Source organism: Malus domestica, chromosome 04 (genome assembly GCF_042453785.1).
Source record: "Malus domestica chromosome 04, GDT2T_hap1".
NCBI classification, from domain to species: Eukaryota; Viridiplantae; Streptophyta; class Magnoliopsida; order Rosales; family Rosaceae; genus Malus; species Malus domestica.
This window is the reverse complement of record NC_091664.1, coordinates 25,751,041-25,812,028: the sequence shown is the minus strand read 5'-3', so window position 1 is coordinate 25,812,028 and position 60,988 is coordinate 25,751,041. Positions and strand designations below refer to the sequence as shown.

Here is a 60,988-nt window from a genome sequence, read left to right as displayed (position 1 = left end):
TTTTTTAATCGTGGCTGATGTTAACCTTGGGTCACATGGCTTAGGAGATAGGCTAGTCGATTTTAGCCTAGGTGAGCAACTAGGCTCCCCAGAGCCTAGTGGATTGGAGGGGTGAAGAAGTTTTGAGGGGAGGGAGGGATTTAATCGCCTATTCCCTAGAAGATTTGAGAGGGGTGGAAGTGCTCTAAAGCAAGGTGTGCTCCATTGCTACCTTGAAATGAGAGGTGCCTGCGCGCTTGTTCTTATTATGCTCCATTTATAGGAAGGGAAGAAAGTTAAAGTTTATGTTTCACTATAAAAATAATTCGTAATATAGGGAGTAGTCTATAACCTTAAGTCCTTGCAAAGTTTCTTCTTCACCGATGCGAGATTCTTTTACCTTCACATCTTCACACGCCCCCTCATGTGTGACAAGTTTTCAAGTCAGACACATAAACAACACAAATTGGGTGACATAGAGCACATGTGGCTATTAGTCTTCACACGTGAGCAAACATAGATGTAATACCATGAAGAAAGTTGAGGTTCCACCATATAACAAACTGACTAGCCCAACCTCTTATAAGTCTTTGCAAAGTTTCTTCATTCACCAATGTGAGACTCTTACCTTCACATTCTCATAGAGAATTGCTAGCTGCTAATTTTACCGAACAACAAAATATTGGGAGCTATAAGAAAAAAAATGATCATTTTTTTTCTTTTACAAGCAATACTATATTACAAATTTAAGATACCTTACAACAAGAAAATACACACCCAACAAAACTGCCACAAACTAGGTATAGAACTTATCACAAACAGATATTCTTCTCGCATACAAGTAAATCAAGTTTGAGATTTTTCAACCAAATGAAGATAGATACCATTGAATCAATTACTAGTTGGTGAAAAAAAAAAACAAATGATAATTAGCTACCAAGTTGAGGCCAAAAGTGGAGAGATTGGCTAGCTTTCGGCTGTAAAGTTCCATTAATAATGGAGAAAGACATAATTAAGAACCATAGAGGTGTACTAGATAGAACAAAATTAAATAGAACGTAGGCATGATTAAACTCAAAACTATGTGCAATTTACAAAACAAAAGGTTGGTATAGGTTAAAATCGTACTTAAGAAAGGCATGCGTGCTATATGAGAATCACAGCATCACGTTCCCAATCAGTTGGGACCAGCAGCAAAGGGAGACCCCTTCAGTTGTACGAAGATGCTAAGCAGGACCAACCAAAGCTTCAGCATATGGACCGACAGTTTACCAGATAATTAACCAACTTGTGATGTATCTAGCTTCATAATTAAGTATATTTGTGCATGTAATAACCTTTTGGATACCTAAATAAGTTGATTAAGATCTATGCTTTTGGTGGTTTTATTTAAATTCTTTCCTTTTCTTTTTCTTTTTTCTCTTTCTTTTTTGTGTGTGTTTTGGATTCCTGCATATGTATGAGCGTGTGCTAAATAATTATTTTTGATAATCATGATAAAAGAAGTTGCCTGAGCCAATAATTTAGGAAAACCATGGAATAGTTATATATTATCATTGTACTTAAAAAGGCAGAGAACACGTTGGAAGAGAGTAATCTGTGTAATAATGCATAGCACTATTTGGTCCAGCCATTGGTTGGTTGCACTGGTCTTACGAGAGGGTGGAGGAAAATGTAAATTAACTTTTTTCATTAATTTATATTATCTCATATATAGATTAGGTAAATTGATAAAGGTCATGCCAAGTTCAATGTGAATCTCATCATTATAATTTACATTTCAAATGGCTTGTCTTCATCCTGCCGATTAAAGAAGTATGCATTTGAAAACTATACGAGTTTATGACCTAATTCTTACGGTGGAAAACTATGTGAGTTTAGGGTTTCGGATGGTACGAAAACCGCTTTGAATGAAAACCTAACCATCTTAACCCACTTACCCACCGTTTTGTCACTTTTGTGTTAGTTTAACGGTGTATCATGCACTTATATGTTTGTATCAATGGTATATCTTTCTATGCGTTAGATATATGCATATGCATGTAAGAAATCATTTAACAAGTTCTAGATCTTACCAAATGAGACTTTACCCCCCGTTTTCCACTTTTGTATTAGTTTTATGGTGTATCATGCACTTATATGTTTGTTTCTCTTTCATCAACAATATATCTTTCTGTGCGCATAATATGCATATGCATGTAAGAGATCAATTTAACAAGTTCAAGATCTTACAAAATGAGAATTAAATTTCAAAAATAATTTACATCCACAATTATCATCGACTAAGCATTAGTAAATGTAATAATGTGTTGTTAAATAATTTACATCCACAAATGCTCTAATTTCTTTACTCAGCTGGTTCCTTATATTAAGAATCAACGTTCAAGAATGAAGAAAGTTGAGATTCCATTACAAAAACAATTGGTAATATGTGGATTAGCCCAACTTTCTTATAGACTCATACAAAGTTTCTTTTTATATCAATATGAAATTCATTCTCAACACAAGAATCCTTGGAGACAAGAAGAAGTTGAAGTCACTTAACTGAGAAAGTGAATTTCTATTGTTCGTCGTTGTACCATGAATCTCAGTAGTGGGGACCAACCAAACCTCCAATGACATAGCCACACAAACAGATTTTTTATGTCTTCCATTTTCTACTCATTGCTTTGTTCCCCCTGAGGTCTAGTCACTGCGGGTCCACCCAATGGATCTATAATGAACTCAAGGAGACGAACTTAAACAAATCAAAAGGAAAGCTTTCATGGAGTTAAAGAATCCATTAAGGCTTCTTTATCTCCAGAGATAGAGAGTTAATTAAGATCATCCAGTACTTTTGTTTAATCTGAGACAACTCCAAGTGCTGCCTTGTAGTCACACGGCAACATCTGTCCATGTCAAAATATCGGGCACGAAAGAAAGATATGCAGTAGCTATCGATATACACTCTGTATATATATCCTTCGATGTTTTTCTCTGTTTTTTTTTCACGATACATGCATGCTTTCTTTGCTTGTCTCTCAGAGAAATTAAGAGGAGACAGAAAGGGACAAAATTGGCCTCACACTAATGTGCTAGTTCTTTTGCGCACCAAATAATTATAAACTTTGGTCGATCTTATTGGTGGATATAAGTTGAACAACTATATATAATTAGCACTAATATACCCATTACCTATTTAATCATATACTTGCCGACGGCAAATTATATGCTAACAATTAGCTTTTTGTTTAGTTAATATTCTTTTACAAATGTGATTGTATAAATCAAGGAGTAAGATTCTAATAGGATTTGGGATATCTAATTCTTTACGATTTGTATCACTTGTGCAACAAGTAAAGCTTACCAAATTAAGGCATAGGACTATGAGGGGAGTGTGCAATTCAACACATTATCAGCACGAATTATCTCTCTAGAGAGAAGATCAAGTCAAACAGTGTCTTAATTTGCGATCATAATCCAAGTAGCATCTAAAACTTTATCTTTGTCAAAGTTCTATAAACCTTTATGCATGTTAACCATCCCATGAAACATGAACCATATTTCAATTTCGAAGTATATATCTTGCAATGTTTGCAATAGATTATTCTGATTTGAACTTGGATTATTTAATTACATACGTGCGTGGAAAGAAAAAAAAAGAATAATTAAAACCATAATTGCACCGTGTACGCTGAGCCGACGAGTCTAGAACCCAGACCCAAAAACGAAGACGTTTTGGTCGTCTCCTTCCCCAAGTCGAGGTTGTGCGTCTCCTTGGCTTCCCCAAATGCCACTGATGGCAATTCGTCGTTATGGTTGGCCTACAACCAATCTTCGGCGGCTAATTTGTTTTTTTTCTACCATGGTTACATGTATTTTATATAATTACCATTTGATGGTAGTTATAATTCATGTGAATATCTGTATTTAATACAATCATCATCTGACAATTGAGATGGTGATTGATTGTATAAAATATATGTAAGTATTATAGCTAAATTCTGAATTTAATTGATTGTTTTTGCCAAGAAATTAGCTTGATTAACTTTGATTGATTATGATCAAGTTAATTAAATTAATTTTAAACAGATGCTGCAAACCCTCTATTATATGGAGGTCGAAAAATCATTGAAATTGGAATTGTCTACACATTATCAATAAATCATTATCGTATCGACTTGAAAAATTCCAGAAATATCTACACATACGATAAATATATTTGCTGCATTAAGAAATTATCATTTTTTTTCCTTCTTGATGCAACTTAGGACTGTTTGATAAAATTGATTTTAAATTCAAACTAAATTATGAAAACTTACGAAAGTAGCTTTAAGATTTTAACTTTCAATTGTTTTAGACAATTGTTATTGGTACTCTAAAATTTTCATTTTGCACTCAAAACTTTCCATATTTAGAAAGAAAACTACACTTATGAAATATGCAAGATGAGATTTTTGAAGTGCAAAAAACGGTTCATTTGTTTAAATGAAAACTAAAACTTGAACTGCTTATCAAACCCATATTTAAAAACTGGTCTTTCTTTATATATTGGAAAACAGCTATATTTTTTTTATTTTGGTTTCTGTGGTGATACCACACTTTTACTGTGGCCCTCGTGATGAAAAAATTATTAATTAAACCCTTGTGGTGAGTTCCGTTAGCTATTGAAGCCAAAACTTAAACTTCCGTTAGTTTTCCTTAAATAGAGGCATGAATATATTTTTCGGTCGCAAGACAAGAAGCAAACCTATACCAGGGAACTTATCTCACCCAGGAAAAAAAAACAAGTAACACGAAAAAGTCATAAACATCGACCAAAAGCAATGGATGTGTTTGTTTCCACAGAATCCACCGCCAGCTGATGGAGAAGAGAAGAAAAAGGTCCTCCATATTTCAGCAGGATCCATCACCAAATCAACGACAAATGCCTTGGGTTTCTAAATTTGTTTGATTAGAAGACTTTAACCTCTACACATGAGACTCACATGTGCTTATTTAATGGAAACTAACATAATTTTAGGTTTGGACACCAATTGACAACGGACCTCATCATGATGGTTGAGTTAACAACATTTTCATCGCGAGGGTCACATTAAAAGAATGGTATCACCATGGGGACCGTACAAAAATTTAGCCTTAAAAAAATAGTTCTTTTTTTTCATGGAAGGGAAGGAAGAGAACCGGACAGTCGGACTACTATCCCACGGGGGCTTACGAACCAGTCTTCATTGTGTGGAAAATTAAGGGCCAACTAAAACTACTATAATCTGTGTTTGATCGGAATTACTTAATCTCCACATCATGATTAAATAATCGCTCACGATCGCATGTACTCCAGCCGCCTTTTGATCAGATTAATGATTGTATCAGGAAATCCATATCCCAGTAGGAGTAGTAGTTCTCCAGCACGTACAAATACTATATAACTCTCACTCTCTCAGACTATTTCTTTCCAACAACAACAATCATGTCTTCACTAATGTTCCACCCTGTTAAGAAAATCGCCACTCTCTTCCGAAAGTTGTTAGGTTTAAGGATGCTGTTCGAGAACAAATCACACGAACGATTTGTTCCCGTTCATGATCCAAATATCGAGACAGTAATTGTATATGTGGGCGAAGAGAAGACAAGATATGAAGTTCCGGAGAAGTATTTCTCGAATCCAATATTCGAAGCGTTCATCGTCAAATTATTACGGGAATCGGGGCAGGAATTCGATTGCGAAGATGAAGAACCTCTCATGCTTCCATGCTGTTCTACCGACATGTTTGATCGGTTATTGAAGCACGCCAAGGAATATTTTCTGTATACACATTTGTATGAAGTGTTCGTGACAAACCCTTACCACCCTGTCAACTTCGTTCACCAACCCACGATAAATAATCCTTCACGTATGTAACCGAGATTCTCGCAGGTGTAAAATTAGGCCAGTTGACGAGAATTTGAGTCTGAATTCCTGCCCGATAAATTAGAGTAGTTTAGAATATTGCGTTGGAAAAAATATAAATCCAAGATTTTCTTTATCTAGTGAGGCTAATTTATTATGTACGGCATTGCTGCTTCAATATGCAAGTTGATTTGTTAGATTAAAAACAAATTATAAATATTCTAGAGGTACATCTGTGAGAGTTTACAAAGAAACGTTTATGACCTACATATCAATCTGATTAGTTAAATCTCGGACCAGGCTCATTCAGCTTTCTTCTTCTAGAGAGATTGGAGATCGAGAGTGAATTCAGATAACAACATACGCGTTCACTGCATTGTAATTTGTACCTACCCCAACCAATTTCACTCTCTTTCGGACTGAGTTGCACATGCAGACAATATATCGACGCTTTCAATGGTGTTCTATCATTCAACCTTTGCCACACCTCCAGCAGGCATGTTGCTTTCTGCGACTCTCTCCCTCACAAACCTGGATAGAATAACAAAATTCCACATTACCAGACAAATAGGTAGAGCAAAGCATGAATACCCGCGCAACAGTGATCGAAACTTAGCTTGTTCATAAAGTCTAGTTTCTAGGCAACAAAGTAGCCCAATGTTTCTGAATATTACCTTGCTAACTTGTCCCGTGATGATTGCAAAATGTATATCGACAGAATAAAAGAAAGCATGAGACCTGTTGAATGCATGAAAACATTTAGTAGCTATAGTGTCAGAAAAGCTCTACATTGAGGTGGTCTCGCATTTAATTTATGCATGGATCGTATTGGATTTGGATATCGTAAAGCATCAAAGAAATGCATGTTCTATAAACAGTTGGATAGAAGATAGGCTTGCAGGTAGGAATAGGATAATGAATACACAATGAGCATAATGAAGCACTGATTTTTTACCCGATCCAAACAGTACATAAAATCCAGATGTCACGTCTATCTCTGATTGCTCCTCCCTGTAACAACAAGATTATGTCACATCTCACAAAGTGAAAATTCCAAAACCCCAAGATTTACACAAATCCATAGCTAAAAGATAAGTGAAGGTGAAACTGACCATGTATATCTGACCAACACATGCTTTGGCCAGTGCTGAGCATCCCAAAATTGTTTACGAACATCCGGATGGATTTCTACATCTGCTCAGGACAGAACAATCCACAACGGTTATAAGAACTCCTTGAACAATAGCAAAATAAACTCGAACTATAGGTGCCTTTTTTTGTGTCCGAAAATGATATTAAGACTCAAAACTATATCAATGACAATCAGAGAAGTCCTATTCCCTGCTTTCATTTAGACTGACCTAAATGGTGAAGAAACTAAACTAACCAAAAACATGATAAACGCATAAAGTGCCTATGTTACAAGACAATCCCTTCCAAAGAGCCAGCTAGGTTCACTATGATAAAGAAAATTATTGAACTAGATTACGGAATGAGCAAAATGGCAATACGTACAGTGGTGAGGCATATCCACAACTTTAGCAGTGACACCATGCAAATCACTTCCTGAATACCTCTGTATTGCATATAATTTGACCACAATAACAGATTAGTTCAATAGAAAATACAGAAAATAACTTCTATCCTTTCCATATAACTAGTTTTTCTAACAGATATAACGTTACAGAATCAAGTGTTTGCATCTAAAAGAAGCTATCCCAGTAAGCCACTATTTTCCAATTTCTCAAAAGATGTGGCATCGTACATATGTTGAAACGCTCATAAATCATGACTTACCAAATGGACATCAATCATTGGGACCTCGGAACTTTTACGATTTATCACAAAAAGCCAAGGTACTAAAAACTTTTCTCTCCCAACTTGAAATGATCTGCACAAAAAGCTCTCTGTAAATATGAATTTGACCAGAAATGTTCATAACAATACTAATTCACTGCTAAACGTGAATTGGGTGTCAAAAGGAAATTCGACGAACAACTGTTAATTTATTAGTAACATTATAATCCGAGGTTTTGCACATTCAATTGCAAAGTACAAACAAAGTAAATTCAGCTACCAAACTCCAAACTTGAAATTCTCAAATTACAAAACAATATCTCGATTGCGAAACATTTCGCCCTTGCTTATACAGATAGTTTAGCTGATTCCCATTGTTTACAATCTAAAACTGATAATACACAGCAAAGAAACAAAATTTGAATCAAAAGACGAAACTTTAAAGCCTTAATTATACTCACATTTTATAAGCATCAGCTCCTGTATAGCCCATCGGCTTCACTAGAGGAACTAACACCTACATATTTATACACCACAAAAATTTACTAACCATGTAAAATCACCAAAAAATAAACCCTATATTTACCTCACGATTCACGGCAAAAATTGGGCAGTGTCGACCGATCATATCGTGCCATTCGGTTTTCATCTGAAACCGCGAAATTGCACAAAACCCATTAAAAATTTAACAGAACCCATTAAATTTGAACAAAACCCATTAAAATTGAGCCGAAATTGAATAAATATTCTAGAGAGAGAGAGTACGGACAGAGTGATAAAGGCCCATCTTGCTCATGGGCACGATGTCGCCTGGCTTGTAAGCGGCAGATATGCAGGGCAGCATGGAGAAAGAAATCAACAGAGGGAGCAGCAGGAGTGAAAATCTCGACCCCCTTCCACTTCCCGCCATCTTGTAATTTCTATCGCTCTGAAACTTTGACTCGATCTTATGAAGTTGGAGACTGGAGGTTGCAGGTGATGCAGTCGCCGGGCAGAAATGTGAAGGAATTATTATTTCGGGTTTGGAGTTTGGAGAATTTGGGTCAGGCCCAAAACATATAGGAAAGTTACATATGGGCCTAGGGTTTGGAGTTTGAATAAAATTGCTCTGGATACCCACACAGTTTTATTTATTTATTGGTGTAAATATACCAAACTAACATTTTTTTGAGTTAAAAAAATAACATTCAACGGAATTTGTCCTAGTACTTTATTTATTTACAAATAATATATTTTTTGTGAATTTTTTTTGTTTGAGACGAAATTGGACTCAAGACATCGAGGAGAAGAGTAAATATTCTTAACCAATTAAACGATCACGATTTTACTCATTGTAATTGAATTGTAATGACTGATGAGCATTAAACTACAATCTTGAAAGTAACAAATATTGCTTGACTTCTTTAATGTAAGAATTCATTCTTTTTAGCAAACAAATCTCAGTTTAACACGTACGAATAAAGTTTTCTTTTTCTCATGTTTATATGCTACTTCTAATATGCATTGTAGATAAATAGTTCGTTTGGAAATACTTTTAAAATGATTGAAAGTGTTTTTGAAACCAATCATTCGTAAAAAGGCAAGTGAATCTTGAAAAAACACTTGAAGTTCTTCTTGCAAGAAGCAATTAACTGGTGCTTCTTGTAGAAAACATTTGAAGTGTTTTTCATATTAAAAAACAATTTCACCAAAAACGCCTTCAGTCATTTTAAAAGCATTTTTAAACGAATACAAAGAGCCAAAAAATTAACAGTCTCCACTTGATATTTTCCCATCTTAGTTGGTTAACACGTGGATTTTAGTTAATTTTGGACCTAATGTCCCTTTTTGGTTTAATTTTGGACCAAATGTCTTAAAGATTACTAAATGGTCCACGTGGACTTCTTGGTTGGTTGGGGCACTCTAGGAGTCTAGACTCTAGTTGATTCTCTACGTTGCTTCTCCTTGGACCACTCATTCCCCTGGAACTTATACGAATCAATCACCATTTCTAACAAATTAATAGCATTTCGAATAATATTATATAATAATGTAAGAATACTAGGTGACATATATTGTTTCATCCACCTAGTAGAGACAAATAAAGAAAGAAAATTTGGTTTAGAGTATATGTAAGTGGTACATTATCTTAATAGTTAGCGTCTTTCTTTTTTTTTTTCAACTTATTGTGTCTCAGGTTTAAAATCTTCTCATTTAGTGCAGATTGTTGTATTGACATGATTGTTAATGTCTTCCGTTTTAACCCATTGCATTTCAGATTCTAGCCATCATACTTTCTTCATTATAAATTAGTATAAAATATCGCTTATAATCAAATTGAATATGGTACATCAAGTGAAGTGGAGGAGAAACTTTAGCAAGAAAAGAAAGGACAAAGGGAAGGCAAAAGTCGTGGCAAGGATTGAGCCATTTTATTACCTCCGTCCTAATACGTTAAAATTGTAATAAGATTATGTTCAAACCCCAAATCTTATGCAATGAGTCACAAGGACTTCTTTTTTAGTATTTGTTCAGCCGCACAAAATAGCATCTTGTAAAGTTGCAAACAAAATCATATCTAAATTATTGGAAAGAGTTAAAACTAAAATAGTTTTGAATATCGTATTGTCAAAATAACAAAATGGAAAGAAAATAATGTTGCTGCAACTTGGACTATGTCAATCTACACTCACCCGAACTCGAATAACCAGATTATTTTTTCTGGTTAGGTTGGGTTGAGCCCTTGCTTGCGCAAATCAAACCTGATTTATAGCTCAAATGCTTTAAAATTGTAATATCGAGTCGTATAAAAGTAATTTATAATTAAGTCAATCTCACAACTTTGTACAATCCGACCGAGTTGCACCCAAACTCTTTCAAACTTGGAGGGTAAAACGTCGACGTTTGCCGGCTGAAAAGGTAAATTAGCAAAAGAAAAAACACTTTCCATAAGAAGGAAGTGTGAACGGAAGAAAGAAGAGGGAGATCGGCAAACGACAAAGATTACAGATTCGTTTTGATTTTTTATAGTTTTCTCTGAAAAAAACAAAAACTAAAAACCGACCGAAAATTGAAAAATAAATAAATACAAATAAAAACCTCAAAAAAAAAAAAAAAAAAAAAAAAACAGAAAATCGACAAACTCACTCGTACATATTAATCCTCCATCAGAGAAATTTAAAAATTTTAAAAATAAAAATTATTAACCACTTCGTCTTCCCCCAACCGCAAATTGCAAGTCGTTTCGTTCTAACCACACCGTCGTTTTGCACAACCGCGCGTAGCAATCTGGACAATCTGATCGCCCAACATCGAACCTTCGATTTTTTCAATTCTCCGACACCGCAGTTGGTGTCGTCGTTATGGTTGTACGGTCAACCGGCGTGAGGATTTCCGGTTCGGTTTTCCTGTAATTTTTCTGTAAATTTTGTTATTTCATGGGCGATCTTCGGGATTGGTCGCCTGAACCGAACGGCGCCGTGTTGGAGGAGACGGAGAGGGCTTCTTCGTCCTCGTCGTTGTCGTCATCACCTTCGTCCCAATCTTCATCGAATCAACAGGCCGCGGCGGCTGCGGCGGCGGCCATTAGCGCCGAGTACTGGCTGCGGGCGGAGGAGGCGACGCAGCGCGTCATAGCGCAGGTTCAGACCACTGACGTGTCCGAGAGGAGGAGGAAGGCGGTCATTGATTACGTTCAGAGGCTCATCAAAAGTTCTCTTGGTTGCGAGGTCAGTATTTTTATACGTACCAAATACGTACGTATTCCGTAAGTACAAACGAATGTGAATGAAAGAAGTTGATTTTAGTGCCGTACGATGTATTGGGGCTGCAAAGGATTTTTGTTTTTTTTGTTTTTGTTTTGTTTAAGAATCACAGGTTAATGTTGGACAGAAGATTAATGCACTTTTAGTTTAATCTGTATGGTAATAATTAAAGCCCTGAAATTTGATTGTATTGTTCGAAAGGTCGAAAATGTCTTGCTTTAGCTGCACAAGACTTGGACCTTGAGTTTAGTTTATAACTAATATAGTTCATTGGTTCAATGGTTTAACATCGTTTGTATGATTAGCTCGAAACTTTACTTAAATCCGCAATTATATCTACAATTTTTGTGAATAGCTAATGTAATGCGGTTTAGCTTTGAAGATTTTTACTTTGAGTGAGTTGGGTGTTTGCATATTCAGTTTCTCAATATATTATTTGATTTTTCTCTAACTCGGGAATGGTCTTTTCGATCACAAACTTATGATGTCATGACCCTATTTGATATTTTAGGGGGGAAGTGGAGGGGGTGTAACCATGCGGCGTATTGATTTTACTTAAATTGTTGCAGGTTTTCCCATTTGGGTCTGTACCTCTAAAGACCTATTTGCCTGATGGAGATATTGATTTGACTGCTTTTGGTGGTATGAATGTTGAGGAGGCGCTGGCCAATGACGTCTGCGCTGTCCTTGAAAGGGAAGATAAAAATATGGCTGCTGAGTTTATGGTTAAAGATGTGCAGTTGATTCGGGCAGAGGTTTTAGCTTTTACCCCTTAACTTTATTAGAATGATGATAGGTAGAAGTTACAGCTTAGCGTTGACGCTGCCATGTTTGTCTAGTAAAGTTTTTGGGTTGAGTTTATGTTGTGTAACTTGCTTTTCCTTTAAATTAAATTACTACGTACGTCTATGTCATTAGTAATTATTTTGATTCTAGTTAACTCAACTTTTGATTTTCCTTTGTAAAGAGTATTTGGTTTTGTTCTGGCAGGTCAAACTTGTAAAGTGCCTTGTGCAAAATATTGTGGTCGATATTTCCTTCAATCAGTTAGGAGGGCTATGCACACTATGCTTTCTTGAGCAGGTAGTCATTCATACAGAGCTGAACTGAAAATGAAGTTCGATTTCTTACATATGAATTGAATAACCTTGAACGGTATTCAATTGGTACTCTGTTGAGTGGTGACTCCACCCTCTTCTATCGTTTTCAAGTCATAGTTTTACTTTTGATCTTATGGTATGCCTTTGGTGACCTGAGTGGTTTGTGATTTTTTGGAATTTATGTCCCTTGTTATTTAGCTTCCCTAATCATATCCATGATGCTTCTTATTGCATAGGTTGATCGCCTCATTGGCAAAGACCATCTTTTTAAACGCAGTATTATACTAATTAAGGCCTGGTGCTATTATGAGAGCCGGATTCTTGGTGCCCATCATGGTTTGATTTCGACATATGCTTTGGAGACTTTGGTTCTGTATATCTTCCACCTCTTCCATTCATCTTTGAATGGTCCTCTAGCGGTGAGTGCTCTAACGCTTTAGCACTAGTATCCTCCATATCTATGACATAAATTTAACTCTCTGTTTAATGTTCTATAGGTCCTATATAAATTCTTGGACTACTTTAGTAAATTTGATTGGGATAGCTATTGTATCAGCTTGAGTGGTCCTGTTCGTATATCTTCTCTTCCAGAACTCTTGGGTGAGCAACATTTTTTTGTCTTGGCGCCATGCTGTATGGGTAAATGTATTTAAGTGAGATTCTTTGCTGTCAATTTTGCAGCTGAGACGCCAGAAAATGGTGGCGGTGATCTATTACTGAGTAATGATTTTCTCAAGGGATGTGTGGAAAGGTTCTCAGTTCCTTCAAGAGGATATGAGACAAACCATAGAACATTTCAACCAAAGCATCTTAACATAGTTGATCCGCTTAAAGACAATAACAACCTTGGCCGAAGTGTGAGTAAAGGTGAATTAATTTCCCTATAGTCCTCCCGTTTTGTTTTTCTGTATTTTCTGGAGGAATTTTTGTATGGATTAGTTGATGTAACCTGCAATCCTAAATACAGGGAACTTTTACCGAATAAGAAGTGCTTTCACATATGGTGCTCGTAAACTAGGGCGCTTTCTTTCTCAGCCAGAAGTAAACGTAGATGATGAGATCCGAAAGTTTTTCGCTAACACATTGGACAGACATGGAGGCGGACAAAGGCCTGATGTCCAAGATCCTGTCCCATGGTCCATAAATGATGGGTATGGTAGTGTGCCATTATTGGTAGGTACAGAGTCACAAGAAGATCAGACAATTCATGATTCGGAATCTGCCTATTCTATTGGCGTGATTGGGGAATGTGGGTTAAATCATGATTCATGGAATGGTAAAGTTGCAAGTGGTCATATACCTGGTCAAGGTGTGACTAGACCACATGAAAATGATATGAAACCTGATCAAGATGTTAATGGAGCACATGAAAGCATGAAGGTTGCATCCCCAACAATGTTATTGGACGAGGACAGTTCCCCAAATGGAATTGCTGTTTCCGAAAACCGTCTTATAGGGGATGCAAAAGACCTTGCTACCTCCAGATTTCAAGGTCTTATAATTTCAAATGATGCTCAAAGTCCTTTGCCGTCCAGTTGTGAAGTGAGTATATCTCTTTTAGGTAAAGTAGAGCATGCACCTCATCTCTGTTCCTCTCACTCGTCAACTGAAAATGGAGACATTAGCACTGGAAACCAAGATCAGCTATTGCCAGAAAGCTTTGGTTCAGCTGATACTTTGGTCAGTAACCAGGATGAGAATCAGTTGGGTGGTAATCAGGAAGTTCCATCTCCTGTTGGATCTAAGCGCCATCCGTCACGGTTGAGCGCTGTTGTGTGTTCCTCTGAAGACTTCTATCCTAGTTATTATCCAATGTCAAGTGGCACTACTGGAAGTCCCAAACCTTCTAACTATGTAACAGATCTGAGTGGGGATTACGAGAGTCATTTACGTAGTCTGAACTATGGGCGTTGGTGTTATGATTGTGAGCTAAATGTGGCGATTCCTCCCATGGCGCCACCTCTGGTGCACCCACAGTTTCAAGGCAAGAAGCCATGGGATGTAACTCGAGAGTCAGTGCAGCACAGGCAGAATGCATTTTCCCAGATGAGTGTCAATGGTGTTGTCCCTAGACCACCATTCTATCCGATGAACCCACCAATGTTGCCTAACGGCACAGGCTTTGGCAGGGAGGAGATGCCAAAGCCACGAGGAACCGGAACTTACTTTCCCAATACGGTACTACTCATTCTAAGCTTCTGAAATTTCTTGTTTTTGAAGTCATAATTTTTTAAGGGCCAGATTTTTGTCAATCTGGTGGCCGTTTGCAGTTTCTCTTTTCGGCTAAATGTTTCAGTCGCTGGACCTTTTTAGCTGAAGTGCTTTTATGCATAAAATTTTGCAGAACCATTTCAGAGATAGGCCTGTGACGCCAAGGGGAAGAAATCAAGCACCGCCAAAGTCTCCTCGTAACAATGGCCATGCCATGATACCACCTCTAGAGAATTATACGTCTGACAGAAGCAGTCGTGATATGTCACAACTACAAATGTCTCTTCATAAAGGTGGGGGGAAATCTGGGTCCGCAGATAGCTCCACTGGTTCCCCTAGAAGGAAAGTACACCCTAATGTGAATGGTTCAATGCATTCCTCTGAGAAAGTTATAGAATTTGGGGCATTGGGGCATGCCCCACAAGAGGGACATGCAAATGGCAAACATACAAATGCTGGCTCATCGTTCGTTCAAAACTCGGGTAGTGGCCAGTCATCACCAAAGATGCAGTTGACAAAAGATGAGTTGGTTACGGATCCTAACAGGTATTATAATTCCATTGTCGTTGCTAAGAATTCTTAGCCACCGATAGGGAACACAGATAGGACTCCGTTTAACCTTTTGTTCTTGGACTTGTAGGATTGCTCCACAATCATACCGTTTGAAAGATGAAGAAGATTTCCCACCTTTATCGACCTGACAGCAGCGTGAGAATTATCTATAAGGTCAGAAGAATGAAAGAGTGTTTACAGTAATTGCTAACATACCGGATTGAGCCTGTTCTCTGCCGCAGTTATTTTTTGGAAGCGTTACATATGGAGTTAGATATTCTGCTTGTTGGAAGCCATTTGTACATTTCAAGTTATAAGTTTTACACCCTTTAAAAATCCCGATAGCTGTGCTCTGCACCGAGTGAGTAGTTCGTGTATAGGTTGGTTGGTTAATCGTTTTTCCCCAGGTTTTGTTCTCGCCATTGCCCCTGCGGGTAAATGTACTAACGCTGTTCAAAATATTGTTGCTGATGTTTGATGTAACTTGTATTCAGAATCGCTTTAATTACACAGATGCGGATTAACTTTTTTTTTTGTCTACTCAGTGGTGCAAAAGGGCAGTTTGCTCTACACATTTGCCTTTTGGACGGCTAATTATTTGCCCTTTTAATCTGCTTTAGGGACCTACCCTATCCCTATCACCATATTTTTGGCTTCCACTTGGTCGACTTTGGGGTATCGAGATATCTTGTTCCCCTAGCAATGGCATGGTAGAGCCAATTTGGTGTGGTGAGATTTGGCCTTTGAAAAAGAAAGGTAAGATTTGGCCTTTGGAAAAAGAGAAAAAATCAAACGAAAAAGATTTGGTTTACAAACTTGCACATCATCTTTTGGAGAATATCTACACAGAGCCGGCTATAAACTTATAATTAAAAAAAGACGGGAATATTAAATAGACAGCGGTCCGTAGATAAATCAGGTTATAGTCCACTATTATATAGAATTATGGGCATTCACATGCAAGTGGCTAAGAGTATTATCCCTAAATTTGAAATCATATGATCCCTAAATTTGAAATCATATGTTAATTTTTGTCCTTTCGTATCGCGTATAAACCAATATTTAGTGTCATTGGCGGCACTAATTACGTAGATGATGATCATAATGTGTTTAAGTAATATATTATCTGTCTGTTAGATACTTATCATGTGGTGAATCAGTTTCACGAGAAAATATCTGAGGAGAGCATTCACATAAAATCATGATTAATTTTTGACGAATTTGGATTTGAGGCTAGTATTGTAGCCTTCCAGCTATTAATGCTGATTGTGCGGGGGCAATGCAAATGGTTCATATTTATCGAACTAAAATGTTTGGGTGATGCAGAAACAGGAAACATTCAACAATCAACAGTGTGCAAGCGCCGGAAATTTCTTAATTTCTCTTAGTTTTCATTCATTTCTTGTTTAATGTAATGTTTTATCCTCTCTTTTTCCTGAGACCTCTTCTTTGCCTGGGATATTTTTTATTTTATTTGAAATCAAGCGATATTCTTAGTTTAAACTACTCTAAAGGGAGGGAAAAGAGCGAGAATCCATGACGCACTAGTCTGATGAAGAAAACCATAACCACCACGTGCTTGCCTAGACTTATTCAGGTTTAAAGAGAAAATTTCAAATTTTTTTGTTAGAAAAGGTTTTGTTTTTTAATTATAGGAGCAATCGACCACATGCCCTAAATTTTAATTTTAATTTTAAATAATTTTAACTTAGAATTTCTACTATACTTTTTATTTTAAGATAAATTATACAAAATTACCTCAATTATATAAATCAAACTATAATCTTATACTTCATATTTTAAATATTGCAATAAAACATAATGACGTGGTAAGAGCAGGCCCACTCTTTTGAAATAAAATTAATTAGTTTTGGGTAAATTATTAATTTTTTATTTAAAAATTAAAATTAATAATAAAAAAAATTGTTTCTTCCTTTCTCCCCAGAAACTGCTCCCGTCTCCCCTCAATCCCTCTTCCGTCCCTCCTTCCTCATCCTCGGATCCTCCTTAAACACAGTCACCATCCTCCAAACTCTCTCCACTGTCGAACCCACTCCCAATACAAGCAAACACTTGTTAATCCAATAATAAACAATATAAACCAGTTAACACTGTCAGCAATTATGTTACTGTTTTCTTTTGGAGTTAATTTGGACTCCTTCAACTTCCGTCAGCTCCGTCAAATGGGGACCCATACGAAAGGGGTATGCTATTCACACATCCCATTTTACTTCTCACACACTTCTTGATGATTTCTGTCCGTTGATCTTCTTCAATTCATCCGATCCGACGATTGAAAATTAAAAATGTGTGTGAGAAGTAAAATAGGATGTGTGGATATCACACCCCAATACAAAAAACAAAGAACAAAGAAAAAAAAAGAGTAAATTGTAGCAATGGTCATTCAACTATAATCAAATTGGAGTAATTATTCCTCAACTAAAAATTCATTACTATTGGTCCCTCAATTCATCAAAATGTGTAGCTATGGTCATGTTCATCAACTTCGTTAGAATTTTGTCAAAATAAGTTATATTGGAAAAACCATTGCTACAATTGGGGTCAAAACGTGTAACTAACTATGATCTTTTTTGTCAACTTCGTCAAAATTTTGTCAAAATGAGTTATGTTGGAAGGATCATTGCTACAATTGGATTAAAGTTGAGGGACCATTGCTTTAATTGTATTAAAGTTGAGGGATTATTTCTCCAGTTGTATTAAAGTTGAGGGACCAATGGTAATGAATTTTTAGTTGATGGACCATATCTGCACGTTTTGATGAGTTGAGGGGCCAATGGTAATGAATTTTTAGTTGAAGGACCATTGCTCCAATTGAGTAAAAGTTAAAAAACCATTACTACAATTTACTAAAAAAAAAAAAACCCCAAAAAATGTCCTTCCTATTTTCTTTTATAACATGAACCCACCCCAACGTTTTTCCACCACAATCTTCTTTTTTTCTATCCATATTATTGTTGTTTGCAAAATTTGCAAGGTTCCCATATCTTTCCAAACTCAAGAGTCTCTCAAACAAATCAAATATCAATTTTTGTTTCCACAGTTCTGATTGATATTAGGGTTTTTTCTACATCCACAAATGGAACCATCAAAGCACAGCCACCGATTTTTCAAGTTCAGGATTAATTTTCCAGTTCCATGCTAAAGTCCTACATATGATCATTTGATACTCTAAATTTTTAGAAATTATTGGGAAAATAGTCCTCCTCCACAAGCTAGGTTCAATTAATTTCCAGTCCCATTAGTTGACAAATATTATTCTCTCTTCCCCACCACACCCTACAGGCTACAGCTCAACAGTTTGCTCCAGTTAGTCTGTCTTTTCTGAAAAAAAAAAAAAAAATCTTTGATTAGAATCGGATATAACTCTCTACTCTTCCTCTATATTTAAATTCCTTGGCACACCTCCATCTTCTACACAAATGGTTACTAAAAACTACGAACGTCCGCTTGGTGTTGTGGAAATGGCTTGGATCATGCTCAGCGTTGATTACTCGAGGCTTTTCTGGTTGCTGTTTAGAGTCTTCTCCTATGAAAATCATGAGGGAAAGCCTCGGATTTCGTAGCACGTAGGGAAAAGTCTTCCACAAGCCTTATAGTTAGTTAGAGTTGAATTATAAGTTTATAATTACTAGGTATATACGTTGCGCTCGTAGTATATAATAAAGTGAAAAGCTGCTGGGACTTGTATGTGGTCGGAGAGTTTCTGAGGTTTGCTTGATTAGTTCTTAACCATGAACAAGAACAACAGCCGGATCGGAAGAAGGTCTGCCATGGGAGGCAGGCCACAGTCACCTGCATACGTTGAAACAGATCCATCAAGTCGATATGGACGAGTAAGTTCCTTTTACTATTTTTTTTTATTTACTACTTTTTATATATGTTCTTTAATTAACGAGTTGCTTGGGAAATATAATGTCTAGTTGTATGGAGTTTTTCTTCAAAACTCTTCTGGAAATTTATAAAGGAAATAAGGTTTACATGTAGCTGCATGCAAGAAAATTACCTTGTTTTTAAATTCGATACCATATGATGATAAATTTTTTAAAAACTAGGCATAAAACTTTTCTCAAATCTTTAATAAAAAATAACGTTTTTCTAAGGAGACACTAAACAGAGCACTAACCTGTTTTATTGCCAATTTAGTGAAAAAGTTTTATTTTTAATTGAAGATTTGTAAAATATGTAAATTGTGAACAAACTGACCTGTCAGCTTGGTTCAAAATTTAAATTTTTAGGAGTGCTTATAAAATGGCTGAAAGCACTTTTGGTGTGAATGTTTTCGGGACTAATCCTTAGTAAAATTACAATTGAATCTTAAAAAGGCACTTGAAGTGCTTCATACAATAAGCACTTGAAGTGCTTACTCCAGGTGCTTTTGGATCGCAAAAATAATTTTCCCAAAAACGTTTCAATCATTTTAAAAGCACTCCAAACGAGTCCATGTTAATATTAATATTAATATTAACATAAGTTCATATTTTCATTTACCAATAACTTACAAGAACCAGAATATAATTTATAAACCAAATGGATGGTTAAATAAGTCAGTTCCCTATGTTTGCTGGGTCAACTGTCATGTTAATTTGTACATGATATTAATTTAAATTGATTTAAAATTGAAAATGTGTCATCCGATCAGTTTTATTAAATTAGCCCAATTGGATGATGCAACCTGATGGACTTTTATATTCGACCCTAAATTTGTCCTGCATGCCTATTTGATGATGCAATATATTGGAGCCGATCAAGCTACCGAGCTCCCAAACTTTTTCTTCTGAAACAGTCTTCCATCATGTATACAAAGCTTAATGGTAATAATTTGTCTTGACCAAGAAAAATAACATAATTTGTAAAACATGCTTCCAATGAATACTTGGAAATGGAATATTAATTTTGATGATAATATTGGTCAGATCATTAGCGCTAATTAAGAGGGCCCTTGTGTTCTTAATTAATTTTTCTTTCCAAGCAGTTCAGGGAAATGCTTGGCAAAGGAGCCATGAAGACAGTTTACAAGGCATTTGATGAGGTCCTCGGAATGGAGGTGGCGTGGAATCAAGTCAAGCTTAATGATGTCTTCAGTTCGCCGGACGAACTTCAGCGCCTATACTCCGAGGTCCACCTCCTCAAGAACCTGAAGCATGACTCCATCATCCAATACTACAAGTCGTGGATCGATGTTAATCATCGAACCTTCAACTTCATCACCGAAATGTTCACCTCCGGCACTCTCAGAGAGTAATTAATTAACCCCACAACTTATAATTAATTTGCACACAACCTGACTTAAATATGTTAAGGTAGTAGTTGATCATGAAGTATGGCAACTCCAACTTCTAAGTTTTAAGTTCTCAGCGCACACACGAAAAGTAAGGGTAGCAATTCACACTCCGGTATTAATTTAAACAGGTACAGACATAGGTACCAGCGAGTGAATATTGGTGCAGTGAAAAATTGGTCCCGGCAGATCTTACGTGGTCTGGCTTATTTGCACAGACTTGATCCACCTGTGATTCACAGAGACCTCAAGTGTGACAACATCTTTGTTAATGGCCATCTAGGGCAAGTCAAGATTGGTGATTTGGGCTTGGCTGCTATTCTTCGTGGTACACAACACGCCCACAGTGTCATAGGTAATGATATCAAACTAGATCTCTCAGATTATCTTCCTAATTTTTTTTCAATTTTAATTTGCTTCTATTTCATTAGGTACACCAGAGTTTATGGCGCCTGAATTGTATGATGAGGAATACAATGAGCTAGTAGACATATATGCCTTTGGCATGTGTGTGCTGGAAATGCTTACTTCAGAATATCCCTATAGCGAGTGCTCAAATCCTGCCCAAATTTACAAGAAAGTTACTTCAGTAAGTTTTGTCTTCACTTGATTAGCAATGTGAATGGGTGATGTTACGTTACACTATATTATGTGACTTTTGCTTGCAGGGGAAGCTACCAAACGCATTCTACAAGATTGAAGATTTGGAGGCTCAACGATTTGTAGGGAAGTGTCTGGAGAATGTTTCAAGGAGGTTACCAGCGCACGAGCTATTGCTAGACCCTTTTCTAGCCTCTGATGATGTAGAGCTAGCGTCCCCTCCAAGAATCTCAATTCCCAAGTTAATTTGTAATAATGATCCAGTGGCGGAGGCGGGGGATGAGGAGGATGAGCTACATTTTTCCGCTGAGGTTGATTTGGAAAGAAGCACAAACATGATCATCACTGGAAAAATGAATCCAGAGGATGATACTATTTCTCTCACAGTTCGGATTTCTGATCTGGACGGTAAATCCTCAACCTAATATACACGTTGCACTATATAAACTGGTCAAGCAGATTGAAACAGACCCTTAAGTTTAAGAGTATGTAACCTTCTGTGTTGGTGATGTTTCCTTGGCAGGGAAAAATGCTAGGAACATATACTTTCCCTTTGACATCATGAATGACACTGCAATTGATGTAGCAACGGAGATGGTGAAAGAATTAGAAATCAGTGACTGGGAACCACCAGAGATCGCAGGGATGATAGAAAAGGAGATATTTTCTTTGATTCCGGGTTGCAAGAAATGGGGCTCACCCAAAGATTATCATCCTCATCAGCACAGCTTTAACTATGAAGAAGAGGATGACGATGATGTTGGTTTCAACCATCATCCTTTCTACTCATTCTCTTCGTGCTCTTCATCCCAAAATTCTCTTCATTCTTTCAGATCTCACTGCAAGAATCATAATTTGCTTCACGGTACATATATAAAAATTAAAAAATATTTACTTCAATAAGTCTTGCTTGTCTAATATTTTTCAAATGTATTTGATCTATTTTTTTTAATGTAGGTGATTTGTTTATGAATGATGATGTAAGTTCTCAGAGTTCATTCGACTCCTGCAACTACTCCAACATAAATTACTACTCAGGCAATGAAGATGATCTCCATGACGTGAGCTTCGGAAAAGCTACTCATAAATCTACTCGGTTTTGTCCTTCAGAAAGCAGGGGTGCAAATTCTTACAAACAATGCAATTCACAACTAGATAATCAGAGACCTCACAAATTGAATCACCATCAGGAAAGGAAATTACCCAAGATTCAATCACTCATCGACGTGCGCAGTCAATTGTTGCACCGGTCACTGGAGGAGGAGGTAAACAAGAGGCGGTTGTTTAAGACTGTTGGGACAATTGAGAACGTTGGGTTTCAAACACCAGGAAGCTAGCAGTTATAGTTTCCTTGGGAGGCCAGTAACAAGTTTCCTTACACTTGCAATGTACTAGTGTGTAAATAAAGTAATGGTTGTTAAAACATTCGAGCCTTAAGAAAAATTGTATGGTTCATGGTAATAACCAGTGTAGGTTATGATTTTTTTGAACCTGCAACATAATTCTGCAGAGTGAACTTCTCTTTTATGAAAAATTTGTAATTTGTCAATCAATTTACTAAACTATAAAAAGATTATAAAATGAAAAAGAAGATAATCATGAATAGTCAACTAGATAAAGAAGGGTATTGTATGCTGCGTATTGGCACTTCAAATTTAATTGTGCACTTCTTATATAAGTTTTTTTTTTCTTTTCTATATATATGTATTTTGAAGTGAACAAGTTCTTAGACAATCTCTAACCCTTGGGCTAAAACCTAAAATTTTTAGCCCAGAAAATTTAGGTTTTAGCCCAGAAACAGCTTCAACCCTTCTGGCCAAAAATTTTAGCCCCAGATTATAAAGAATGAACTTAGGCTAATTTTTTTCTTAAATTAACTTAAAAAAAATTATGTAGACTATCGTAAATTAATTTTATGAACATTTTAATTTAAAAATATTTAAATTTCAATAAATATTGAAAAATCACTAAATCAATACATGAAACTTATGAAACACTATGGAAGAATATGAAAATCATGATAAAGATGTATAAACACAAAATACATATGAAGCACATACAAAACACATGTGAAGGACATACAAAACACACGATAGAGATGAAGCACACACACAACACATGTGAAACACATGACACTCATGAAACCAATACTAAATACATACAAAACACATCAAACGCATGAAACTGAAACCTACACACATGAAACTGAAACCTTCAATCATCCTCTATGTAAACACAGGTTGAATATCAAACCATCACATAACATATTCACCAATCTTTCAACTTTCAAAATGTGTTTGTCTCCAAAAAATCCTCAATATCTTATCAATGGGTGATAGAAGAATGAGTAGCTTGGCAATGCAAATGGCACAATACCAAGCAAGCCTTGACAATACGGATGCAGAAATGATCAACATAGAAGCCGAATTTGCAAACTTGCTTATGCAAAATGAGCACCATGCCGAATTTAGCTATCGTGGTTTTGTCACAGGGGCGTTCATTTGTGCAACGTGATAGAGAAAAGTGTCATGATCGAATGATGAAAGATTATTTCATCGAGCGTTCGAGGTATCCTACTCATGATTTTCGGAGGCAGTTTCGGATGAGGAGAAAACTTTTTAAAGCATCTTGAACGCAGTTGTCAATCATGACCACTACTTTACAAAGAAGATAGATGTCGTAGGCCGACAAAGTCTATCACCTCATAAGAAGCTCACATCTACAATCCGGATGCTAGCTAGTGGGTGCTCTGCAGACTCAACTGATGAGTATTGCCGACTTGCGGAGACTACTGCTATTGAGAACTTAAAGCACTTCTGTAAGGCAATTAAAGCCATATATGGAGCCATATACCTCCGCAAGCCAAATCGTGAAGATTTGAATAAGCTTCTACGCAAGGCAGACAAAAGAGCCTTCCCTAACATGATAAGAAGTCTCGATTGTATGCATTGGGAATGGAAGAATTGTCCTAATGCTTGGGCTAGCCAATTCAAGGGCCGTCATAACAAGCCAACTATCGCGCTTGAGGCTGTGGCGTCACATGGATTTGACACACATTCTTCGGCGTTCCTGGATCAAATAATGATATCAACGTTCTTTGATCTTCTCCTCTGTTCGATGATGTTGTCAATGGATGGGCACCATAATGGAGGTACAAGGTAAATGATAATATGTATGAGCTAGGTTACTACCTAACTAATGATATTTATCCTAGTTGGTCTACCTTTATCAAAAGTTATTCTCATCTCGATAGTGCAAAGAAGAAATTATTTTCGCAGAGGCAAGAGTCTTACAGGAAGGATGTGGAGAGAGCGTTTAGGATCCTACAAGCTCGATAAGCCATTGTTACAGACTTTAAGTTGTGTAATGGGGAGATTACTTACACAGAACGAGTTCATAATGTTTAATTCAATAAAAGAATGTCATGTAAATAGAGAGTTATACAATAACATTATATTATCGAAACATAACTTTTACAACAATAATAAATCTATTTCACATAAGTCGTCACAAAATTTGAGCCAATAACATCTCCAACGCCACTATGGCCCGTAAGTTCCATGACACCAAACTAACGAGAGAGGATCCTTGCCGGATCCTTTTTGTGAGGACATGGGGATCATTCAATCACATCTGTTCATCGTATATTATGCGGTCAATTTTTGTTAGATAGTGTTTATATTCAATTTTAAATAAAAAAAATTACAATAATTTCTGACCGCACGATATATGATGAACGTATATGATTAGAGAATCCTCAGAATCCTCACAAAGAAATTTCGGCGAGGATCTCGAAGATTCGTGAATCGTGTCCTCTTTGTGAGAATCCTCAGAATCCTCAGAATCCTCAGAATCCAAACTAACAACTCACAAACTCAAAAGAATCCGGATCCTCTTTGTGAGGATCTCGAAGATTCGTGAATCGTGTCCGTTTATCGTACATCGTGTGATCATAAATTATTTTAAATATTTTTATTTAAAATTAAATACAAATAATACTTGACAAAAACTGACCACATGATATACAATTTGCAGATCTTCAATATTCTCACCAAAAAGATCCGGTGAGGATCGTGTTCAGTGGCGGATCCACAGTGGGGTCAATGGGGTCGCACGACCCCTTGGAAGCCATGGAAACAACCTTAGAGACCCCTCGGAGCTGTTGGTGAGACCCCTCGGAGCTGCTGGTGAGACCCCTTGGCTGCACACCAAGTGTTCGACGAAAGGTCTGAAAGAACCAAGGATGCTGTCAAGTTCAAGGTTCGGTGCTCCAGCCACTGAAAGGGAAGTTGGTGTGGTTTTTGGACGAGGCAGCTGCCTCAAAACTTGATGATGGTACTCAATTCGCTGCATAGGGTTGAATCCCTTCGTGTGTAAGTGTATGTATTGCATTTACCGGAAGGATTCGATGCCTGTGATTCGATTTCTTTCGCCATTAGTCACCTTTTGTTCAAGCTTTGGGTTAATTTCCCCTGTTTTGCCTTGCCTTCGTCTCTTGTTTAGTGGGGTTTGGAGAAGTGTGGTAATCCTTTTGTAAGAACAGGTCAATAAATTTGATGACGATATGCATGCTGTTTCTGTTAAAAAAAATTGCGCGCTGCGTGCGCTATCCTTATTGACCCCCCAAACATTATTTCCTGGATCCGCCACTGATCGTGTTGGAACCCAAAAGTAAAGACGTCCAACGTGCAATCAATTAAATTAAATAAAAGAATAAGGTGCCACCCATTCATGTTTCATATGAAGAACTGATCAATCCACCTCACCACTGAATACTGATCGCCACTCCGATTCAGTTAGCTGCTATCCTAAGCCCCTATGGCTATAATGCGCGGCAAGAGCCGCTTCACCACGGCGGTCCCACCTCCCTCTCCGATCCCAACAGGCAGAGGCTCCCGCTCTGCGTCCAACGAGAACTTCACCCAATTCCTCGACAAGTGACTGCAGATCCCCGAGCTCATCACGAACTCCCCGCCGACGTCGACTTCCGATCGCTCTCCGCCGAGTCCGTCGCCCGGCTTCTCGCCTCGGCCAAGCAGTTCGGCGCGTTTCGGATCCGCAATCACGGGATTTTGGCCGAGGAGTTGGGATCCGTGGTTCGGGAAGCCCAATCTGTTTCCGGAAATGGCAGAGTAATCGGGAAACGCTTCGTTGAACGCATTGGGAATCGGGAGGAGATTAAATGGCGCCCACAGGTATGGGAGGACAAAAGATATCGAGACTTTTGGTACTTAAGCACCCCGAAACACTAGTCTTATTTATTGAAGTGTTTTTGGCACGTAAAACAATAATCTGAAATAGTTAAGAGGATGACTTTTTCGGAGTGTCATTAACAACTTCTGGTTACAACGTCTCGAATTGCTACTTTGCTCCGAGTCTCAATTTGCTGTTGAATTATTGTGTCCTGTGAATTAACAATTACTTGTTAGATTACAGAGAAGAGTGATGGTTATGAATTTCAGAAAGAAAATGAATATTTTAGAAAGAGGATTCACAGAGAGGAGTGAACTGATTTCATTTCTTCTTCTTCACACAATCGGAATATAACCGATAGCAAGTTAATACATAGCACTTTCACACTTTCTCTCTCATAACCGAAAGTATACATCACATCCATTCATTTCATCTATCCTATGAGATAGCTACAACTATCACTCTACATTGTTAACTCTCATTCAATCTAGAGCATTCATTTTGGAATGTAATCCAATGGCTCTAATTAAAACAAGTAAAAAATGAATTGATTTATTTCAGCTAAAACACTTAAACACTAATATTACTTGTAATTTTTCGCATACGCATAATTTTTCCAAGAAATTTGTTGTAGTAGAAACTTTAACTTGTCACGAAAGAATTGATTGAGTTTATAACTGTAGGTGAAAAATTGCAACTAATTAGTAAGATGACACATTGCATCAAAAATTTAATCTGCGAATTGCAACTCGAGTAAACATTCATGTGACGACTTGGAAAATTCCGAATTTGCAATTAACCAAGTTTAGTGAAGTTCATAACTTTTATTGTTCATTGATTTGCAGCAACAGTATGGAGAAGGTTGCAAGAAAAGTTCAGGCAATTGCTGAGCAGCTGAGCCAAGTTTTTTATGGAAATGCAGAAAAGCAATTTGAGGAGATGAGAAGTGAAATGGGAAACGTAAAGTTATTAAGATACAATCACCAAGATCATTCCATGGGGCAAAACCCTAGTTATTTACAGAAAGAGATAATCAATGGCAGCCAAATTCACATGCGTGAGAGCGATGATGAACATGCTTTGTGCCTTCACCTTCCGCTTGAGACTTCTTATATGAAAAATATTTATGATGAACATGAGGTAATTTTGCTGAGCTCTTGCTTCATTCATTTAATTTAGAACTCGCTTGAGACTTCTTATATGAAAAATATTTATGCCTACAAGTATCGTTGAAAGTGAAGAAAATTGAGGTTCTAACATAAAACCAATTGACAATATAGAAAGCAGCCCAACTTACTTATAAGCTCGCGTAAGGTCGCCCCTTCCATCAATGTGTGATTCATTCTCAACAGAAAGTGTTTTAATTACAAAGAGTTTGAATTTTTTTTACTAAAACGCTGAGTAGTATGTCCTTGAAAAGAACGAGCTAAGGTGATTTTCTAATAGAACTAAAAACACATTTAAAACCTTGATATACTTGCAATGATTTCCTATCAAACACTGTCATAAGCATTTTTGGTTTCTTAAAAGCTTATTTTTGTCACAAAATTCTGAAATCAGTGTCACACGGCCCTTATATGTTATTCATGTATTAAGCTCTAGCCCTCCTGCTATTGGCATTTTGCATTCAGCGCCCAAAACTTACTTGGGTTTCTTTTGATTTGGAGCATGCAGGGATTTAAATGTGTTTCAGGGGAAATGATCTTTGTCCCAGACATCAGTAGAAGCCAAACATCTTTCTCCATACAACTCAAAGTTCCACTGGTTTCAAATTTTAGAAAAAATTATAAGACAGTTTCCATTGCTGATCAAATCGTCATTGCAGTCATTCTATATGTACCATACAAGATTGTTGTATTTACTTACACACACCTTGTCACTTGATATAAAACACTACTTGAGATAATTGACTGGTTTGAAGATTTTAATGATTTTTCTCTCTTTTTTATCAACATAATGCCGTGGTTGTGTATATTATGGGATCCATAGCTTGATGGGTTTTTGGTTTGTTCATACCATTGGATTGTATTTTATGTGCAGATTTAAAGATTTTGTGCTGCCAGTTTGTCAATTTGTTGCTGGATTATTAGTTGAATATCAGAGTGCGCAACGAATAAAACTAACAAAATAATAGGAATATTATTAAATAAACGAGAATGCCGAAACGGCTACAAAACCCTAAGGGCCCGTTTGTTTGACCGGATTAGGAGGGACTGAACTGGACTAGACTGTAGTCCCTTGTTTGTTCCACAACTGGACTAGCTTTAGTGGGATTACCCTTCACTCGCCTCGACTAAGGGGCTCGCTAGATCGTCTTAGCGAGACCCCCCGAATACCAGTGGACTAGTAAGACCGTCATCTCTCTCGTCGCCCCGCTCTGCTCCATAACCTTGCCGGACCATTCCACGACCAACGCCGCGTCCTCATAAGTCTCTAAGGGCTTCCTCTTCCACTTCATCTTCTTCGTTTTCTTCGATTTTGTTATGAAGATTCGTGAAATTGTTAGTGGGTTTTGAACGATTTCTGGGTTTAATTGATTATAGGTTTTGATTTACTTGTGGGATTTCTTCATTCTGATTTATTTATGGGATTTCTAGGTTTTGATTGATTTCTGGGTATTAATTTGATCACAAATCAGTCATATTGTTTTAGGAGAATATTTGATCATGCAGAGAACAATCGTCTTCTTCTGAGAAAATCGTTCCGTGCATGTCCTTCGAAAGGCCCTGTTGTTATTCCTAACATCGATCTCGTCGGTTATGCCTATCAATTCGTGTAAGTTTGATGCTTAATCTGTATGCTTTTTCTGTCATGTTTATTTTGTGTTTAGTTGCACAGAAAGTTATGGAAATTAAATGGTGGAAAGAACTTATTGTCCAAGTAATATTTACATAAAATCGTGAAAGCCATTCATGTACAGGTTATAGTTTTGTTTTAATGGTTTTTTTCTGCAGGGCTGTCTTGAACTTATGTCGCGGAGTGATAAGCATAAAGGGAAAGAAGGCAGTTGTTGGCAGAAGTAACATTGTTGGATTACCAGTTTCATTGCTGCTTTTGAAAGCAGATGCTACTATTACCGTAGTCCATTCTCGCACACCTGATCCAGAGAGTTTCATTCGCGAAGCGGACATTATTATTGCTGCAGCAGGACAAGCAATGATGGTAGGCAATTCATAGATTATCGTTCCTTGGTATGTCGTAACATCGTCTTATGACATGCAGGTGTTATCTTATCTCGTATTTTTTGGCTTTCCATGAAAAAATCTAGTACTTAGTTTCGTTCTAGTTAAAAGAATAGGACTAGTTGTGTGGTTCCATTCATCCCAAGTGAAGGAAAAAGGACATTCCATCGTTCACTTTGGAGTTGTAAGACAATGCATTAGAAATTTATAAGCTTTCACTAGGCTTTATCGTTGCTTAAATGGAATAACCGACATCTGCTGGTGCATATAGCATTGCGTCGGTTCTGTACTTTCCTTGTCTTCGTCTCGTGGCGATTATTGTTTATGTTTTAACTCAATGAAATCTGTTTACTATCATTTTTGTAATTATATTTCCTTGCTGAATTTCAGATCAAGGGTAGTTGTGTAAAACCAGGTGTTGCTGTCATTGTTGTCGGCACAAATGCTATAGACGACCCGAGTAGAAAGTCGGGCTATAGATTGGTTGGAGATGTAGATTTCTAGGAAGCATGTAAGGTAGCCGGATGGGTAACTCCTGTTCCTGGTGGCGTCGGACCAATGACGGTAGCAATGTTGCTCAAGAGCACTTTGGATGGTGCAAAGCATGATATTGCTCAATAAAGCCACCCTTGTCCTTTGCAGAGTACTTTATTAGCCAGGTAACATTTTATATTTTGTATGTGTTATTTTGCTATGTTTTCTTCATAGCCTTTGCAATTAAGATGAGTTTTAGGTGTTTAAGCAATGCGGTCATGTTTATTCAGGCTGTTGAGGTATCTAGCAATGAGTTTGAACCTTCATAATGAGATATACTATATGCAAAAGAGGTTGCTAAGGAAATGGATCGGCTTTCATAGAATTGTCTCTTGATTATCAGAGTCCCATGTTTGAAACCCACACAGAAAATCTGGAAGCTCCACCCCACCTCTAACCAAGTAATGCTATTATGTGTGATCATATAAGTCATGGGGAATTTCCTATTTAACATGGAATGTCTCTTGGGGATTTCTTGCTAATTTCTTTTTTTCTTATCGCAGCTGTTGCTCCACTGACATTAACAGCCGTTGGCAGCGGTTGTTGGTCGTTGGGAAAAGGACTTTAGGTGAAGAACAACCTTGGAGAAGAACTAGAACAAGAAAGAACAAGTTTGGATAAGTAGAATTGGTTTGGTTTTGTTCTTCCAATATAAAGCTCTCATCTTAGTTTTAGTCTGTAGTGAGAAGTTGAAATCTAATTACAAGAATTGGGAATGTAAAGGATAAGTGGCTCAGAGTCAACTGTTATATTTTCTGGAATTGTTTCTTTGTTTACTCAATTTCGTTTCCAAGAATTGCTTATGTTTAGCTTTTTCCTCCATTTATTTAATTTTTTTTTTTGGAAAGACTTTGTTCCTCAATTTTTTTTTATTGCGGATATGCTACTTTTTGTTGGATTGAAGCAAATAACATTAATATTTTGTTATACATGATCGGTTATTTTTTTTTCTTTTTTTTTATTATCCTGCTTTTTAGTCCGACACTGCACCAAACGCTTCACTAAGTTAGTCCAGCTTAGTTTAGTCTAAGCCAGTCCAGCTTAGTCCCTGCAGCTAGTCCAGTCCGAGACAGTCCGGTGCAACAAACGCACCATAAGAGGCTACATTGTGACTAACTTCTTTCTAATGAATAACAAAGCACCCTATTTATAATAAACTAACTATAATCTCTAATAAAACCTAATTCTAACGGGCTAAGCCCATGAAATCAAACATTCAAATAAACCAAAATACTAATATTTTCCAACATCCCCCGTCAAACTCATGGCGGTACACGACATGAGTTTGCCAACAAGCAAATGTGGATGCAAGCCTTCAAATTCTGATGCCGATGCCGATGCCAATTGCGAACTTCCGAACAAACTGATACGCAGCGGACAAATGGATGAACAAATTGATACCCATCTAGAACAGATTAAATTCCGAAGAATCGAACCTGCTCTGATACCAAGTTGAATATCATAGTGTGCAACGAATAAAACTAACAAAATAATAGGAATATTATTAAATAAACGAGAATGCCGAAACGGCTACAAAACCCTAAGAGGCTACATTGTGACTAACTTCTTTCTAATGAATAACAAAGCACCCTATTTATAATAAACTAACCCTAATCTCTAATAAAACCTAATTCTAACGGGCTAAGCCCATAAAACCAAACATTCAAATAAACCAAAATACTAATATTTTCCACCATTATTGCATTTCAATATTTTATGTATTGTGTTGTAAACTTGTAAAACATTATATGGATTGTGGAGTTGTACAAGCTACTAGTTTTTATTTCTTGGAGTTGGAGCATCTCTTGTACCAAGAATTAACGTAGTGATCATCTACCGTGGACATGACATGCAATAAACCATAAATGTATATCGTGTTTCATAATACAACTATAAATAGTTATTCGCTAATGTTATTTAAACACACAACTGTAATATAACTATGACTAAAAAACGAGAGTACTACAATTTCCAATAATTAGAAAATTGAAAGTATATCCACTATTAGGAATTGAAGCTGTGGTGGCGGCGGAGGTGGTAGCGGCGGCAGTGGTGGCGACTGAATTGGCATAATCTTGAGTAGTGAGTACAATCATAGGAAACTTCCAAAGGCGGCAAAACGACGCAGCTTGCCCGACATGAAGGCACAATCGTGCATAGCTAGAGAAGCACAATCCCTAGTAATCTTTCTTCCAATCTTTCTCTCTCAATCTTTCTTCCAACTCTAAAAAAACCCAGAAAAACCCATCTCCTTAGCTGCCGGCCTCTGGCTATGGCTAGGGGCTGGTGGCTGTTTCTCCCTCCCTACTTTTAGCTCATACTTCTTGTGTCCATCCCTTTTTTCTTCCTCTCCCTCATCCCAGGCTTCTCTCCCTTCCCTTTCCTCCCACACTTTTTCCATCGTCCCACTGGCTGGCTTAGATCCAAGGTTCCTCTGCTCTGTGTGTTCCCTTGTATGGCTCTGCCGTTGTGTGTGTTTTAGTTTAGACGGTTCTGGCCACTGTTTTGCCAGTTTCTCTCCTGAGCGGGTTGAATAATGGCATCCCTTGGTCCTTCGTTTGGTGGATGTTAACCCGGGGTTTGCTTTTTGGTGTCTCGCGTCTTCTACTCCTTCCCAACATAAGTGGCTTTCCTGGATGGTTATGGTGGTTGTTGGGTTTGGTGTTGCGGTGTTCTGAATGCATGTTTCGTAGGGTTGTTCTCTCGCTTTGACGTGAAGAGCCTTCAGATTTGTCATGTTTATGTGTCCTGGATGGAGTCAGTTTTGGAGTGTTCCCGGCGGCGGCTTTCTTGGATGCCTACAGTTTGGCTTGCAGATCTGTTGTTGTTCTCTTGGTGATTTGGGCTCTCCAAAGGCTTTGCCCTTGGAACTATCATTTCAGCCTATTTGGGTTCATGGCGGTGGTGGGGTTTAGAGGTGTGGCGGCATGGATGGTTTGGCCTGCCCTCTATCATCCATGTCGTTTATCGCTAACCTTACTACCGTTATAACCTCTACCGGGCGACATAATTTATGACGGATTTTGGTGCTATGGGTGTTGCCCCAGCTACAGCTGGCATCCTATGCCTCATGCCATCTCTGCATGTGACTCTGCTCCCATATCTCCTGCCAATTCTGCACATGTTCCTCCATTTTGGTATATCACGTCTCATCTACGTGGCATATTTGTTTCAAGACTCCTCGTTCTAGTGGTATGAGTTGTGGGGTAGTTGTACAGGGGTTTTAAATTATTTGTGTTCTTGTGCTAATTTCCTCCGGATCAAGAAATTGATCACTGGAGGATATATACCTATCTGGCACCTTTGTAATTGGTTCTTTGTGGTAATGAAACTCTATCGCTTATGTCAATAAAAGAAGAAAGAAAAAAAAAAGCACAATCCCTATGACACAACTCCATAGGCGATTGAACTATTCCCAGAACAAGGAAGCACATCACAATCAGCATTCTCAAATCCCTAGCACTCATATGGCTTAGCTCCTCCTTCTTTGGCTTTTCTTCTTTTCTATATAAAATAATTATCCAAGTTTGTTCTTCAAGTTTGATGGTGGACGAAGTGGAGCCTTAAGCCACGTTGCTACATACATGGACGTCTGTATAATTTCTAAGCAATATTGTAGCTATCATAATTGATAGGAAGTTATGAATTTCTTCATCAATTGCAGTTCATTCGATGTAGGCGTTTACTGTTTACAGTGATGAGCACAGTAATTCCACCATATTGGACATGTGTCTTTTTTTTTGGGATGTTTGTTGCGCAAGCTAAATTTAATTGTTGGACATATGTCAACAATCTGTGATAAATTTATATATGCTAATAAATAAACAGTGTATAAATAATGAACTAATATTAAACAGAAATATTGAAGATCGAGGCTTGTGTACCGCAATGTCCTTGAAACAGAAATTTCCTTGTGGCGAATTTCCTTGTCAACGATCAAGTTAGAATTCCAGCACCTAAACTTAAATTTTGGCAAATTTCCTTGTGGTACTCTCAGTCAGAATGCTATAGATTATAGAAGGAGATTTATGTTTTCTGTGTTCTAAATGTCATGCAGACGAATGTATATATAGTGGGATTATGCCGGTTCGCAACAGGTATAAGAATGGGATGTGACTGTTGGGAGACATCTCTTCAGATGGGGTGCAGTGCTCTCTGCATTTTTCAGTGACTTCAGACTTCATCTGAAAAGATGAGTTTGTTCAAATAAAAATTAATTTAATTAAATTCGAAATTAATTAAATAAAATTAATTAAAGAATTTAATTTTCAAAGCCCAAGAGCTGTCCATCTTTTGATAATTAATTAGTACACCCCAAAGCCCAACCCCAAGGGTAAGCCCAATTTTATTATCCAAGGCTTATTACTCCAATCACTTTCTATAAATGACAAAGTCTTATAAGTGATGAAAGATTTTGAGAATTGCCAATGTGGGACAAAGAAATTTTTACTCAAACTACTTAAATTTCTAACAAATGGGTGCACCTAGAGTTGTCTAAATCTTTTGTTGGGTGCAATGGTTAGCATAAGGCCCATTTTATGACATTTTTTACAATAAAACATTTTATTACTATTATATTATGTCATAACCATTGGCGATATTAAGAACTAGAATTGTTATAATTAAGTGGAATAATAACCTCATCACATACCAATGTTGCGAGTAACGAAAAATCAATCGTTGAGAAGATTCATTCCATCCATGGTTTTTATATATTTGGTCAATTCCATTCCATTGTTCATGATTGTGCATTTTGGAAACACTGAAAACAGCATTTTCAATGATTTGGTTACATTTTTTTCTTCGCCAAAGATTCTTGATTGATTGCCATGTTTATTCGGTTGGTTATAAATTAAAGCTGAAAAGAGTGAAGCTTGGTTACTTGATTTATGTTTTATTTCCAGCGGTATACAAGCAATTGACAAGGAGCAGATTAGATTTGTTTGGTTGAGACGTCAATGTTAGAGCCCCATATGACATAACAAGCGAAAGATTTCCGAGCCCTAGTATTATATATATATATATATATATATATATATTGAATCTGATTGCACACATCAAACTAAAGTACCTTGTATTAATCAGAGAATCGTACCATAATCCCTTTACATTATTGGTGATGTTGGAGTCACTTTAATCATTGAGAATAATGGTAAGGGACTCTTTAAAAAATGAGATTCTTTATGAATTATTTGTCATCTTATAGTTCACCGTCTAATTCCATGCTAATATTATAAAACATTATGTTCAAAACATGATATAGTAGAAAGTTCATAAAGAGTTTCATTTTTTGAGAGAATCTCTTTAGATTTTTTAGTCATTTTCTCTAGTTAACTCACCAATCAACATCAACCAATCTCTCAAGTTTTGAAATTTGATCTTGGCTTAACTCGATCGATCTACCACTTATTAAGAAATCCTATATTGGGGACCCCCATTAGTTTTTCTCCACTATAACAACTATGCATGCTTTAACATGCAATCATGTGAGCTTTTGGTAAGACTAAGACATGACCCTATTTGCAAAACACAACTGATTATTTTTGTGAGATTCTCTTTTGGAAGTCGATCTTGTTCACAGAATGGTGGTTAACTGTTAATGCATCTGATTGAGCTTGTTAAATCATAGAGAAACAACTCGAGAATCAATAGGAACCGAAGAAGTTAGAGTTTGAAGATGACACAAAACTGAAGAAGTTTCTCTCAATCTTTCATTCAGTAAAAACGAATCATAAAGCATCTAATCTAATCTAATCTAAGCTCACTTATATACGTTTGCATTAACGCGCACATAACTATAGTTATTAGCAATTAACTATATGCTATTCTAAAAGATCACATCATGCAAGAGAGACTAGCTATCTAGTATGCATAGTGAGACTCACTACTTCTTTCATAAATAATTGTTCATGCAGAAAAAGTTTGGGTATTTTTTATGTTTTATGTATTTAAGACTCTCTAGTAGGATAAGGATTGTGATTATCTTTTTTTCTATTTGTTTATTAGGTTTTAAGATTGCTTAATTTCCTGACTCTCTTTGTTTCAAGGTTAGATCTTTATAAATACACATCTTGTAACTCTATAAGAATAAGTCTTATATAGAGCTTGTAATTCGTTTCTTTTCCCTCTCGATTTGTTAACACTCACGAGAGAATATGTTAAGAATTTTTCAATCTACTCACATGTAACTCAATATTTTGGTAAGGGAAACACTTTTTACTCATTCTTTCTCACCTCAGACACAGTTCTCTTGTTCTGTAGTTGTTGAATTATTAAAGTAAAATCAACGGTAAAAACTAACAAAGAATGTGCAAAAGATTAAAAAGTGTGTGATAAAATAACTACATTTGTAACTGGTCACACTCCTTTTTTTATGCCACAGATAAACAAGATTACCACCGACATATGCATGCATTAAACTATTTGTGATTGACTCCTTCAAGGGTCGAAAAATTTCACCTCCATGATAGTGTACATATATTGATTATCAACTATATTTATATATGTAGAAACTCTGTGTTCTTGTAAAAGAGAGAGAGAGAATAGAGAGGGAGATATTTCTTAAGAATTAGAAATATGTGACTTTCCATTTAATTGTCAAATGAATAATACAATTACATATATATAGTCTTTTGACTATTTACATTTAGCTATCTAAACCAATCACATAAAACAAACTAATTACATGAGTAACAAACTTATAACAAACTAATAACCAACTCTGGTTATGATATAGCATCTTCATCTTTACACCCCCTCAAGCTAAACATGGAAGAATCAAGAATTCCAAGTGAAAGCTTGGACGGCAGAAACTGGAACCGGTTGTAGAGAAGGCTTTGGTATGGATAACTGCAATTTGATCCTGACTGCACACATACTTAACTTCAACCAGATTTGCAAGTACTAGCTCATGAATATAATGATATTCAATCTCGACGTGCTTAGTTCGAGCATGAAATACAAGATTAGATGCAAGAGATATATTAGAGATATTATCACACCAGAGAGTAGGCTTGTGAGATAGGGGAAAACCAAAATCTTTGAGCACCTTGCAAATCCAAGTAACCTCTGCAGTAGTGTCAGTTAAGGATTTGTACCTCAGCTTCAGTAGATGAACGTGCTACTATTGATTGTTTCTTGGCACTCCAGCTAACTAAGTTGGTGCCCAGAAAAACACATGAACCACTAGTGGATCTTCTGTCATAAGAACAACCAGCCCAATCTGCATCAGAATAGGTTGACAGATGCAGTGAGCTTTTCTTAAACAAGAGACCATGAGTTATAGTCCCTTTGAGAAACCTCAATATATGTTTGGCTGCTTGCATGTGGAGAACAGTAGGTGCATGCATAAACTGACAGATTTGATTCACAGCAAAGGAAATATCAGGTCTTGTCCAAGTTAAGTATTGGAGAGCACCTACAATTGATCTGTATTCAGTGGGATTGACAAGTAAATCCCCACTGTGATCTAACTTGGTAGAACTAAGGGGACTACAACAGGGTTTTGCACCAGTCATGTTTGTTTTCTATAACAGATCAAACAAATACTTGCTTTGATGAAGAAGCATAGTATCTTTGGTTCGGTGAACTTCTAGACCCATAAAGTAATGCAAGGGGCCTAGATCTTTGACAAGAAAAAAAGTGTTCAACTTTGCTATAAACTGATTGCAAATGGTAGCATCAGGACCATTGACCAGAATTTCATCAACATAGACTAGTACAATAACCAGAGTGAGAGCATGAATAACAAATAAAGAAGCATCAGAAGAGGATTGACTAAATCCCAGAGATTGGAGAGCTTGAAATAATTTGTCAAACCAAGCTCTAGGAGCTTGTTTAAGTCCATAAAGAGATTTTCTAAGCTTACACACATGATGAGGTTTGCAGGGATCTTGAAAACCAGGAGGTTGAACCATGAACACATCCTCCTTTAAGTCACCATGCAAAAATGCATTACTTCTGTCTAGCTGGTTGAGGAACCAGTTAAATTTGACAGCAAATGATAACAAAAGTCTGATAGTAACTGGCTTTGCAACTGGACTGAAGGTTTCTGTATAGTCAAGACCTTCCTTTTGGTGAAATCCCTTAGCAACAAGCCTTGCTTTATATCTCTCAATGGACCCATCAGGATTCTTTTTAATTCTAAAGACCTACTTGCAGCCACCTACATTCTGAGAGGGTGAGGATGGAACAAGTGTCCAAGTGCCAATAGATAAAAGAGCATTGAATTCATTTTGCATTGCCAATCTCCAATTTTCAGACTTAGAGGCTTGAAGATAAATATTGGGAATGTAATCAGTGGAGGATGGAAGTGGATGTTTGGTAGCAATGAAGACTTTGGGTTTATGAATTCCATTTTTGGATCTAGTAACCATTGGATGAACATTAGAAAAAGAAAGATGCACAAGTTGATGTGTAGGCACAGTATGAGAAGAATGCACAGATTGAGGAGATATAGTGGGTTGTGAGGAAGGTGAGATGGATGGTGATAGAGGCACATGTGTAGTGGATATAGATGTAGGCATTGAAAACTGAAGATCAATAGATGGAGATGTAGAAGGAGACTGATCAACAGAGGATGAAACATGAGTAACAACTTTAAATGGAAAAGTAGTCTCATCAAAAGTAACATGCCGAGAGATATAAATCTGATTGGTGTCCAAATCCAAACACCTATAACCTTTGTGTTGTAAACTGTAGCCCGAGAAGACACATCTTTTACTTTTCCCATCAAGCTTAGATGAAATGTAGGGCTTTAACCATGGATAACAACTGCACCCAAAAACCTTAAGTTTGAAATAATCTGGATACTTGTTAAATAACAACTCCCAAGGTGATTTAGTATGTCCTGATAGAGGCAGCCTATTTATAAGATAAATGGTAGTGGTAAAAGCTTCAACCCAATAGGAATGAGGAACACTAGATTCAACTAATAAGGTCCGAGCTGTCTCAACAAGATGCTTATGTTTCCTCTCCACACAACCATTTTGTTCTGGTGTGTGTGGACAACTAAGTTGTTGGACAATACCATGAGTATGTAGAAGAGATTTAAATTGTGAACTGGTAAATTCACCCCCAGAATCTGAACGAAGGATTTTGGATTTTATTACCAACAATATTCTCAACATAAGCTTTAAAGGTTACAAAAGTAGGATACACCTCTGATTTAGTCTTTAAAGGAAAACACCAACTGTATATGCTAAAATTATCAACTATGAGAAAGTAATATCGAAAACCACTTACTGAAGTGATAGGAACGGGTCACCACAGATCACAATGTAATAGCTCAAGAGACTTAGAGGTGAATGTAGTTGATGAACCAAATGGTAGTTTATGATTTTTAGCAATAGCACACTTGGAGCAAAAGAAGTCAACATATGTTGTACCTTTAATAGCAAGCTTATTACTAGAGATTATTTTGCGAAATATAGGTGAAGAAGGGTGTCTCAGCCGACTATGCCAGAGTTTGACTGAACCTTGAGCACTAACAAGAGCATAAGAGCATCCAAACGATTGATTAGTGGAAGAACAGTTTTGCGGAGGGTAAAAGCCATCTTTAACTGGACCCTACAAAAGCGTCCTTCCCGTAGTACGATCCTTTACAATAGATCCATCAGAGTCAAGTGTTAAGGCACAATAGTTATCTTTGAGAAATTGGTATGCAGATAACAGATTGTGTTTCATTTGAGGAACATGAAGCATATTACTCAAATGAAATTTAGCATTAGAAGAATGCAAAGAAGAAGAGCGAATATGATGTATAGAGAGACCTTTACCATCACCGACATAAACTTTGCCAGTGTACAGTGTTGGTAAAGAGATGTTGGCAATATCATTAGTGATGTGAGATGTGGCGCCAGAATCTAGTAGCCAAGATGGAGAAGGCTTGGAGGTGTAGTGTGCACACATAGCAGCAAGTTTTGCAGGAGGAATCTTCTTAGAGATGTCAGGATTCATGCGATCGAAACAGTCGATAGCTTCATGACTGGTGGAGCCACAAATTTGACAAGGAACATGAATACTACTGAATGAAGAGTTACGAACACCTTGTTGATGACCACGGTTGGAGGATTGACCTCGATAATTGCCTCTGTGTCCAAGATTGTTATTGTACCAACCATGATTATGATAATGATTACCCCTATTGGTGTTCCTTCCACGATGAGAGTTGAATCGAAAAGATTGGTGAGATTGTGCAACATATGCTTGAGGCGGTGAAGTTGGAAGAAGAGGCGGTTGAGACTGAGCAGAAAACGCCTGAAATGACTCAGTAGTGGAAGAAGAGAGCTTCTTGCGACAAGACATTGAAAGCTCCTTGGTGAGAAGAAGGCCATGTAACTCATCTAGAGACGTGGAATAGAGACGTAACATGACAGAATCAATAAACGATTCGAATTCATCAGGTAATCCAGCAAGAGTAACCGTAATTAGATCTTGATCAGAAATAGGTGCACCAACAGCAGAAAGAGAGTCAAAGATTTCTTTGAGTTGTTAAAGATAATCCGCCATAGATTGAACACCTTTTTGAATTGCTTGAAAACGAGACCGAAGTTGATGAATGTGAGCATCTAAGACTCCACCAAAACGTTGTTCAAGCTTGATCCAAAGATCTCAAGCAGAAGAGTCACCAACAGTGAAATGAATGACATCTTCCGAGAGTGTAGAATTCAACCAAATTAACAGATTCTGATCCTTTTCATACAAGATCTCAAAGACTGGATTAATCAATTGATCTGGAAGGAATGGTGGTGGACATGGCTTAGTACCGTCAACAATGCCAAGAAGTTTGCAGCGGCGGAGAATCGATGCAAACAGTGCACTCCATGGAAGATAGTTAGATCTCTTGAGCTTAATCGACACCATGCTTCCAATATTCTGAATTGTGAGAGAAGTATACGAATTTGACAAATTATGGTTTGTCGAAGAATTTGCGGCAGAATGCTGAAGAGATTCATGAGAGGAAGAATCTGACGAAGATGCCATTGCAATCAGAAACAATAATTACAAGAGAAGATCGTCGAGAATCAGAGAGACGAAGCGGAAGAAGGGATCGAATTAGCCGTGAGGCAGAAGGCGAAGGATACCATGTAGAAACTCTGTGTTCTTGTAAAAGAGAGAGAGAAGAGAGAGCGAGAGATATTTCTTAAGAATTAAGAAATCTGTGACTTTCCATTTAATTGTCAAATGAATAATACAATTACATATATATAGTCTTTTGACTATTTACATTTAGCTATCTAAACCAATCACATAAAACAAACTAATTACATGAGTAACAAACTTATAACAAACTAGTAACCAACTCTGGTTATGATATAGCATCTTCATCTTTAATATATACATCAAGCACAAGAAAAACTACTTTCCCAACTTATCCCATATGAACTTAATAAGAAGTTGATAAATTTTAGTAGTGTGACATCATCTATCTGCCTCAGACTGACTCATCTGGATTCAACTGTTTTCTTTTGTGTTTGGTAGCAGGGAAGATGAGTTGTTTGGTTTATGAGTCTACAACGTGCCCAAATCTTGAACCCCAAATATCGTTTTCGTCTCTTTCCTATTGGCAAGTGGTGGGGATTGCATGCAAGGCATGGAAATTAAAAAAAAAAAAGAAAAGTAAATTAACAGAGTTGAAATTTCAGAGAGACAATCCGCGCCTGAGATTGTTGAGAGTCAGCGTCTTACTCAATCTTCACAAAGCCGTGCGCAGATGAATTGTCGTCTATATATGTACTCATAAATTCTCCAAAGATTTTTCTGTCTCCTCAACACACGTGCACGTTAGCATTGATGTTTCTCCGGTTTCTACCAGACCAAAGGACGGTGGAAGGTTTATACATTAAAGAAGAAAAAGAAGGTAGCGATGGTCATGTGAAAATTATTGGGTATGAGGTGGAAGGTGGGTTCCTCTCCGAATCGTTCATGAGCAATCCACATCTTATGGCACAATTAAGAACCGAAAAGTACTCATGTTAACTCTCTTGATCAAATGGTAATGTTGGCTAGAGTTATATACCTCGAAAATTTGGACGACCGCAAATTAATAATTAATGAGTTACATAGAAAGTTGAATCATATGACATACGAAATTTCATAAAAATAAGCTCAACAACGAATCATATAACATACGAAATTTCTACTATAAATATTTATTTTGAGATCTTATGCACTTAAGTAAATTTGGGTGTTAAAAAGCTGTTTTCCATCGATCTTTTGTGCTATTAGGGCGTTTGGGCTTTATAAACTTGACTAGGCAAAATTTATTAGAATATTGTGCTCCTTTTTGCACTAGAATTAAAATCTTAATATTTGATTAATTAGAACAACACTTAAATGTGGGTTTTTTGAACATGGTGTGCCCGTTATATATGTCTCTGCTTTACTCCATTTGGTTGACTTGGAGACTGCGGTACATGATAGCCGCAATTTGTGTCTATAGAGAGCTAATTTAATCATTTGACTGGTCAATACTCTATCCTTACATGCACGGGCACATCCGATGCATGCATGTGAAATGGTAGGCCAAGCTGCTTGTATAACAAACGTTTTTTGAATAAAGATTTATTTTGAAAACACGAAGCAAATATTAATTGAACGATTGATGTCACTGAAATTATATTTTAGTTGCCAAAGATTTGAGGCTATGAATTAACAGGCAAGGAACAAACAGAAATAAAAACGAAGGAGATGTCATGGGGAAGAATAAAAATTTTATTAAACGAATGCTCACCAATTATTGAAGATTTTAGTAAAGCCCCTAGCCCTAGCTAGGTTTAAGTCTTGGACCAAACTCGGTAGCTGAGGACCGAAGAGTGTGAGGACTACCTACCTAGCTACCTTGCTGCATGCATATTTTACTGGTTTTACATTACATGGCAATGGCGACGAGTCGACGACACTGCAAAAACCCAGAATCTGCGGATATATGTTGCGGTGCTTTCTTTCTCTTTACGTCAACGACCCTTTCATCAATTTCTGTCCGTCTGTCTCATTTCCTTCCGGCTTGCCGACACAACCTACATATTAAACCTTTTAATCTTGACCGTCCAGTCCGTTGAAGTTGAATCATTTTGCAATGATTCTCTAATCAATACCCCATAGCCAGAGGGCCATATCTTAGGCCATCTCTAACCGAGGGCTGGCCAGATGGCTCGTTTGAGCCCTCTGGCCCTCCAAGATTCCCCAAGATATTAATATTTTAATGAACAGTACAGGGCCATATTTGCCTCCGTCTCCAACCGAGGGCCAGAGGGCCAAAGGGCTCGTTTTAGCCCTGTCACAAAAAACCGTCTCCAACCGAGGACCATAGGGCCAAACATAATTTATTATTTAAATTTAAAAACTACAACAACTTAAATTTAAAAACAACAACTTATATTTAAACACTACAAATTAAATTTAAAAACTACAAATTAAATTTAAAAACAACATTAACTTAAATTTAAAAATTACAACGACTTAAATTTAATATCCATAATCAATATCATCTTCATCATCCGCCATTGTAGGAGTATAGTCAGAGGTCAACAATTGCTGCCGAGACATAATTTCTTTTTTTTTTCCTACTAAAATAGGCCTTACTCATTAGAGTGTAATTCGAAGTGTTCCTTTCCATATTCTTATCATCCATCTCTTCTTGTATTTGTTTGGCTCGTTCTTCATGTCTACACTTCCTTTCTTCCGCCTCAAGGGCATTTTGCTCCGTCAGTAATCGAAATGAGGCCGCCACTTCATGTTGAGCGGCGTAATCAGCATTTGCCTTGCCCTTTTCCCTCAACCTTCGGGCCTTGTTTCGTCCCATAGCCCTAGGTAAAGAACTTTCGGACGGAGTCGGATTTTCTACCCTTGTTTGTTGAATGGTAGGAGATCCATCTTCATTCATATCTACATATGGGGATGCAGCTTCCAAAGGATCCACTCTATGTTGAGGTGGATCTTCAAATAACACCCACCCTTTACAAATTTCCCAACAACCGTGAAACTGAAAGGGTTTTGAGCTGCCCTCCATATACAATTCCTCCGCTTGGCGTACCTAGAAAATATAATTAAAAAAATTTAGGAAATTAATTCACGAAATTAAATGTAATGTAATGACATATAATTACAAAAATTAAATGTAATATAATTAAACATTTAAAATAAACTGTAAAAACACTAACTTCGTCATAGTAATTGGCGCCGCTTTCATGTCTACTTGCTGCTGCTAATAGTGCTTGATGCCATTTATTCAAACTTGGATGAAGATGTTTCTTCCATCTTGAAGAACAACTTTCGTGGTTTCGGGTATTCGGTGGAATGGTGCCTTCGTAGAACTCTAAGTATTTTTTGGACACACGAGTCCAAACACCTTCACTTGTTTGAGAAATCCCCCTCACACTATCTTCTGAGATCCATCTATAAGCCTTGCAAAGAGCTTCATCTTCTTTTCAAGTCCAAGCCCTACCTTTCATTGCAGATGAGGTCATTTTTTTTGAAAAAAAATGAAAGAAATATTGAAGGAAATATTGCAAATGAAGTGAAGAAATATTATGGATGAAGGAAATATTGAAAAATTGAAACAAATATTATAGATGAAGGAAATATTGGAAAATATATTGAAAGAAATATTGAAAAATTGAAACAAATATTATAGATGAAGGAAATATTGGAAAATATATTGAAGGAAATATTGAGAAATATATTGAAGGAAATATTGAAAAATATTGAAGAAGGAAATATTGAAGAATTGAAAGAACTTCACCATATTTATAGAAGAAAAGAAATGTTTAAAAAAAAAAAAAATAAAATAAAAAAACCCCAACGGCTAGCTGACTCAGCTAGCCGTTATATTAAAAAAAAAAAAAATCAAATTATTAGTGTCGGTTATAACCGACACTAATAGTAAAACTATTAAAAAAAAAGAATCTCTTTAATGATGTCGGTTATAACCGACAGCAATAGGAAAACATTAAAAAAAAAAATAGCCAGCCCTCCAGCGCTCCAGCCCTCTCCGATCCCGTGGGGCCCTCCCAGATTCCAGAGCCCTCTGGCCTAGCCCTCGGTTTGAGACGATCTTAGGGCTATTTTCGGCCCTCTGGCCCTCTGGACCCTTCGGTTAGAGATGGCCTTATATATCGGCTTGTGGGGTTTGGCTCAAGATAATATGCTAAGCGTAGCCATACCATGGTCAAAAAATTATTGTATTATTCGGCCTAGGGCTAGATATATATCGAGAAGAATATTATATGGTTGCATCTTGGATGTGCATGCATGTAGATTAATCCTTGGTTTCACCTTGGTGAAGAGATATATGGTCAAGAATTTAGGCAGAGTATATTTATATATGTCTTCTACTTGTGATATATATATATATATATATATATATATATATGTGTGTGTGTGTGTGTGTGTGTGTGTGTATGTATATGAATGTTTTTTTATTTAACAGGTATGATGAGTCAACTAAGTTCTAATACTGAAAATCAGCAATATATATATATATATATATATATGTGTGTGTGTGTATGTATATGAATGTTTTTTTATTTAACAGGTATGATGAGTCAACCAAGTTCTAATACTGAAAATCAGCAATCTTACACATATTATGCATATGAGAGAAAAACGTATAGCAACATTTTAAGTGAGGCATTATGTCAATGTTGTTGATTTTAAGTGAAGCGTGAGGCTAATACAAGGAAAGTACATTGTGATAGATACATGCATACACTTAATTTTTCTCTTCTTGTTTATAATTTTTTGGTCCAATATCAAGCAAAGTAGTTACATGTTTTATGCTATTCGAATAGGATTAAGATATACGTCTTTATATAAACAAAAAAATACATTGTTGTTTCCTGGTTAGTGTGTCCAAATAAAATATACTTTCTGATTGCGGAATTTCAATATTAAACACTCTTGCATAATTAACCAAATACGTAGTAGTTCAATATTAATTTCATGTCGTAGGGCCAGCTATGTGTTTTGTTGACTCAACAAAAACCCTAAAAATACACAGTTTTTACTCTTTGTTTTAACACCCCGAAGTGTCTGTAGTGGTAAACCAATAAGGTTAAGATAGCTCTACCCTCAACTACTAAAGTTGAGGTGGGTTAAGTGTTACATCAAATTCCTACTAATCGTCAATAATTAATCTCTTGTTATACCTATGGTTTGTCCATATTCAATTCTTAATTAAGGGAAACCCTGAAATTATTAAAGTGATTATATATAGATTTCATTATGCTATTAGACAAAAGTTAACAATTGTAAAACCCAATTAATATGGCAATGGGTGTGTACATTTTTGTGATTAGGTGAAGATGAGTGATATAAGAGAAGTTCTTGTGCTTGTAATAGCGAAGGTTTCTTGTGAGTTTAACTATTAGACATTCTGAACTACTACAAACTTCAAAAGTCAACATAGAATATAAACAAATCAATTGAGTTTTGAGTTTTTATAAGAGATTTGTTTGGTTAATAACATTTATCTTTATGCCTAAAGTTCTTTTTCAACTCTAAACGAAGTTTTTAACAATCTTACACAGAATAAATTGAAACCGCAAAGTTAGGGACTGATTTTTTTTTAATAATAATAAATCACATATACTTTTCTTTTGTCTCATGGAAAGTGTGTCAAGCTTGAAACTCCATGTCCCAGAAAGACACTACACTAAGGGCTAGTTTGGTATAGCTGTGCTTTGAAAAAAAGCTGTTGTGAGAATAAGCGGCTGTGCTGTGAGAATAAGCGGCTGTGAAATAAATCAGCAGAGTGTTTGGTAAACTTTTTTGTAAAAGTGCTTTTGGAAAAAAAAAGCAGTCTGATAGTGAGTCTTTTCATTAAAGAAGCACTGTGGCTCCGTGTGCTTTGAAAAAAAGCCAGTTTTCCAAAGCTACAAATAGCAGCTTCAGCTTTTTCCTTTAATTTCAGCTTATTCTCACAGCAGCTTCCAAAATAAGCCATTTTTTTTCAGTTTACGAAACGCCTAAAACCCTCACAGCTTTTTTTCATGGGTGCTTTTTTTTTAATCACCTCACTCCCAAACCACCCCTAACTCGGTGCTTTCTTATCGCGTATTGGTTAAAACTTTTGGAGGTGGATTGTCTGCCCTCCCATTTCCATACTCTTTTTATCTTCTTCTGTTTGTGTGGTCACGGTTAAGCCACGTCTACATTTTATATTAATTTTTTTATAAAAAATAATAAAATATAAAGTAATAAGAATATAAAATATTAACGTGATTTAACCATGACCACACAAACAAAAGGGGATGAGAAGAATATGAAAATGGGAGGGTAGACAATCCACCTCCAAAACTTTTACCTCCACAGAAAACAAGTCATTTAGTCCTAAGCACCAAGTGCAGTGCAGGCTCAAATCGCCAAAATATTCATATAAAAATGGAAAACTCACCAATTACCAACAAGACTTGCTTTCTTTTACGAAGCCAATCTGAATCATTTGCCTGGTTTTGTATAAAAACCAAACACAATTTACACAAAACAAATCCTCTTTGGTAGGCCGCGTGATTCTCTTTTCATAAACTCTACTGCATGCCATGTATATATGAATCCAAAGGTTCGAAAGGTTGCAATGCTTTTGAAATATTCAAAGTTCACTTTTACTTTTGAAAAAAAAAAACACTTCGAACAGTTTTATAGGGTAACAGTCTAGGTATCTAGCAAAAGCTTTTAGGATTTAAATTCACACTTCACTTTTAGAGTTTAACTAACGCTAACTAATGCAAAAATTATACTACACTCTAATATATTTTTTAACAGCGATATTTGATCGTTAATGTTACAAAGTTCCTAATGTGAAAATTTTGTTAAATTAAATCATTTACTGTTCTTGCTAGTTTGTACTACGGTCTGGTAATATTCATTTTCACTTGAAAGTAAGAGGTCTTAGGTTCAAATTTCGTAAATGACGAATTTAATACCAAATTATATTATCCATTATGTGACTTAACCAAATTCCTAATTCTCTTAATGTAAAAATATAAATGTATTAAAAAAAATCATTTACGGTTCTTCAATCACTTCTGAAGGGTACTTAACAAAGAGCTTTTTTGAGTTATCTCCTCTCTCGAGAAAGACTTAAAAACACGAATTGTGTCCTCAAAGTTTATCTTTTTGTTGTTGCCTACGTGGCATAATCTTCCGCATTGAATCAACAAGGAACAAGGAAATATTATGAACGGCTGTGGATGAAAGAAGACATGGAGAGGAGAGATATAGGAAATGAGAAAATTCGGATAAAAAACACGGAAAGGAATCATTTCTATTCCCTTCCACCAAATCCATTAAATTCATTAATTCTTGTTTTTAAAAATTGATTCAATAGTTAAAAAACAAAGATTCCCAAGTTATAATAACTTTAATTGTTAGATTGAATTTTAAATGTCCGAATTGATGAATTTGATGGATAGAATCCGGAAATGATCTCTTTCCATAAAACACAAGTTTGATTTGAGAGGGTGTCAGTCTTTGATGGTATCTTAAATGAATCACAAGATGACATATGAAAAAGTTAAGTAGAACGCAATGTATGATACATTTGAGATACATCATTGTGACATTTCAAATATATGTAATCTTTATCTTCTATACCCAAGAAGCATAACATGTACAAAAACACATTTCCACATTCACATCGAGAAACACAAGACACTAGTGAACAATTTAAAGACTGAATTTTGACAACAGGGTTGTCTTCCAAAACTGAAAACATGAACTCCTTGATTGAAAAGTAAGGAAATTTATTAGAAACAAGACAAACTAACAAAGAAATTAAGACTAACAATTTACAGTTACATTTTTTTTTTCTGGAAATTTGTAATTTGTAATTACTTGGACCTAATATCAGTGAGATCAATCCAGATTTGCTTGAACACCTTGATGATCATCTCATGGTACTCATCAGAATTCAAAGAAAGATAACATGCAAGAAGATCTTCCAAATCCTTGGATGCCTTGATGTTGTTCTCCAAGATCATCTCCACCATTGATTCCCTGAAATCCCTCTGGGGATCAAACGATGATTTGACAATTGCGAAGCTGTCGGAGATGCTCCTTCGCTTCGAGCTCGAATTCGACGACACGCTCCGCCGGCTGAGGCCGGCCTGGTTGATCTTCCGGTTGGAAATTCTCGGCGAATTCCGAAGACGGACGCCGGGAGATGTAGCTGCATTTGATGAAGGAAGCCTTCTACCATCACTTTTAGTAATGCTCCTCTGTTCTTTCTTCTTGTTCTTGTTCTTCTTCAGTTCGCTCACCATTTCGCTGAATTTTGGTGGCTTGGTTATAATCGGAGGGAGCTCGAGCTCGGAAAACGAATCCAACCCATCCTCCGGCGCATCAGATACTTTCACATCGGATAATTTCATGGTCAGAGACGCCTTGTCGACGTCGACAACGACGTCTTTTTCACCGGCGTCGACATGGTAAGCGGCGAGAACGCGGTCGCACCGGAATTCAGGCTCATTGTCGTCGTCGAGAAACTCCATCTCTGACGTCGGGTCTGGGAAGCTGTCGAAGGAGAAAGACGACCATGTCTCAGGTGGGGATTGGGATTTAGTCCAGACGGATTCAATGGTGGTGGCGTGGCAGCCGCAGCCGGCTGAAACAGAGGAAGTTAGGAGGTTGGGATCGGAAGAGGGCAAGGTGGTAATTCTGTTCCTGAGTTTTTGTCTGTTGGATTTTTTTGGTCGTGGGTCATTGGTGGGGGAGGAGGAGGTGGGGAATCTGTGAGATGGGGCAGGCGCAGGGGAGGTGAGCTCTCTTGTGAAGTAGTAAGACTGTCTTGGGTGGCAGTGGAGGTGGTGGGGCAGTTGCCGCGTTGGCTTCGAGGGCTCTGTAAAATTTTTTGTTAGAGAAGAAGAAGCAAACGAGGGTGGTTTTTGTTGTTTTTTCTTCTTGGATTGCTTTTTTCTGGGCTTGCTCATGTCTTTCAGCTTGCTAAACCAGGAATTGGACATCATATCTGATAATCTAAACTTGTGGTTTCCCATCACCACCTCTCTCTCTCTCTCCTCTCTCACTTTCTCTCTCTTCCACTCAGTAATGCGTAAAAGAAAGGAAGAAGGAAGAGAGGACTTGAGTTTTCTGGCACTCACGCTCACTCTGTTGCTGATATTGAAAGATAAATAAAGGGGAGTTTTTTTGTATTTTATGGGGGCAAGGGGTTCGGTTCCACCAAGGAGAAAAAGGTTGGTATAAATAGTGATCAAATTTTCTGCACTTATTTTGTTTGTGGTCTTGTCTGTGGAGAGATTTTTAAGTATATCAATAATACGGAATGGTACGCTACATATTATTGTACTATTAGAGATGCACTTAAAAAAAAAAAGAACTTTTCTCCATTTGTATAAAGCATGAGGTGTACCGTCCAGTATTCGGGCCGTACTAAAAATTTCTTCTCTTTGTGGCAACTATCATTATTGACACGTAAGGAGAGTTAAGTTCATTAATACGTATCAATTAATGATAGAAGTCACATACAAAACGAGTGTATAAGATTCGAACTCCAAAGGGGGGGGGTAGTTGGTAAAATGGCCTCTTTCTAGTAGCCTACCCATAAAGAAAGGGTGGCATTATCACACACCAATTTTTATGTGTCATGTACTTGTTATATTATGTCTTTTAATTTATTTAATTTATTTGATCCGACGACAAAAAATTGAGAGAGATGTGTGAGAAGTAAAAATGAGTTTGTAGATAGCCCCACTCTAAGGAACTTTTGTTCTCTTGTTAAGTTAATGTGATAGCTATTTTGTTTACTTCTTTAACCACCTCTTTAAATTGGAGCAATATCCTTGAGTTTTAGCTCAATTGGAGCTTTGATCTTTGAATTTAAATTCATGAGGATTGGTTTTGAAACTTATTATAATGTGGAGTAGTGGTCTATTTAGCACTTTTTGGCTAACTCCGTTAAAACTTCTATCTATTTTTTTGGCCCCTTTAAATTCTTTATTTTATATGAGCAACCTAACAAAGTTAGCCAGAAGAATTGTTGCTCCATATTATAACAAATTTAGAACTTCCGTCTATTTTTTTGTCCCTTTAAATCCTCTATTTTAGATGGCCAATCTAACATATTTATCCAAAAGGATTGTTGCTTCACATTATTTGTTATTCAAAGACCAAAACTCGCAGACCTTTAATTTAGAGAGCAAAGGTCTAATTGCACCAAACTTCACAACGATTGCTCTAATTTTCTCTTAAACTTAAGTCTCTCTCTAAATGATGCCCTAATTTATTGTCTTTAAAAAAATGATTCTTTAATAAAGTCTTTTGACTAATAATATTTCCGTGTTTTTTTTTTACTAATAGTCTTTTGACTAAAGTTTTATAAAAATGATTCTTTAGTCGGAGTATCGTCCTCCTAGATTTTATGATTTAAGAAAATTGTAGTTATTCATTGTCTGTTTTTAATTTAACGATAAAGAAGGAGTAGAACAACAATTAAATGACCACCTACCATTAGATTAAGATTCAACAGTATATGATCCTAAATTTCATAGATCATAGAGTCAATGGAACTCTACAGTGTAACAATATTACCCTCTATTTATATGTAGGAGTAAGAGTGGAGCTAGGATTTTCTAAATGGGTAGAATAATATAATTTGGATAGTGTTATTCACATTTTTTTTTACCTTCTACACACCCTTATTAGTTTTTGTCCATTAATCTTCTTTAATTCATTCGATCTAGCAGTCGAAAATTACAAGAGATGTGTGAGAAGTAAAATTGAGTATATAAATAACATCATCCTATTATTTAATAAAAAAAAAGGAGAAAACATGAAAACCAAGAATCACCAAAGATGGCCCAAAAAGAGTGAAGCACTAAAGGTCATCTTTAGCCAAGGGCAATATGCCAAAATATATCTTGGAAACTTTAAAATCCACCACCACACAAGGGAGCTATATTCTAGTCACCAAGATGGGTTGGCTAATAAACCTCAAGCAGTTCTCAAGCGGGCTATATTTAGCCGTCCGACAAAGCTTTTATGTGGAGTTCACATGAAATTCTCTCTCTCTCTCTCTCTCTCTCTACACGATCTATTAGTGTATAAACCATGTACTGCTGGAAATGAAAATATATATATATATATATAACCTGCTAAAACTACACATTCAAAAAATAATATTTGAGAGAGCTAAAGACATATAGTCCAATGGTAGATTAGATGGCCTAAAAGAAAAATGAATGAGGATCAGTTTAATGGGCCTACTTGCACTTAATGCTTTGATATGCCATGTGGGGTTAGATTGAGCTTATCTATATGATAAGACATGGGCTAGATATGTTCAGAGTAAGTTGCCTTAGGCTATAATCCATCCCATGGAGCCTAAAGCACAACTCCGCTTTTAAATGGAAGGTCTCATGTTGTTCGTTTCTGATTAATTATGAGCTTAATATCTAATTATGATTAATTAATTGAGTGGTTTTATCCAAAATTTGCTCCAATAACATTTTATTAAAAGAAAAAAAAACAACTCCCTCTCTTCTTCTTTCAGTTTTGTGGGTGTTTTGTTTGGACCAGGATCCTCTCCTGAGCTAAGGATGAGGATCCTCCTCATCAAGGGGTGTGGGCCGTTGGATGAAAATCCAACGGCTACAATTATTATAACTTTAAGGGGACCCTTTGTTTGTAACCGTTGGATTTTCATCCAACGGCTCACATCCCTTGATGAGGAGGATCCTCATCCTTAGCTCATGAGAGGATCCTGGTCAGTTTTGTTTGGGAGCGATTTTATCGTGACCGGGAGGTCTTTTCTTGTAGTACCACGGCTTATCAGTGCCCTACATTTCTTTTCCAACCGTTTTGTCAAAGTGGCTTACATGCAGCCTTGGCCGGTAGGGTCCTAACCTGGACAAGGGAGCCAGAATACCACAACTCTTTGGCCTCTTTGGTCACGTATTGGAAAAACTACCCCGAAGGGCAACCTTCTTCTGTTAAAACCATCACTTTTACTCTTGGCCTTTGGGAACCTCTCAGAGCTCATTCAGCTTCAGAAGAAAACACAGGTTTTTGTCGTACATTGAATGGCCATAAGGACTAGTGTGTGTTTTGCATTTTTTGCGTTTTTAAGTTGTGGATGAAGGGATATTTTGCAAAGATCCAAAAGACATAAAGGTTTGGAAAGATTTTGTGTTTATATAGCTCCAAGATAGAAACGTTATGTGTGTCCCATCGAGATAGATATGCATAATCTATTGTTTGTTGTTAGTACCCTAGCTCCTTGGGCTTTTTTTAGGGCACAAAATGTATATCTTCATGCATAATCTATTGTTTGTTGTTGACGGGTCATGTTTCTTTCATCATCCAAGTCCAACCCAAAATGAAAACCCTAGTCCAAGTAACAACAAAACCCCAAACCGCAAACTCATATTAAAGTTGATCATTCAAAGATTTGGGAGCCAAAATAAATCTTCTTGTGGTAGCGTACAAAATGGGACAAGGACAATATATAATAGCAAGTGGGGTTCCACAAAGAGGATTATACAGATAGGCGTAAGTCCAAAAAAATCGATCTTTTAGTTTTTTTAAATTAGGGACCTAGTGTTGGATATGTGAGTTAAGATTTGGTTTTGATAAGAATGACAAGATTCACAAAACTCATTGCGTTGCTGTAAAATGAGTCTTTTTATTTTTATTTGTGTCAAATAATTTCATAATTTGTTTCTCTTTAGCTAGGGTTTTGTAAGGAGTTGCATAGTATTCAATTTGAAAATAATTTATAGTTTTCTTTTAAATAATAAATATAATTAAATTCCTTAGTACCTCATTTCAAAAACTGAAAAAAGTTGAATCTAAGAAGGAAAAGGGGGGCCTAAAGTTTTCGATGTTTGTGCTCCACTTATCTCTTATTAGATTAGCCACTGACGAAGTTCAAAATTACGATATCATACAAGAACACGACATTTTTCCACTACTGTAGTAAAGAGCCACTTGCAGCTAGCTAGGGTTTAAGGCTGGTTTGGCCCATTTATAATGCATGACGAAACAACAAAGCAGAGACCGGTGGATATGTAGGACGATCACGGTGAAGTTGCTTGCTGCTGTTGACTCTTGGATGACTGCACACACACGCGCGCGCGCGCGCGCACACACACAAAAGACAGTTTAAAAGCCAGCCAGCAAGCCAAACAGTGGGTGCAATGGGCATGGGTTTGATGCACATTCAGAAGCTTAAAGAGCCCTATAATTCCTGGTCAAAGAATATTAGTCCCCCTTTCCTGCTGCTGCTGCAGAGTGGTCTGAAAGTATCCGGACCAAACCCACAGCCAAAACGGTGAGTACTATGTACATATACAGAAGAAGAGAGGGGACCAACTGTCATTTTTGTCCTTCTTAGGGCATATTTTTGGAGTTTATGACAATTGTTTGTACGTGGGAGGAGGAGGAGGCGGACAACAAAGAATTCAAACTCCAGGCCTCCCAGTATTTATGTCACATGTTCAACATTATCCTCATCATTCTCCTCCTCAACTAGGATGTGTCGAGTAATATGTGTGAACTGTGGAGGTTTTGGGAACTTTTGTTTTTGTTTTGGCTTTGGTGGGAACGCTTGTCCGGTATATGCAAGAGTATGGCTATATATACTTGCAGACAGCTTGGTCTTTGATGGAAATTTGGGTTGATGATTGAGTAAGACAACGCAATCCTTGGAGTCGGTGAAAATTTTGGTTTAATCGAAATCGTTGAACTGATCAAATTTAGTGTATCAATCCTGACCGCATCTTGATGTATCGACAACATAGAGCTGAAAGATTGGTGACATATATAGCAATCATACATTGACGACATGCTAAAATCTTGATCATGTCAGCAATGGATGTTTAAAAGCCGATCATTTTGGGCAATTTTCCGAAAAAAAACCTCATTACTCTCACTTACATGAGTGCACTTATAGCAGCAGGCTATGATGTGGAACTGGCCAGAAGTTTTGTGCTTCAACTTAGGCCCGTTCGCTCTAGTTGGGCTCTTTGAAGAATTACGCCCGAACACATTTTTGCGGAAGAGTTGAGGAAGTTAGATTATTCTGCCTCAGTCAATCAGATACAACTAGTAAAGTTGTAATAACACGTTTGCTATTCTTAAAATGTGAAATGAGAATGCATATGAAGGTTCAAACTGGTATGCAAAGAAATGAAAAATCATGACCTAATCAAAGATGAAAAAGTTATACCCGAACACATTTTAAATGTCAAATTCCTCCCAATTCGTAAACTAAATTCTTTCTATCTCTTGATATTGTGGCATAACTTGTGTTTTCTTTCTATTTGGTTAGTAAACATAATCATAATCTGATACTATATTTTAATAATGATTCTGGATACTATATTTTAATACTGATTATGGTTAGTAAACATAATCATAATCTGATACTATATTTTAATACTGATTCTGAATAAGTAAATATATGCGCATTGGGTACCGACATCTTACAATCATTAAGAGAAGAGAGGTGGTGAAGATGGAAAAACAAATTCGCAGGGGATATTGACATTTTTCTCAAATCAGAGGAGATACGGTGAGGATATATAGCCAAGAATGTATTGGGTTGCATGTATATCTATACGAAAGAATGCATGAGATTTTTTTCATCTAAACTTTCAACAAATCGAAACAAAGAAAACGAAAACCTCTATAGACAATTACAATCAGATTCAACGAAATTAGTGACCGCTAAATTTAATCAGATTGCCACTATTGTCGCTGTTGCCGATGTACTCACATGATTCACCGTTGAATATCCCACCTCCGCAACCTCACTACCCAAACCCGCAGCCCATCTCCTCAGAATCCTCAACAGCGACGCCGCCTTCCGCCTCGCCCTCACCGTCCCCACCCCCATCAATTCCCATATCATCCTCTCAATCCCCGGCACTGACGCCAATTCCGCCACCATTTCCGATCCCCCTTTTCGACAAATTGTCACCAGCGTCGCCGCCGCGCTCTCCCTCGCCCTCTCCGACCCTTCTCTCAACACACTTCCCAATTTTCTAATCGCGCCGTACGCCGCCGCAATGGCCACTAATCCGCCGCTTCTAACCACAGTTTCCAACACAGCCACCGCCTCCTCCGGCAACGCCTCCATCACTTGCAAGGTCGTCTCCACCACCCCACCTTCCACCAATCTAGCCACTGCCTCCCTCTCTCCCGCCAAATTCAATATCGCCACCATGGCGTCCTTTTTAAAACATCCGTGCTCGGGTCCATCCCTCGCCAGCTCCACTAACCCCTTTATGACGCGTGTCTTCCTCCCCAGTCTCTTCCTGTACCCATGCACACCTGATAAACTGAATATCGTCGCCGCCGCATTCCCCTTCGCCTCCCACGTGGCCCCCGACCTCAGCACCTCGATGATGCCGTTAAGAGCTCCGTCCGTCTCCATGATCCGCGTTTTGTTCGCTTCCAAAATAGAAAGGTTTAGAATCGTCGTCACGGCGTTAACCTGCAGGTTCGGATGGGGCCCACCGACGTCCGCGCCCAGGTACCGTACGAGCAAAGGAATAGCCCCGGCTTCCGCAATGCAGGCGCGACAGTCAGCGTCCGTCTTCGCCAGACTCCGGAGCTCGTAAACGACGCCGTTAGCCGCCTCCATAGACTGAGAGACCGAAAGCTTATTGACCAGAAACGACGCCGTCATTCTGGTAGCTTCGAGCGCGGCCTTGTTCTTTTTAACGGCGTTGACCAGCCCCTTATTATTCGCCGCTGTTTCGAAAGGGATTTTCTGCTGGCGGCACCACATGGCAATGAGATTTTTCAACGCGAGATTGGGGATGAGCTCAGTGTGGGCCAGGGCCTGACCTGTCTTGGGACACGTGTTGTGACCCGCTTCGATCCACAGCTTGATGGACTCACGATCGTACGTCTGGCCGGTCGCCACGGTGACCGGGGCCCGCATTAGCTCCAAACTGATCGGGCACCGGAAATCTGCCGGGAAACTTAATTCCGACGCCGATTTAAGGCGGATTAGGTCCGATGCCGGCGTGGATGCTCCGAATAACACGCACTTGCCGTAGCGAACGAGTCCGACGAGGGCAACGAGCTGCGACTTGGATTTCTCATCCGTCTGGTTCTGGAACTCTTCCTGGAGGCTCTCAAGCTCCTCCCTGCAATCCGAAGCATCGCGAATCCCCAATTGCGTGAAAATATCGGAGAGCTTGGAGTGGTCGGGAACGATCTCGCTCCTGAGGCGGTCGAGTATGAAGCAGACCTCGAGGCGGAGGCCGTCGTCTCTTGGATCGACGAACGACTTCGTGGTGCTGCGGGAGCACTGGGTGCGGAGGAGGGAGACGACCTCTTCTACGTCGTCGTTTAATCGTAGCTCCTTGACGGGGAGGATGTCGAGTAAGGTGGAGAGGTCGAGGGTGAGCTCGTGGAAGCTGTTCGCTAGAGACTCGGTCTGGAGGAGGAGCCACATCCGGCTGCCGTTGGAGGAGTCTTCGAGAAGGGTCTGGATCCGCTGGAGCAGGATGTAGAGCTCCTGGAAGCAGAGGATGGCGGAGTGGGAGAAGACGGCGGTGGAGATGCGGATGATGTCTTCGAAGAAGATGGAGAGGAGGGTTGACCTGCGGATCACCGAGCGGGACGTGCGGCGCAGGAGGAACTGGAGCGGCTCGAGGGAGGAGATTTCTTGGGAGAGATGGTGGAGGGAGCGGAGGAGGGTCTGGTCGGATAGCTTGGGCGATATGAAGGCCCCCGCCGAGGGCCGGCGTTTTCGCGGCGGAAATGCTTGCGGAGATATTGCCATGAACAAATCAAATGAATGAATCAATGAAACAGTAGATTGTTTATCGATGATAAAAAAAGATAGGAAAATAGGAAAAAGATAAGGTGTGGTTATAATTTATATATGGGGGAAAATGGACATGGTATTTGACTGTATTTGGATATATTGTTGAAAGGGTAGGAAGGAGGCCTCTGTGATGAGAGAGAGAGAGAGAGAGAGAGAGAGAGGAGAGAGAGAATATTATTTAGTTATGGTATCGTCGGATGGACAACAAAGATGCGGCCAAAGTTGGAGGGCAGGGAGGAATTGGAGCCGTTGGATGATTGGATACAGTCCACAAAAAATAACCAAAACCAAATTGATAAGATGTGGTCTTCTGTTTTGAAGGTTTTTAACTGCCGCCGGCACCTGCGTAGTATTTGAACTCTCGTCTAGAAGAGGCTAAAGAGCTTGGTTTGTCTAGGAGCTAGTAACAAACCCACTTTGGGATATAGCCCATGTGTTTCTTTTGAAAAAGTAATAATGACTTCATGTCTTCGAATGTAAGTCATTTGTTACAAGAAAATAACTTGTATAAAACGAGTTCATAAAATTGTTATCGAAACCATTTTATTGGTTGAAAATGTTATGATAACAGTAAAATGGTTTCGTGTAAATCCTTTTCTCCCATTCATGGCTTCGCCATTGCAAATCTACAACGCATCCACAATGATTTAACCACCTAAATGTGCCTAGTGCAGGTTTTACAACATGGCAACGACGACTCACGGTCATCCACAATAACTAAAAGTTAATGGCTCATAGTCGCACTTAATTAGGCAAATGATTTTGGCGTAGTTTTACAAAGGGTAACGACTTGTATGCAGCCGTCTTTCCACCGTCCGCAGTCCAAGCTTAATATTTTACAATTTAATATTAGGTCGGTGAAAAAAACAAAAGAGGAGAAGCCCTAAACTGACTATATCCTTTGCATGGATGAACTGGTAAGCATTCAGCCGATATGGGATGACATGGCATCGCATCGGAAGGCGACGGTAGGTGGAGAGTTATTAGTGGACTTGGCTTTCCATCGTCATCCACATGCCATCTGCCAATCAAAGGAGTAATAAAATAACAACAACTACAACAATAATAATAATAATGTAATATTCACACTGTAATTGCATCATTTCATTTGCTTCCCACTTTTCTTACTTAAGTTGGAAATCGGTTGGCAAAGGCTTTTCCTTGTCCCCGACGTCATGGGTTTGATATAAGCCTTCGTATATAAGTTTGTCCATAAAAGGATAACAGTGCTAGGAAGATGATGCGGGGCGCACTAAAAAGAAACGAAATCAAATGATAAGTAGGAGTAAAAAAAAAAAAAAACGATAGGCAAAGTTCACTGTTTCTGAGTGCGAGGAGAGACCTAAAAATCTCAAAATAGTCTGTTCTAGTCTTCTAAACATTCCCACCTAGTGCTGCCTAGGCCCTATCTAGGCGCTATGCGGCTAACCATCGTCCCTATTAGTCCCCATGCGTTTAAAAATTAAGAAAGTGCACCTAGACCGTCTAAATCCGTCTAAGCACCCACCTAGTCACGACTTTCACTTCAACACAAAATCAATCTCTTTGATTTTGCATTTTGAATTTTTCAATAAAATGTAAGAGACTTGTTGAATACTTGGACAAACACTCATTATATGTTTGTTCTTCATGTTTTCAATATGTTCTAATACTTTATAATTTATATGTTATTTTATTTTGCAATTTATGTATCCAATATAATTACGTGTGTTTTTTTAAGCATAAACCGACACTTATTTATATAATATATAATAAATTTACTTAAATCCGCCTAGGCCCCCGCCTAAGCCCCGCTTAGCCACCTAGGTGCTAGGACCACAGCCCGCCTCCCTTCTAGCGCCTAGAGTCTTTTAGAACATTGGTTCTAGTACCACCCTACAGTCACAAAGAACTAGAAAACGAAGCTGAACAATCTCACAAGAGAAAGACACAAAAATGAGATAGAACTCTCTATGAATATTTCATACGTCCCATTCTCCCACCTTCCAACAAGAAGTGAGTTTTACAACCATTTTGTAACATATATTCAGAAATGAAATAGACAATAAACTTAAAGTCACATAAAACTGAATTAAAGTCACACAAAACTGAAAATTACATAATTAAATTAATCTGATCATCCAAAAACGCCTTGGTTTTTTTTTCTTCTGAAGACTACATATTTATACATATTTGGCGTACTACACATACGGCAAGTGATGCATACAATTAACATTTAATAAAATAAATTTATTTATTGACAAGACATGTACACATCACTTGCCACATCAGATGATACAAAACGTAATCTTCTTTAGAAATACAAGTTATTGATTTAAATGAATTGATTGTTGCTTTATCTCTAACTACAAGTCACATTTCTAGTTTAATTTTAAGGTTTTTTTGTATAAATAGATGGAGATGGAGATGGAAACAATGTATTAAAGTTGCAACAGAAACAAAAGATGGTAGGGTTAAGATAATAAGATACATTAAGTTTTAAAACCCTAGCCTAATTCAAAATAAAAGCAACAGACAAGATTATGATTTTACTTGATAATATGGTTTGATGGTTTTTGAGTACAATCTCTTACGGTGTTTAATACTCACATCAAGCCTTATCTTCAATATAAAAATAAAATAGTGAATCATCAAAATCCTAAAACCTGTTTTTCTTAAAATACAAATTTGAAAAGTCAGGTGTTCGATTCACTATCACCCTATATTTTCAGTTTATGTTCTTTCCTCTGTTTTTGTACTTCGTTTTCTATTTCATGTTTCAAGAGAGTAAGATTTATGTCCATCTTCCTCTTCTCCTCATCTTTTCTTGTATTTTTTTCTTCTAAAAAAATAAAAACAGAATCTTAAAATAGGTATTGGACTAGCAAATTTCGTCAATTTGCCATAATAATAAAACCTTTAAGATACTTATTTGTGTCGGCGTTTCCTTGCAACGAAGAATGACACAAAATATGACCCTAATCGGACATCGAATACCCCCAACTTTAGAATTCTTATAACTCGTTTTTCCTAGACATGCGCATGTCGAGTTGTTCCACAATTCCGCCCACGAGCTGTTTCCACAACATGCATGCTGTGTACATACTTTATTTTGATGTATTGGTGCACCGGAGTTTTTCGTGCTCGTCTT

General features: G+C 37.4%; 6 protein-coding genes and 1 long non-coding RNA gene across 8 annotated transcripts; 4 read left to right on the top strand and 3 right to left on the bottom strand.

The window, feature by feature from the left end:
• Window positions 1–6,021: 6,021 nt before the first annotated feature.
• LOC103433746 (uncharacterized) lies at window positions 6,022–8,677 on the bottom strand. The gene is made up of 9 exons (XM_008372025.4): window positions 8,415–8,677; window positions 8,232–8,294; window positions 8,107–8,162; window positions 7,646–7,739; window positions 7,364–7,424; window positions 6,961–7,042; window positions 6,804–6,859; window positions 6,523–6,586; window positions 6,022–6,379 (listed from the first exon to the last, which is right to left on the bottom strand). The coding sequence occupies exons 1-9, from the start codon at window positions 8,553–8,555 to the stop codon at window positions 6,316–6,318; spliced, it is 681 nt and encodes a 226-aa protein (XP_008370247.3). The 5' UTR covers window positions 8,556–8,677; the 3' UTR covers window positions 6,022–6,315.
• A 2,071-nt stretch (window positions 8,678–10,748) lies between these two features.
• LOC103434029 (uncharacterized) lies at window positions 10,749–15,780 on the top strand. 2 transcript variants are annotated; one of them, XM_008372340.4, is made up of 9 exons: window positions 10,749–11,352; window positions 11,958–12,143; window positions 12,379–12,471; window positions 12,725–12,907; window positions 12,986–13,088; window positions 13,170–13,355; window positions 13,456–14,666; window positions 14,833–15,245; window positions 15,340–15,780. In XM_008372340.4, exons 1-9 carry the CDS (start codon window positions 11,062–11,064, stop codon window positions 15,398–15,400), a joined length of 2,727 nt encoding a protein of 908 aa, XP_008370562.4. In that variant the 5' UTR covers window positions 10,749–11,061; the 3' UTR covers window positions 15,401–15,780. The 2 variants fall into 2 exon arrangements, with proteins under 2 accessions (XP_008370562.4, XP_028957158.2); XM_029101325.2 differs by lacking the exon at window positions 11,958–12,143 and having other exon boundaries at window positions 10,829–11,352.
• Window positions 15,781–18,192: 2,412 nt separating this feature from the next.
• Window positions 18,193–22,699, top strand: LOC103433745 (probable serine/threonine-protein kinase WNK5). Its single transcript, XM_008372024.3, has 7 exons — window positions 18,193–19,105; window positions 20,245–20,510; window positions 20,682–20,905; window positions 20,982–21,139; window positions 21,219–21,558; window positions 21,674–22,015; window positions 22,108–22,699. Exons 1-7 carry the CDS (start codon window positions 19,004–19,006, stop codon window positions 22,485–22,487), a joined length of 1,812 nt encoding a protein of 603 aa, XP_008370246.3. The 5' UTR covers window positions 18,193–19,003; the 3' UTR covers window positions 22,488–22,699.
• Window positions 22,700–26,207: 3,508 nt separating this feature from the next.
• LOC139195340 (uncharacterized) lies at window positions 26,208–27,302 on the top strand. The gene is made up of 2 exons (XR_011580171.1): window positions 26,208–26,345; window positions 27,189–27,302. It is a non-coding gene; the product is annotated as an uncharacterized lncRNA (long non-coding RNA).
• Window positions 27,303–28,499: 1,197 nt separating this feature from the next.
• LOC139195079 (bifunctional protein FolD 2-like) lies at window positions 28,500–30,029 on the top strand. The gene is made up of 4 exons (XM_070820268.1): window positions 28,500–28,531; window positions 28,996–29,118; window positions 29,298–29,505; window positions 29,916–30,029. Exons 1-4 carry the CDS (start codon window positions 28,500–28,502, stop codon window positions 30,027–30,029), a joined length of 477 nt encoding a protein of 158 aa, XP_070676369.1.
• Window positions 30,030–48,785: 18,756 nt separating this feature from the next.
• LOC103408497 (transcription repressor OFP1-like) lies at window positions 48,786–50,224 on the bottom strand. The gene has a single exon (XM_070820715.1). The coding sequence runs from the start codon at window positions 50,051–50,053 to the stop codon at window positions 48,890–48,892; it is 1,164 nt and encodes a 387-aa protein (XP_070676816.1). The 5' UTR covers window positions 50,054–50,224; the 3' UTR covers window positions 48,786–48,889.
• A 5,372-nt stretch (window positions 50,225–55,596) lies between these two features.
• LOC103433744 (U-box domain-containing protein 16) lies at window positions 55,597–58,196 on the bottom strand. Its single transcript, XM_008372022.4, has one exon. It carries the CDS (start codon window positions 57,811–57,813, stop codon window positions 55,753–55,755), a length of 2,061 nt encoding a protein of 686 aa, XP_008370244.3. The 5' UTR covers window positions 57,814–58,196; the 3' UTR covers window positions 55,597–55,752.
• Between the last annotated feature and the right edge of the window lie 2,792 nt (window positions 58,197–60,988).

Bases quoted from the DNA above. Each gene is read 5' to 3' on its own strand.
- LOC103434029 (XM_008372340.4), top strand. From the start codon at position 11,062: ATGGGCGATCTTCGGGATTGGTCGCCTGAACCGAACGGCGCCGTGTTG. The intron at 12,144-12,378 runs GTTTTAGCTTTT...TTGTTCTGGCAG, and splicing joins TGCAGTTGATTCGGGCAGAG to GTCAAACTTGTAAAGTGCCT. The intron at 12,472-12,724 runs GTAGTCATTCAT...CTTATTGCATAG, and splicing joins CACTATGCTTTCTTGAGCAG to GTTGATCGCCTCATTGGCAA.
- LOC103408497 (XM_070820715.1), bottom strand. From the start codon at position 50,053: ATGGGAAACCACAAGTTTAGATTATCAGATATGATGTCCAATTCCTGG.
- LOC103433744 (XM_008372022.4), bottom strand. From the start codon at position 57,813: ATGGCAATATCTCCGCAAGCATTTCCGCCGCGAAAACGCCGGCCCTCG.
- LOC103433746 (XM_008372025.4), bottom strand. From the start codon at position 8,555: ATGGCGGGAAGTGGAAGGGGGTCGAGATTTTCACTCCTGCTGCTCCCT. The intron at 7,425-7,645 runs GTAAGTCATGAT...TATGCAATACAG, and splicing joins CAATGATTGATGTCCATTTG to AGGTATTCAGGAAGTGATTT. The intron at 6,587-6,803 runs GTAAAAAATCAG...TGCATTCAACAG, and splicing joins TTATGTACTGTTTGGATCGG to GTCTCATGCTTTCTTTTATT.
- LOC139195079 (XM_070820268.1), top strand. From the start codon at position 28,500: ATGCCGAAACGGCTACAAAACCCTAAGGGCCC. The intron at 28,532-28,995 runs GTTTGTTTGACC...ATATTGTTTTAG, and splicing joins CTACAAAACCCTAAGGGCCC to GAGAATATTTGATCATGCAG. The intron at 29,119-29,297 runs GTAAGTTTGATG...TTTTTTCTGCAG, and splicing joins GGTTATGCCTATCAATTCGT to GGCTGTCTTGAACTTATGTC.
- LOC103433745 (XM_008372024.3), top strand. From the start codon at position 19,004: ATGAACAAGAACAACAGCCGGATCGGAAGAAGGTCTGCCATGGGAGGC. The intron at 19,106-20,244 runs GTAAGTTCCTTT...CTTTCCAAGCAG, and splicing joins CATCAAGTCGATATGGACGA to TTCAGGGAAATGCTTGGCAA. The intron at 22,016-22,107 runs GTACATATATAA...TTTTTAATGTAG, and splicing joins GAATCATAATTTGCTTCACG to GTGATTTGTTTATGAATGAT.